General features: G+C 37.9%; 3 protein-coding genes and 1 pseudogene across 3 annotated transcripts; 1 reads left to right on the plus strand and 3 right to left on the minus strand.

Moving 5' to 3' along the window:
- Nucleotides 1-9841: 9841 nt before the first annotated feature.
- Nucleotides 9842-10339, minus strand: LOC113896418 (olfactory receptor-like protein OLF4; the record flags this gene model as incomplete). Its single annotated transcript, XM_027548612.1, has 1 exon — nt 9842-10339. A coding segment is annotated over exon 1 (498 nt), but the record flags the coding sequence as incomplete, so codon positions are not given.
- Nucleotides 10340-22729: 12390 nt separating this feature from the next.
- LOC113896419 (olfactory receptor-like protein OLF4) lies at nt 22730-23701 on the minus strand. Its single transcript, XM_027548613.1, has one exon. It carries the CDS (start codon nt 23699-23701, stop codon nt 22730-22732), a length of 972 nt encoding a protein of 323 aa, XP_027404414.1.
- A 3138-nt stretch (nt 23702-26839) lies between these two features.
- Nucleotides 26840-35260, plus strand: LOC113896056 (annotated as a pseudogene).
- An 11936-nt stretch (nt 35261-47196) lies between these two features.
- Nucleotides 47197-48144, minus strand: LOC113896651 (olfactory receptor-like protein OLF4). The gene has a single exon (XM_027548868.1). It carries the CDS (start codon nt 48142-48144, stop codon nt 47197-47199), a length of 948 nt encoding a protein of 315 aa, XP_027404669.1.
- Nucleotides 48145-72089: the final 23945 nt, after the last annotated feature.

Raw genomic sequence — 72089 nt, forward strand, 5'->3', positions numbered from 1 at the left:
CAAAAGAGTTTGAATCAATTTGAGAGAGTAGAAAAATGACAAAAGAAAAAACTTAGATAACAGAGAAAAGTTTATAAAGGATGTTTTTAAAATTGTATAAAGTGAAGTGAAGTCGCTCAATTGTGTCTGACTCTTTGTGACCCCATGGACTGTAGCCTACCAGGCTCCTCTGTCCATGGGATTTCCCAGGCAATAGTCCTGGAATGGATTGCCATTTCTTTCTCCAGGGGATCTTCCCAACCCAGGGATTGAGCCTGGGTGTCCCACATTGTAGACAGATGCTTTACCATCTGAGCCACTAGGGAAGTCCTTAAAATTGTATAGAGAAGTTGAAATAAAAGAAATGGAAATACCAGGCTATAAATTGAAGAAGCAATTACTATCATCACAATCTGAACAAAGAATCACAATATCTGCCTATGAGGCTTTGAGTCCTGCTATCATGGGCATTTTTTCAGTCCAAGATCAAATGGCCCTATTAAAAAGTTTCCATCTCAAAGAATCTTTTCAGAGCCTTCTTTATGTCTTTATTTCTCAGACTGTAGATGAAGGGATTCAGCATGGGTGTGACCACAGTGTACGTCACTGAGGCTATTACACTTGCTTCTGAGCTGTGGGTACCAACAGAACTAAGGTATACTCCTAAACATGTACAATAAAATAAGGAGACAACAGAGAGATGAGATGCACAGGTGGAAAATGCTTTATACTCTAAGATAGAACACTATCTTAGAGTAAGAGTAGTAAGAGTAAAGGATACCAGCCAGGGAAACAACTCCAAGAATTCCAGATCCAAAATACAGCACTATGTTATTGACGAAGGTTCAGAACAGGCAGGCTGGATTAGCTGTTTGATTTCACCAAAAAAAAAAAAAAAAAAAAAAGGTGGTGGATTTCCAAGTCTGAGCAGAAGGACAATCACAATATCATTAAGGAGTTCAGGACACTAATGATCTAGGACTCCAGAACCAGCCATCCACAGAGCTGGGAGTTCAGGGTGACTGTGTAATGCAGGGGGTGGCAAATGGCCATGAAGGGATCATAGGCCACCACAGTCAGGATAAAGTCATCTAATCCTGCAAAGAGAATGTAAAAATGCATCTTGACAATGCAGCCTTCATAAGTTATGACTTTGCTCTGTATCTGAACATTTTGCAGCATCTTTGGGATAGTGATGGAGGTGAAGCAGATGTCTACAAAGGACAGGTTGGAGAGGAAGAAGTACATGGTGGTGTGGAGGTGGGAGTCTGAGCTGACAGCCAAGATCATGAGCAGGTTTCCAAATACAGTGATTAGGTACATGGAGAGGAAAAGCCCAAATATGAGGGGCTGCAGTTCTGGTACCTCTGAAAGTCCCATGAGAAGAAATTTTGAAATGTTTGTATTGTTCCCTAGTTCCATATGGTGAAGGTGACTCTAGGGAAAAAAAAGAACAACATGACTAATTTTCCCTGAAATTGGCATAACTCACATAGCTGAAATACTATAATTTTTATTTTGCTTGCAAGAAACTGATGCTAATATATTGTATATAGACAGATCCTCCCTAAATATGTATCCCATTTCGTCTCTCACCAGATATTTTTATCACATTGTTAGCATACTTCCAAAGAGTTCATGTATTTTCAGTTTTTTTTTTTTTTTTTACTATACAATATTGTATTGGTTTTGCCATACATCAACATGATACAGGGTGCTTGGGGCTGGTGCACTGGGATGACCCAGAGGGATGGTAAGGGGAGGGAGGTGGGATGGGGGTTCAGGATGGGAAACACATGTATTTTCAATTTTAATGAGAAATTCTTTCAGATATTTGAGGTATATTTTATATTGAGGGCCAACATGCTTCAAGAACATATAAGGAATAAGTAGAGGTACTGAAAAACAAATTTCCCACAATCCAAGGATGGTGAAAGATGATATTCAAATAAATATATTTTATGTCGGAAGGTGAACGATGTTTTGAAGAAAACAAAAACAGATATAAAGAAGCGAGTAGGAGGGAAATTTATTATGTACTGAGTGTTCAGGCAAGGCCAACAAACAAGAGGTTATTTGAAGAGATGTTAAGAAAGAAACAGAAGGATATAGTACGACACCAGGAGAAGTGTGTGGCTGGAAGAGGCAACAGCCACTGCAAAGGTCCTGAGCAAGACACTTGTTCCACATGTTTGAATGCAAACAAGGAAGCCAGAGGAATGAGCAGGACGGGGAGTGACTAGAGATGGTGTCAGGGATACTGAGGATCAAAGTGGCCTCTCTGCTAAAACTGACACCTCAGTCCACAGAGAATTCCTCCTTCCATGTGGTTCTTTGCACTTTATTAATTTTCTTGCAAAAATGTCCTATGAATTATATTAGATCCCTTTCATAGTTTCATCTGTTGATTGAGTTCTGGCCTCTGTGAACTTCTCATGCCAACTTAATATATGAGTCCAGTTGCCTCTGCTTTAAGAACTGCCCTCACTTCACAAGGCACAGGCACACACACCCCACAGCCTCCTGGACTACATTACTGGCATGAATTTCTCATCCAGAACCAACCTCCTTGGGCCATGGGTGGTTACAACTCAAGTTGGTCAGATCAGATTACCTTTCTCCTAAACAATGTTTTAACGGTACCCAGAAATTCTAGTTCATAAGCTTCTGAGAGAGTAATATAGTTAGGGTTCCCTTTAACTACAACCACTTTCTGTCCTGTGTTTAAAGAAATATAAAAAGTATGGGGGAGAGAGAGATAAAATGAAGGGAAAAGATCTAACAAGCTCAAATCATCCCAGAGACAATGGGACAAAGAAAACCCTCCTTGGTTTGGCAATGTTTCAACTTTAGCTACATCTCCTTGATGCCCAGGAAAAATCAGAAAGAAACATATCTCTTTTCCAATGAAAGAAAGTTATATCTAAATGATGTGAAAAACCAAAACCGTACAGATTTAATATCCCAAGAGAAGAAAAAGTAAAGATAGCAAACTCACAATTCAAAAATAAAAACACAAAAAATATGACAAGTTTCATATGTGTTACATGAAGCAGTAGAAGATGTCTTTCCTGTGCTTTTCCATATAATCTGACCTTTTTCTGTGTGGTCTGATACTGAATGAGGCAAGCCTTGTCTCTTTTTTTCTTATGAGTCATAATTTGTTTGCTACTGTTGGTCTTAATGTTTTCACTTTTTAAATTAATCTAATGGGCATACTTCAAGTCTAGTTCTGGTCTTTGACCAACAGGCAAAGGCCTTTCCAGATCTTACTTTATAGAGTAGGCCATGAAAATTCCTTCTCTTATTCTGGATAAATTTCTTTACATGATTTAAGCCTGAGGACTATATTTTATTTCAGTGTACTGTGACATTGTCTCTATATTGCAAGATGCTAATCACCAGAGATTTAAATTGCCTTGTTCAATTCTTATTTTCCCAGGTCTGTGAATATATTTGCAGTTATTTAAAAACACACTGAAGAAAAATATAAATTATGAAATGACAAAATATGGCTAAATTATGAAACCAGTTAAAAGGGTGACTTCACACAATTTTATTAAAGAAAAATGAATGGAACAGCAAAAACTGACTGAAACATGATATATATAATAGGAATAATTAAGCACTTATGACATGAGTTAAGAATTAATTTAGAAAAGACCTTGGCTCAAGAGAATATAACATAGAATTATCCAGAAATTTCTCACAAGTAGCAAATGTTTTGCTATTATTTGTTGAATGATGGTGGATTCATTTTGATATTTGGCAAAACTAATACAATTATGTAAAGTTTAAAAATAAAATAAAATTAAAAAAAAACTCAAATAAATAAAGAATTAGGTCTCTTTAGATATGAACACTATCCTATGGGATGATTGCATCCAATTTGGTTGGAAAATGTTGGATTGTTGAATAAAAGCTGGAGTAAATGGCCACCTATCTAGAAAGAAATTAAGTAGTTCCTTATCTGACACATCTTTTTTAAATGAACTAAAGACCCCAGTGCAAAAGTAAGCAGTACTCTTTAGATGAATATGAAAAACTACATTGGAACCACTTTTCCATTGATATTAGAAACACGGATAACTTTTAACTCAGGATTCCTCAGTCTCTGCACTATTGGGCATTCTCTGCCAGATTCTTCTCTGGGGTGGGGTCTGTCCTATAAATTGCAAGATGTTTAGAAGCATCCTTGCCCACCACTTACCCATCATCAGTGTGACAGTGAATAATGTCTAGAAATATTGCTTAAAGGTTCCTGGAGGACACAATTATCCTTGTTTGAGAAAAATAATATTAAACTAAGAATTCAAAAGTACTTTTGTAGCAGTGATATAATAGTCACTTATTTATAAATAATATAATACACCACCAAATGTCTGAGTCACACAACCACACCATGCAGTATTATACAGATATGGAAATAATGAACCAGCATTATACTGGTTGATTGGAAGCAGGTCCCTGAGGTATTATTGAGAAAGAAACAAAAGAGGGACAAATTGTAGAAAATATTAAACATAACGAATATTTGTCCCTAAAATATAAAGACCATTTATCATAAATTCAGGATTGTATTGATTCATTTGTGTAAAAGTATATAAAAGAACACATTTTATTTTTTAATTAAATTTACTTATTTTAATTAGAGGCTAATTACTTTACAATATTGTATTGGTTTTGCCATATATCAACACGAATCCTACACGGGTGTACACGTGTTCCCAACCCTGAACCCCCCTCCCACTTCACTCCCCATACCATCCCTCTGGGTCATCCCAGCGCACCAGCCCCAAGCATCCTGTATCCTGCATCGAACCTGGACTGACGATTCGTTTCTTATATGGTATTATACAAGTTTCAATGCCATTCTCCCAAATCATCCCCTCCCCCACAGAGTCCAAAAGACTGTTTATACATCTGTGTCTCTTTTGCTGTCTCCCATACAGGGTTATCATTACCATCTTTCTAAACCAATACAGAATACTAACACATATATATGGAATTTAGAAAGATGGTCACGATATACAGAATTTAGAAAGAACACAGTTTAGAAAGAGATTTTTCAAAAACTAAAAACTTATGGAACAAAATATATCGGTGAGAGTGCAATTATGTTAAGTATATTGTTTCCTGAGCAATATGCCATGTGCTAAGTAACTTCAGTCATGTCAGACTCCATGTGACCCTATGGAGTGTAGTTTGCCAGTAGCCTCCATCTGGCCAAAGGATTCTCCAGGCAAGAACTGTGGAGTGAGTTGCCATACCCTCCTTTAGGGGATCTTCACAATGCAGAGATCGAACCTGCATCTCTTAATTCTCCTGCATTGGCAGATGGGTTCTTTACCATTAGTACACCTGGGAAGCCCCTTCCTGAACAATAGGATCTAATAAAATTGAATGAAAATCTACAAATAACTGATAAAAAGACACAAAAGAGTAAAAATTTAACAATATTAACATGGATCTCTAATTCAAGATCAAATTGCCAAAGATTTGGTAGTGAAACAATACAACAGAAGAACATTTACGAAGTGAGGAAGGAGCAGTATCTAAGTTATAATTTTATCTTATGTGTAGAGAGAGGAATTCAATTATGGCTATAGAATGTAAGTCAAATGGTAGAGAATTATGATCAGAGGAGATGGAATTTTTAGGAAAAGATTTAATCAGAAGGCCGAAAGGAATAATAAGGAATAACTGATGAGAAACTCTAAATAGAAGTAAATATATATATAAGTTGTCTTTCACCACTAAGAATGCTAAATAGCTCTCACTTTCCTTTCTTGCTTACAGCAAGAGTTGAAACATTTAGAATATTAAAGTGACAAATTATTACGGTAAGAAAAATAGCAATCAAGAGCAATGAGTGGTATGTACTGTGCAGCATGGTGACTATAGTTCATAATACTCTTTTTAGCATAATTGAAAGTTGCTAAGAGACAGTATATCCTAAAAGCTGCCCTCACAAGAAATAAATTGTAACTATATGTGGTGACAGATGTTAAGGAGATTTACTGTAGTGATCATTTAGCAGTATAAACAAGTATTAAATCATTATGCCGTGTACCTGTAGCTCATATATTGTTGTAGGTCAAATACCCAAATTCTTTTGGAAAAGCAATGAAGAGAATTTTGGCAGATTAGACCAACAAAATTTATCAGTTCTTATACAATCTCACAAATATATCTATGCATATATAAAAGAACTAAATCACAAATTTAAGGTTTCTGTTAAAAAATAATCCTTCCTATCAAAGAATGCAATTTTAAAAAGAAATAACAACACTCTGATACCACTATATAAAACAAAATAGTTATAGAGACATTTTTTAAATAGAGAAACACTGCATGACTAACAAATTCATAGATTTATTTAGCCTCACAGATAATAAAATAGTTGCAAAGTAAACGTCCCTAGCATACATCCAATGTTTTTTAAATAACTAAGATTTTATTTCTTATGTGCACACAAGAGTGAGAGAAAATACTGTAATGTGTGTGTTTCCTACACAGCTATTGAAAGTGTGTATTTGCCAACAGTCCTCAGTTTAGATCTTTCTTCTCTATGTGGAGGCACAGTCTAATACGCCCCATCTTACAATAAAATGAAATGCCCTCACCTCATCGACTGACCCTCTACAATTAATACCCTATTTGTCTACTCCTGTTAATTAGCAAGAACTTTAGACTCAGGTTCCACTTTTACTGGATGCAATTTCTACCTCCCATTCATTCTTCTGTCGGACTTCCACTGAAAGTGAAAGTTGCTCTGTTGTGTCTGACTCTTCACGACCCCATGGACTGGAGTGGGTAGCCTTTGCCTAGAATGATTTAATTTTCAACATTGACACTCTCATTTTTAAGTGCAGTGTTCCTTTTTCAGCATGATAGATAAAAACATTTTCAGGAAACCCAGCAAACAACCATGGTGACCTCTGCCTCTGGGATATGCCATTAGAGTGCAATTCCATGCAATAAACTGTACATTTTTAAAGTATTCAACTTTCTGAATTTTAAAAATTAGCAGTATATTCAGTTCAGTTCAGTTGCTCAGTCATGTCTGACTCTTTGTGAACCCATGAATCTCAGCACGCCAGGCCTCCCTGTCCATCATCAACTCCTGGAGTTTACTCAAACTCATGTCCATTGAGTCAGAGATGCCATCCAGCCATCTCATCCTCTTTCATCCACTTCTCTTCCTGCCCCCAATCCCTCCCAGCATCAGAGTCTTTTCCAATGAGTCAACTCTTCGCATGAGGCGGCCAAAGTATTAGAGTTTCAGCTTCAACATCACTCCTTCCAATGAACACCCAGGACTGATTTCCTTTAGGATGGACTGGTTGGATTTCCTTGCAGTTCAAGGGACTCTCAAGAGTCTTCTACAACACCACAGTTCAAAAGCATCAATTCTTTGGCGCTCAGCTTTCTTTATAGTCCAACTCTCACATCCACACATGACTACCAGAAAAACCATAGCTTTGACTAGATGGAGCTTTGTTGGCAAAGTAATGTCTCTGCTTTTCAATATGCTATCTAGGTTGGTCATAACGTTTCTTCCAAGGAGTAAGCGTCCTTTTATTTCATGGCTGCAGTCACCATCTGCAGTGATTTAGGAGCCCCAAAAAATAAATCTGCCACTATGTTGCTCATTATTATAGAAATGCAAATCAAAACTGGAATGAGATATCACCTCACACCATTCAGAATGGTCCTCATCAAAAAGTCTACAAACAAAAAATGCTGGAAAGGGTGTGGAAAAAAGGAAACAGTCTTGCACTGTTGGTGGGAATGTAAATTTATACAGCCACTATGGAAGACAGTATGGAGTTTGGAATTTTTCCTTAAAAACTAGGAATAAAACCACCATATGACCCACCAATACACTGCGAGGCATATAGCCTGAAGAAACCAAAATTGAAAGAGGCACATGTATCCCATTGTTAATTGTAGTGTTATTTAGAATAACTGGGACATGTAAGCAACCTAGATGTCCATCAACAGATGAATGGACAAAGAAATTGTGGTATATATACACAGTGGAATACTACTCAACCATAAAAAGGAATTTATTTGAGGCAGTTCTGATGAGGTACCTAGAACCTATTATACAGAGTGAAGTGAGTCAGAAAGAGAAAGATAAATACCATATTCTAACACATATATATTATGTGTTAGAATCTAGATTTCTATGTGTTAGAATCTAGAAAAATGGTACTAAAGAATTTATTTACAGGGCAACAACGGAGAAACAGACATAGAGAACAGACTTATGGACATGGGGAGAGAGGAGGATGATATGTATGGAAAGAGTAACATGGAAACTTACATTACCATATGTAAAATAGATAGCCAACAGGAATTTGCTGTATAGATCAGTAAACTCAAACAGGGGTTCTGTATCAACCTAGAGGGGTGAGATGGGGAGGGAGATGGGAGGGAGGTTCAAAAGGGAGGGGATATATGCATACCTATGGCTGATTCATGTTGAGGTTTGACAGAAAACAACAAAATTCTGTAAAGCAATTATCCTTCAATGAAAAACACATTAATTTAAAAAAGAGAAAAAAGGATATGCCTATTTGTAAAAACTTACACCTTTATCAAAGGACTGGATAGGAATTTAAGCTCTCTAGTGAGCCATGATTTGGAGATGTATATATATATATATATATATATATATATATATATATATGCATATATATGATGTTATATATATTATATCTATATACAATATAGATATGAGATATGTGATATATATATATATGATATACATTATATATAATAAAAGAACAGTATTGGTTATGACAGAAATGGAATGGGGGAAATATTTCATTTAGAGCATTGGAAGGAACCATATATTTTTAGGCACAATGGAAGTTTTCAAGCAGAAAGATATATTTACACCAAATAATCCTTCACCCCAACAATAAACCCTTTTACATACAGACACTAAACCAAGATCTCAATAACTAAATGGACACTATGAAAAAATACTTTGCATAGGAATAATCTGACATAAATTTCTGTTGCATCATACTTAAGGTCCTGTCTGATTCTAGGTCTTATTATATCAAACTCTGTATTGAAATTGCTGTTTCATATAGATACCAATTAGAGACATGCATCTGATGCTCTGCTTTCTCAGTAACTCCTGTAGAGAATGCAACACTGAGCTAAATAGAGAATAGTACCTTGAGGGGTGTAAAATCAGATGACCAGTTATGAAACATACATCTGTTCATGTCTACATTTCCAGAAACAGAAATTATGGTAGTAATATTCCAAGGTATGATGAATTAAAACAGTAACAAATTATAGTTTCATATTTTATTCTCCTATGAAATTATATAATTGGTTTGGTTACCAAGTTAGATTTTTCATAGAAGTAGCACAAACTATGTTTATTCTTTTAATAAAATGAAAAAAAAGTTTACTCAGTACAAAGCATTTCATTTCAGAAGAATTTATTCTTAAGAAATGTGTGAAAGCTCATGAGATAAATGGGAATTTACATATGTTTCACACAAGGTTTGAATCAATTTGAGAGAGCAGAAAAATAGCAAAAGAAAAAACTTAGATGACAGAGAAGAGAAAAGTTAATAAAGGATGTTTTTAAAATTGTAGAGAGAAGTGAAATTGAAGAAATGGAAATACCAGGTAATAAAATGAGGAAGCAGTTGCTATTACCATAATCTAAACAAATAATCTCACTATCTGACTCTGAGACTTTAAGCCCTGCTATCATTCTTCAGCTCGAGGTAAATGGACCTTTTCTAAAAGTTTCCATCCCAAAGAATCTTTTTAGAGCTCTCTTTATGTCTTTGTTTCTCAGACTGTAGATGAAGGAGTTCAGCATGGGTGTGACCACAGTGTACATCACCGATACTATAGCACTTGTGTGTGAGCTGTGGGCAGCTGTGAAGCTAAGATACACTCCTAAGGCTGAACAATAAAATAAGGAGACAACAGAGAGGTGAGATGCACAGGTGGAGAATGCTTTATACTGCCCCTGAGCTGATGAGATTCCACAGATAGAGGACACTATCTTAGAGTAAGAGTAAAGGATGCCAGCCAGGGGACCACCCCCGAGAATTACAGATTCAAATGACATCACCATGTTATTGAGAAAGGGGTCAGAACAGGCCAGTTGGATGAGCCATGTGGTTTCACAGAAAAAGTGGTGGATTTCCAAGTCTGAACACAAAGACAGTCGCAAAATCATTAAACTCTGTAACAAGGAATGCATAGAATTCAACACCCAAGACAGCAGCACCAGCAGTCCACAGAGCCAGGGGCTCATGATGACCGTGTAGTGCAATGGGTGGCAGATGGCTACATACCAGTCATAGGCCATCACAGTCAGGAGGAGGTCATCTAATCCTGCAAAGAATAAGTAAAAATACAGCGATGGACGATGCAGCCTTCATAGGTGATGACTTTGCTCTGTGTCTGAGTGCTTTGCAGCATCTTTGGGATGATGGTGGAAGTTAAGCAGATGTCTACAAAGGACAGGTTGGAGAGGAAGAAGTACATGGGGGTGTGGACGAGGGGATCTGAGCTGACAGCTAGGATGATGAGTAGGTTTCCAAACACAGTGATCAGGTACATGGAGAGGAAAAGCCCAAAGATGAGGGGCTGCAATTCTGGTCCCTCTGAAAGTCCCAGAAGAAGAAATTCTGGGATTTGTGTATTGTTCCCTGGCTCCATGTGATGAAGATGACTATCAGGAAAAAAGAAAATAGCATGAAGAATTTTCACCCAAACAGACACAACTCACATCACTGAGACACTATAATTTCAATTTTGTTGGCATGAAATTGATGTTAATATGTTGTATGTAGATAAATTCTCCATGAGGTTATACCCCATTTCACCTCTGAATAGAAATTTTTTTCCCATTCTCAGTATATTTCCAAATGGTTCATGTATTTACAGTTTTAATGAGAAATTCTTTCATGAATTTGAGAAAAATATTGAGAGCAAACTTGTCCCAAACCATACAGAGAATAAGTAGAGGTGCTTAAAAACAAATCCCCCACAACCCAAGGATGGTGAAAGATGGTATTCAAATAAATATATAATATATTAGAAGGTGACAGGTGTTATGAAGAAAACAAAAACATGTATAAAGGAGAGAATAGTAGGTGGCATTATTTTATACCAAGTTGCAAGGGCTGCAAACAAGGGGTTATTTGAAGTGATGTCAAGGAAGAGAGAGAAGTACCTAGTGAGATACCAGGAGAAGTGTGTGTCTGGCCAAGGGAACTGCCACTGCAAAGGACCTGAGGAAGATGCTGGTTCCACATGTTCAAAGGCAAACAAGAAAGCCATCAGGGCAAAGGGATAATCAAGAGGGGCAGTGATTAGAGGTGGTGTCAGGGATTCTGAGGAAAAAGGAAGCCTCCCAGCTAGAGCTGACACTTCAGTCCACAGAGAATCCCTCCTTTCACATTGTTCCTGCACTTTATGGTTTTAGTTGCAAAGGCTTCCTGTGAATTAAAGCAGATCCTAGTCTCAGTACCATCTTTGATTGAGTTCTGGCCTCTGTCACCTTAGTGTATCACCTTAATGTATGAGTCCCAGTGCCTGTGCTTTAAGACCTGCTCCCACTCCACAATACACAGATACACCATGGCTTCTGAGCTGTGTTTCTGTCATGAATTTCTCAACGAGACCCACCCTCCTTAGGCCAGGGGTGGTAAACACTCGAACTAGTCAGATCAGATTAATTTTCTCCTAAACAACGTTTAAATGGCACCCATAAATTCCAGATCATAAACTTCTGGGGGAATAGTAAAGTTGGGGTTCCTTTTAGCTACAGCCACTTTCTGCCCTGTATTTTAAGAAACATGAAATGTGAGGGAGAAATAAAATGAAGGAAAAAGATCTAAGAAACTCAAATCATCCCTGAAACAATTTGATGAAGGAAAGCTTCCTTGGATTAGCAACCTTCCAACTTCAGCTATATCTCTTTGATGCCCAGGAAAAATCAGAAAGAAACATATCTTATTTCCAAGGACAGAAGCAGTCATACGTGTACGATGTGAAAAACCATACAGATTTAATACCCCAAGAGTAAAATAAGTAAAGGTCATAAACTCAACAATTCAAAAATAAAAACCTATAAAATATGACAAAAGTTATGTATGTGATATATGAGACAGTAGAAGATGTCTTTCCTGTGCTTCTCTATATAATTTGATCTTTTTTGTGCATTCTGATACTGAATGAGGCAAGCGCTGTCTCTCTTTTCTTATAGGTGATAATTTGTTTATTACTCTTGGGCTTAATGATTTCCGTTTTTTAATTAATCCAATGGGCACACTTCAATTCTAGTTCTGGTCTTTGTCCAACAGGCAAAGGCCTTTCCAGACCAAACACTATAAAGCTTGAGCAGGTCATGAAAATTCTTTCTCTTATTCTGGATAAATTTCTTTACATGAATTAAACCTGAGGACACTATATTTTATTTCAGTGTTCTATGACATTGTCACTATATTGCAAGATACTAATCATCAAAGACTTAAATTGCCTTGTTCAATTCTTGTTTTCCCAAGTCTGTGGATATATTTGCATTTATTTTAAAAACACACTTAAGAAAATGAGAAATTATAAAATGACAAAATATGGATAAAATATGAAACCAGTTGAAAGTTTGATTTCCTATAATTGTATTAAAGAAAACTGAATGGAACAGCAAAAGCTGACTGAAACTTGACATACACTAGGGGTGAAAGTGAAGTTACTCAGTCATGTCTGATTCTTTGCAACCCCATGATCTGTAGGCTGCCAGGCTCCTCCATCCATGGGATTTTCCAGGCAAGAATACTGGAGTGGGTTGCCATTTCCTTCTCCAGGGCATCTTCCCAACCCAGGAGGGGATCGAACCTGAGTCTCCCATATTGTAGGCAGACGCTTTACCGTCTGAGCCATCAGGGAATTAATAGGAGTAATAAAACATTTATGACATGAATTAATAATTAATTTAGAAAAAGACCTCAACTCAAGAGAACATAACATACAATGACCCAGAAATTTCTGGCAAATAGCATATGCTTTGTTATAATGTTTTGAATGATTAGGAATTAGGTCCCTTTAGATATGAACACTATCTTATGGGACAGTTGTATTCAATTTGGTTGGAAAAGGCAGGTTCGTTGAATAAAATCTGGAATAAATGACCATCTATCTAGGAGGAAATTAAGTAGTTCCTTATCTGACACATCTTTTTAAAAGGGACTAAAGACCCCAGTGTAAAATTAAGCAGTCCACTTTAGACAAATATATAAAAAACTACATTGGAACTTCATTTCTACTGATATCAGAAACAGATAGTTTTAAAATCTGGATTCTTCAGTCTCTGCACTATTGGACATTCTTTGCTGGATCCTTCTCTGGGGTAGAGTCTGTCCTGTAAATTGCAGGATATTTAGAAACATCGTTTCCCACCACTTACCACTCATCAGTGACAGAAAATAATGTCTATGAATATTTCTTAAAGGACCGTGGGGGACACCCTTAGTGGCGAAACGCTGTATTAAACTAAGAATCTCAAAATATTTTTGCAGCAGTGATATAATAGTCACTTATTGATAAATAATGTTATAGACCCACCAAATGTGTGAGCCACACCATGTGATATTATACAGATATTAAAATAATGAGCCACCATTATACTGGTTGATTGGAAGCAAGTCCCTGAGATATTATTGAGAAAGAGACAAAAGAGGGACAAACTATAGAAAACATTAAACATAATGATGATCTGCCACTAAAATATAAAAACCATTTATGATGTATTCAGGATTATATTGATGCATTTGTGTAAAAGTATATAAGTATGTATAAGAACACATTTTAGAAAGAGATTTTTCAAAAACTAAGTATATACAGAGTGAAGTAAGCCAGAAAGAAAAACACCAATACAGTATACTAACGCATATATATGGAATTTCGAAAGATGGTAACAATAACCCTGTGTACGAGACAGCAAAAGAGACACTGATGTATAGAACAGTCTTATGGACTCTGTGGGAGAGGGAGAGGGTAGGAAGATTTGGGAGAATGGCATTGAAACATGTAAAATATCATGTATGAAACGAGATGCCAGTCCAGGTTCGATGCACGATACTGGATGCTTGGGGCTGGTGCACTGGGATGACCCAGAGGGATGGTATGGGGAGGGAGGAGGGAGGAGGGTTCAGGATGGGGAACACATGTATACTTGTGGTGGATTCATTTTGATATTTGACAAAACTAATACAATTATGTAAAGTTTAAAAATAAAATTAAAAAAAAAGAATTTATGGAACAAAATATATCGGTGAGAGTGCAATTATGTTAAGGGTACTGTTTCCTGGGAAATATGCTATGTGCTAAACCACTTCAGTTGTGTCTGACTCCATACAACCCTATAGACTGTAGCCTGCCAGTAGCCTCCATCTCTCCATGGGATTCTCCAGGCAAGAAGACTGGAGTGTGTTGTCATGCCCTCCTCCAGTGTATCTTCCCAACACCAAGATCAAAACTGCATCTCTTAATTCTCCTGCTTTGGCAGACAGGTTCTTTACCACTAGCACCACAATAATAAATTGAATAATAAAATTGAATGAAAACCTACAACTAACTGAAAAAAGACACAAAAGAGTAAAAATTTAGCAATATTAACATGGATCACTAATTCAAGATCAAATTGCCAAAGATTTGGAAGTGAAGCAATATAACAAAAGAACATTTACAATGTGAGGAAGGAGCAGTATCTAAGTTATAATTTTGTCTTATATGTAGAGAAAGGAATTCAAATATGGCTATAGAATGTAAGTCAAATAGTAAGTAATTACGGTAAGAGGTGATGCAACTTTTAGGAAAAGATTTAATCAGAAGACCAAAAGGAATAAAAATAAAAACAGATGAGAAAGTCTTAATAGAAGTAAATATGTATAAGAAGTTATTTATCAGCACTAAGGATGCTAAAGAACTCCCACTTTCCTTTCTGGCTTACATCAAGAGTTGACACATGAAGAATATTAAAATATACAACTAAAGTATTATGACAAGAAAAGTAACAATAAAGAGCAATGAGCAGCCTGTACTATGCAGCATGGTGACTGTAGTTCATAACACATTTTTTAGAATAATTGTAAGTTGCTAAGAGACAGTATATCCTAAAAGCTCTCCTCACAAGTAATAAATTGTAACTATATGTGGTGACATGTTAAGGAGATTTACTGTGGTGATCATTTAGCAATATAAATATTGAACCATTATGCTGTGCACCTGTAACTCACACATTGTCAAAGGTCAGTTATACCTAAATTCTTTTGGAAAAGCAATGAGGAGAGGGTTCGTAGATTTGACCAACAAAATTTATCAATTCTTATACAAAACCACAAATACATCTATGCATATATAAAAGAGCTAAATCACAAATTTAAGTTTTTTGGTTAAAAAATAATCCTTCCTATCAAAGAATGCAATTTAGAAAAGGAATAACAACACCTGATACCACTGTATAAAACAAAATAGTTATAGAGATATTTTTTTAATAGAGAAACACTGCATGGCTAACAAATCCATAGATCTATTTAACCTCACAGATAATAAAATGGTTGCAAAGTAAACCTCACTAGCATACATCCTTACACTTATATAACTAAGTTTTTTTTTTTCTCTTAAGTGAACACAAAAACAAGAGAAAATACTGTAATGTGTGTGTTTCCTACACAGCTATTGAAAGTGTGTAGTTGCAAACAGTCCTCCGTTTAGATCTTTCTCCTCTATGTGGAGGCACAGTCTAATATGCTCCATCTTACAATAAAATGAAATGCCCTCAGCTCACTGACTGCCTCTCCACAATGAATACCCTATTTGTCTACTCCTGTTAATTAACAAGAACCTTAGACTCATGTTCCAATTTTACTGGATGCAGTTTATCCCTCATATTCGTTCTTCTGTTGGGCTTCCACTAGCATGATTTAATTGTCAGCATTGACGATCTCATTTTCAAGTTCACTGTTCCTTTTCAGCATCATAAATAAATGCATCTTCAGGAAACCCAGCAAGCAATCATGGTGCCCTCTGCCTCAGGGCTATGCTACATTGGTCCTCAGGTGATCTCAGGTACATTCCTGGTTTCCATCCTTCTGATCCTCTTCTGCAGAGTCTGTGGAGCTCTCAGACTCACCTGTTTGGGAGGTTTGTCTCACTTTGCCTGGGAAATTTCCCTGTGAAAGTCAAAGTTCCCCCATAAGTAGCTGGTGATGCAGACTCATGTCCTGTCTCTGCACAGGACAGCTAAGAGATCAAGCATTGGTCTCCCATCCAGATGTAGGACCACAAAAGCAATGAACACCTCCTGTCCAACCGAAAAGGAACAGGCTGAGGGACTGCAGCAGAGGAGATATTTGCATCTTCCGTGTCAGCTCATTAAATATGTTTTCCCTTTGTTACCCCAGGGGAAGTTCATTATTTCCCCTGGTGACACTGGTCTGGACAGAATGCATTTTTTTCTTCTGATTCTCTGTTCCTAAGAGACTCCATTATAAGTTAGGTAAATTCAGTTTCCTCACTCCTTTGCCTTTACCTCTCCTGCTTCCAAATTTCTAAGGCTCCCGGCACTACATCACATCCCTGAGTTCAAGTTTTCTCAAAAGCATAATATTGACAATTGGTCTTGACTAGGTCCTTTGGGTCTTCAATGCTCTGATCTGTTGTGGGAACACAACCCAAGGAATCTCTGAATATGACCATTGCCCTTTTCAAAACAGGGGATAACTTTGCTCCTTTAATATAAAACTTGGCTACTATAATCCTTGGTTGCATGCAAGTTTTCCAAAGCCTAAACTGATTTCCTACTTACAGCAGAAATTAAACAACCCACTTGCCAATGCAGGAAATTAAAAGAAACAGATAGGATCCCTGGATCAGGAGGATCCCCTGGAGAAGGCCATGGTAACCCACTCCAGTATTCTTTCCTGGAGAATCCCATGGACAGAGAAGCCTGGCAGGCTACAGTCCATGGGGTCACAGAGTTGGACAAGACTGAAGTGACTTAGCACAGAACAACACACATACTGCTCCTAGTTGAGTTTAACCCTTTGGAGTCAATCAGTGAGCTTCCCTTATATAATATCATTTTATGTTTCACTCTGATTTTTCATAGGAGAAAATTTTAGTCATTCTGGAGAAATTTCGCCCCCTTAGCTGGTACAGAGAATTTCACTTTGTCTAAATGTAAATGTGCATCTGACTCTGAGACCTTTGGAATTAAAGATAGGAAAAGAAAGTCATTATTAAAATTCAGATCACATTTATTAACAAAATGTATTAACGTTTCTATATTTTTTCTAATTTATGTTCATTCAAGCATTCTTTTTTTTAATTTAATTTTATTTTTAAAATTTACAATATTGTATTGGTTCTGCCATACATCAAAATGAATCCGCCACAGCCATACATGTGTTCCTAATCCTAAACCCTCCTTCCTCCTCCCTCCCTATACCATCCCTCTGGGTCGTCCCAGTGCACCAGCCCCAAGCATCCAGTATCGTGCATTGAACCTGGACTGGAGACTCATTTCATATATGATATAATACATATTTCAATGCCATTCTCCCAAATCATCCCACCCTCTCCCTCTCCCACAGAGTCCAAAAGACTATTCTATACATTAGTGTCTGTTTTGCTGTCTATTATACTGGGTTATTGTTACCATCTTTCAAATTCCATATATATGCGTTAGTATACTGTATTGGTGTTTTTCTTTCTGGCTTACTTCACTCTGTATAATAGGCTCCAGTTTCATCCACCTCATTAGAACCGATTCAAGTTTATTCTTTTTAATGGCTGAGTAATACTCCATTGTGTATATGTACCACTGCTTTCTTATCCATTCATCTAATGATGGACATCTAGGTTGCTTCCATGTCCTGGCTATTATAAACAGTGCTGCAATGAACATTGGGGTACACGTGTATCTTTACCTTCTGGTTTCCTCAGTGTGTATGCCCAGCAGTGGCATTGCTGGATCTTAAGGCAGTTCTATTTCCAGTTTCTTAAGGAATCTCCACACTGTTCTCCATAGTGGCTGTACTAGTTTGTATTCCCACCAACAGTGTAAGAGGGTTCCCTTTTCTCCACACCCTTTATAGCATTTATTACTTGTAGACTTTTGGATCACAGCCATTCTGACTGGCATGAAATGGTACCACAAAGTGGTTTTGATTTGCCTTTCTCTGATAATGAGTGATGTTGAGCATCTTTTCATGTGTTTGTTAGTCATCTGTATGTCTTCTTTGGAGAAATATCTATTTAGTTCTTTGGCCATTTTTTGATTGGGTCATTTATTTTTCTGGAGTTGAGCTGTAGGAGTTGCTTGTATATTTTTGAGATTAATTGTCTGTCAGTTGCTTCATTTGCTATTATTTTCTCCTATTCTGAAGGCTGTCTTTTCACCTTGCTTATAGTTTCCTTTGATGTGCAGAAGCTTTTAAGGTTAATTAGGTCCCATTTGTTTATTTTTGCTTTTATTTCCAATATTCTTGGAGGTGGGTCATAGAAGATCCTGCTGTGATGTATGTCGGAGAGTGTTTTGCCTATGTTCTCCTCTAGGAGTTTTATAGTTTCTGGTCTTACGTTTAGATCTTTAATCCATTTTGAGTTTATTTTTGTGTATGGTGTTAGAAAGTGGTCTAGTTTCATTGTTTTACAAGTGGCTGACCAGTTTTCCCAGCACCACTTGTTAAAGAGATTGTCTTTAATCCATTGTATATTCTTGCCTCCTTTGTCAAAGATAAGGTGTCCATATGTGCATGGATTTATCTCTGGGCTTTCTATTTTGTTCCATTGATCTATACTTCTGTCTTTGTGCCAGTACCATGCTGTCTTGACGACTGTGGCTTTGTAGTAGAGCCTGAAGTCAGGCAGGTTGATTCCTCCAGATGGTGAAAAATTGAAAGCATTTCCTCTAAAGTCAGGAACACGACAAGGGTGCCCACTCTCACCATTACTATTCAACATAGTTTTGGAAGTTTTGGCCACAGCAATCAGAGCAGAAAAAGAAATCAAAGGAATCCAAATTGGAAAAGAAGTAAAACTGTCACTATTTGCAGATGACATGATCCTCTGCATAGAAAACCCTAAAGACTCTACTAGAAAATTACTAGAACTAATCAATGATTATAATAAAGTTGCAGGATATAAAATCAACACACAGAAATCCCTTGCATTCCTATACACTAATAATGAGAAAACAGAAAGAGAAATTAAGGAAACAATTCCATTCACCATTGCAATAAAAAGAATAAAATACTTAGGAATATATCTACCTAAAGAAACTCAAGACCTATATATAGAAAACTGTAAAACACTGGTGAAAGAAATCAAAGAGGAGACTAATAGATGGAGAAATATACCATATTCATGGATTGGAAGAATCAATATAGTGAAAATGAGTATACTACCCAAAGCAATTTATAGATTCAACGCAATCCCTATGAAGCTACCAACGGTATTCTTCACAAAGCTAGAACAAATAATTTCACAATTTGTATGGAAATACAAAAAACCTCGAATAGCCAAGAATTCTTTTTTTTACTTCTATCCTTCCAACTTTCTCTCACGTTTTCTTTCAGCACAATGGATGGAATTACAAATGAAGCAGTACATTTAAATATATGTGTGCACGTGTGTTTATTTCAGAGAAAGTGTATACAGATACAGACACATATACATATTCCTAAACTTTAACAATATTTGGAGACTCAGAGAAGTATTTACATACATTTTATACATTCATCACAACCTCCAAGTAAAGTTAGGATTTATCATCTCACATTTTCTTCTGAAAGATAAAACTGAGGCTCAGGGCATTTGCATTATTAACAATAACATTATAAAGAAATTAAAATGCATTGTGGACCTTTTAAAATTATACACAAATGGAACCATGTAGTATACTGCTGGTTTTGACATTTATAAAATTGTATATTTTTTAAAATGTGTTGTTTATTATATTTACACTCTAATGAATTAGTTAAGAATTAAAATTTTCTGGTTGTGCATTTTTAAGGGTAGTATGTTCTGTTCAGTTCAGTTCAGTTCAGTTGCTCAGTCATGTCCAACTCTTTGCAACCCCATGGACTGCAGCACTCCAGGCCTCCCTGTCCATCACAACTCCTGGAACTTACTCAAACTCATGTCCATTGAGTCAATGATGCCATCCAACCATCTCATCCTTTGTCATACCCTTCTCCTCCTGCTTTCAATCTTTCCCAGCATCAGGGTCTTTTCCAAGGGTAGTATATTAATCACATTAATACTGGTGAGAGGTAGCTCCTATAACTGGGAAGAAAGCAAAGTGGCATATATGGATTTAGGAACAGTGAAATTTAAATATAGTGATTAACGTTTGAGAAATAAAGTTTTTTTTTTCTTATAAAGTAAAAGACTGTTGTTCAGTCTCTAAGTCATATCTGACTCTTTGCAACCCAATGGACTGCAGCATGCCAGGCTTTCCTGGCCTTCACCATTTCCCAGAGCTAACTCAAATTCATGTCCATTGAGTCAATGATGCAATCCAACCATCTCATCCTCTGCCACCTCCTTCTCCTTTTACCTTCAACCTTTCCCAGCTTCAGGATCTTTTCCAATGAGTCAGTTGTTCATATCGGGTGGCCAACATATTGGCACTTTAGCTTCAGCATCAGTTCTTCCAATGAATATTCAGGGTTGATTTCCTGTAGGATTGATGGGTTTGATTTCCTTGCAGACCAAGGGACTCTCAAGAGTTTTCTCCAACACCACAGTTGGAAAGCATGAACTCTTTGATGCTCAGCCTTCTTTATGGTCCAACTCTCATGCAGTCACCATCCTCAATAAACTAAAGACTAACCTACTTACATAAAAGGAAGAAATTGACATAAGGTAGTTTAAGACAGAAGACCACTGTAGCTGAACATACCATCATGGAGCAGCCTTTAAAACACAAAATAGAGTCTGACAGCTGACTGTCAGTAGATCCATGAGGAAACAATCATAACTCAGATCAACTCCCCATCATAGAAACTCATTACATAAAAAAAAAAAAATCATTATACTAAATAATTTGCTTTTAGGATGACTTGTTATGTAGCAACAGCTAATTGATATATACTAATCCAAGTGAACAGAACTGAGACAATTATAATAATATGTTGCTTTATTTCTAGGCAATTGTTACGATATCTGAATAGCATTCATGACTTCTCTATTATTCAAGTTTATGTCATACAATTTTTTTAAAAGGGATTCCATTTAGTTTTCCTTGTAGGTAAGCAAAAAAGGTTAAAAGGATATGCCTATTTGTGAGAAACATATACCTTTATCACAGGAAAGTGAAAACATGAAAGTCACTCAGTCTGACTCTTTGTAACGCCATGGACTGTACAGTCCATGGAATTCTCCAGACCAGAATGCTGGAGTGGTAGCCTTTCCCTTCTCCAGGGGATCTTCCCAACCCAGGTCTCCTGCATTGCAGGTGGATTCTTTACCAGCTGAGCCATAAAGGAAGCCCAAGAACACTGGAGTGGGTAGCCTATCCACTTCTACAGTGAATCTTCCTGACCCAGGAATCATACTAGGGTCTCCTGTTTTGTAGGAGGATTCTTTACCAAATGAGCTATCATAGAAGCCCATTTATCACAAGACTAGAAGGGAATTTAAGGTCTAATTAGCCATAATTTGGATATATATATATAATATTATATATATTGTGCATGTCATATAAATATGATATTTATATTATTCATTCCTTCTTGCATTGATTATACAGAAATGGAATGGGGAAAATATTTCAACTAGAGCAATGGAAGGAGCCATTTATTTGTAGGCAACAATGGAAATTTGCAAGCAGAAAGATATAATCATGCCAAAAACTCTTTTGCCCCAACAATAAACCCCTTTACACACAGATACTAAATTACATACCTCAATAAGTAAATGGACATCATGAAAAAATAATTTGCAAAGATACAATCTGACATAAATTTTTGCTGCATCATACTTAAGGTCTCTCTTACTCTAGGTCTTATTATGTCAAAGTCTTTATTGAAATTTCTGTTTCACATAGATGTCAATTAGAGACATGCATTTGATGATCAGCTTTACCAGTAACTCCTATAGAGAATGTAGATGCTAGGTTAAATAAAGAATTGTACCCTGTGAATGAGTAAAACCAGATGACCATTTATGAAATACACTACCTGTTAACATCTACATTTTCAAAAAAAGCAATTATGGTAGTGATGCTCCAAGGTATGAAAAACTAAGGCATGATAAACTGTAGTTCCACATTTACTCTCCTTGAAACTATGTAATTGGTTTGGTTTCCAAGTTAGTTTTTTTCCTACAGAAGTAGCACAGTTCATGATTATTCTTTCAGCAAAAAGAAAGAAAAATTATTCAGTATAAAGTATATCATTTCAGAAGAATTTATTCTTAAGAAATGTATGAAGCATCATGAGATAAATGGGAATTTACATATGTTTCACACATGGTTTTGAATCAAATTGAAAGAGTAGAAAAATAACAAGAGAAAAATCTTAGATGATAGGGAACAGAAAAGTTAAGAAAGGATGCTTTTAAAATCATATAGAGAAGTTGAAATCAAAAAAATGGAAATACCAGTCTATAAACTGAAGAAGCAATTGCTATTATCATAGTCTAATCAAGGAATCACATATCCCCCTATGAGGCTTTGACCCTGCTATCATGGGCAGTTTTTCAGCCCAAGGGCAAATGGCCCTTTTACAAACATTTCCATCCCAAAGAATCTTTTCAGAGCCCTTTTTATGTCTTTATTTCTCAGACTATAGATGAAGGGATTCAGCATGGGTGTGACCACAGTGTACATCACCAATACTATAGCACTCATGTGTGAGCTGTGGGTAGCAGTGAAGCTAAGATACACTCCTAAGGCTGAACAATAAAATAAGGAGACAACTGAGAGGTGAGATGCACAGGTGGAGAATGCTTTATACTGCTTCTGAGCTGATGAGATTCCACAGATAGAGAACACTATTTTAGTGTAAGAGTAAAGGATACTAGCCAGGGGAACACCCCGGAGAATTACAGATCCAAAATACACCACCATGTTATTGAGAAAGGGGTCAGAACAGGCCAGTCTGATCAGCCATGTGATTTCACAGAAAAAGTGGTGGATTTCCAAGTCTGAGCAGAAGGACAGTTGCAACACCGTTAAGCTGTGTAACAGGGGAAAGAGGGCACTCACGATCCAGGACACCAGCACCAGCAGTCCACAGAGCCGGGGGTTCATGATGACTGTGTAGTGCAGGGGGTGACAGATAGCCACATACTGGTCATAGGCCATCATGGTCAGGGGAAAGTCATCTAATGCTGCAAAGAGTAAGTAAAAATACACCTGGACAATGCAGCCTTCATAGGTGATGCCTTTGCTCTGTGTCTGGATGTTCCACAGCATCTTTGGGATGGTGGTGGATGTAAAACAGATGTCTACAAAAGACAGGTTAGAGAGGAAGAAGTACATGGGGGTGTGAAGGTGGGGGTCTGAGCTGATGGCCAGGATGATGAGCAGGTTTCCAATCACAGTTATCAGGTACATGAAGAGGAAAAGCCCAAATATAAGGGGCTGCAATGCTGGCTCCTCTGAAAGTCCCAGAAGGAGAAATTCTGAAGTTTGTGTCTTGTTCCTTGATTCCATGTGATGGAAATGACTACTGGGAAAAAAGAAAATAGCGTGAATACTTTTCAAACAGGTGTAAGACACATAGCTGAACTTCTGTAATTTCTATTTTGCTGACAAGAAATTGATGTTAATGAGTTGTATATAGATAAATTCTCCTTGAAGGTATATTCCGTTTCACCTCTAATTAGATACTTTTGTCTTATTCTCAGAACATTTCCAAGGAGTTCATGCATTTACAGTTTTAATGAGAAAGTCTTTTATGCATTTGAGAAACATTATGCTAGTCAACATGTTTCAAGTACATATCGGGGATAAATAGAGACACTTAGAAACAAATCTCTCACACTCCAAGGGTGGTAAAAGATGATATTCAAATAAATATAGAATATGTTAGAAGGTGACAGGTGTTATGAAGAAAACAAAAACACGTAAAAAGGAGAGTGTAGTATGAACATTATTTTGTACCAAGTATTCAGGCAAGGCTTACAAACAAAGGGTTCTACGAAGATACATCAAGGCAAAGAGAGAAGGTAATATCGTGATACCAGGAGAAGTGTGTGTCTGGCAGAAGGAACGGCCACTGCAAAGTAACTAAGGAAGAAGCTGGTCACATGTTCAAATGCAAGGAAGCCGGTGGAGTGAAGGAATAAGCAGGAAGGGGAGTGGTTAGAGATGGTGTCAAGGATGCTGAGGAGCAAGGTGGCTTCCCTGCTATAGCTGAACCTTCAGTCCATAGAGAATCTGTCCTTCCATGTTGATTCCAGAACTTTATGCATTTAGCTGCAAAGAAATCCTGTAAATTATATCAGATCATCTTCTTAGTACCATCTTTGATGGAGTTTTGGCCTCTGTCACCTTATTACGTCACCTTAATATGTGAGTGCAGTTGCCTTTGCTTTAACAACTGCTCTCACTCCACAAGGCACAAGTATACACACACACCATAGCCTCCTGGGCTGTGTTACTGTATGAATTTCTCGCCCAGAACCACCTTCCTTAAGCCATGGGTGATGGCACCTCAAGCTTGTGAGATCAGATTATCTTTCTCCTAAAGGATGTTTAAATAGTACCCAGAAATTCCAGTTCACAAGCTACTGAGTGACTAATACAGTTGAGATTCCTTTTAGCTACAATGACTTTCTGCCCTATATTTAAATAAATATAAAAAGCATGGGAGAGAGAGAGATAAAATAAAGGGGAACAATCTAACAAGCTCAAACAGCCCCTGAGACAATGTGGTGTTCTTGATTTGGCAACATTTCAACTTCAGCTATATCCCTTGATACCCAGGAAAGATCAGAAAGAAAAATACACAGAAGCAATGATATCTGTAGGGTGTGAAAAACCATACCAATTTGCCCTGTCTCTCTCTCTCTCTCTCTCTCTCTTTTTTTTTTTTTTTTTTTTGGATGTGGACCATTTTTAGCCTTTTTGAAAGTGTTCCAATATTACGTCTGTTTTATGTTCTAGGTCTTTAGCTGTGAGACATGTGGGATCTTACCTTCCCAACCAGGGATCGAACCCACAGCCCATGCACTGGAAGGCAAAGTCCTAACCACTGGAGAGCCAGGAAAGTGCCCTTATCTCTGTTTTTTTTTTTTTTTTTTTTTAATGAGATATATTTTATTTGTTATTCTTGGGCTAAATGTTTTTAATTTTTTTCACAAATCCACTGGGAACATCCTAATTCTAGTTCTGATCTTTGGACAGCATGCAAGGACTTTTCCAGACCATACGCTGTGAGTACATGAGGTCATGAAAATTCATTCTCTTATTCTGGATAAATTTCTTCACATGATGTAAGCATGCTGCTGCTGCTGCTAAGTTGCTTCAATCGTGTCCAACTCTGTGCGACCCCATAGAAGGCAGCCCACCAGGCTCCCCTGTCCCTGGGATTCTCCAGGCAAGAACACTGGAGTGGGTTGCCATTTCCTTCTCCAATGCATGAAAGTGAAAAGTGAAAGTCAAGTCGCTCAGTCGTGTCCGACTCTTCACGACCCCATGGACTACAGCCTACCAGGCTCCTCTGTCCATGGGATTTTCTAGGCGAGAGTACTGGAGTGGGGTGCCATTACCTTCTCCAGATTTAAGCCTAAGGACACCTTTATTTCAGTATACTGTGATGTTGTCACTATAATGCAAGATTCCAAGCATCAGTGATTTCAGCTCCCTTGTTTACTTCTTATTTTCCCATATGTACATGAATACATGTGCATTTATTTTAAAAACACAATTAAGAAAATTATAAATTATGAAATAGAACGGCAAAAATGTTAAACCAGTTAAAAGAGTAATTTCAGATAAATGCATTAAACAAAACTAAATGGAACATCAAAACCATTATGTTTTAATCAATTTTTGATGTTCCATTCAGTTTTTAGCAGTAACAGAACAATCAAAACAATAATTAATAATGAATTAATAACTAATTTAGAAAAGACCTTGACTCAGGAGAATCTAATATATAATCTACCTGGGAATTTCTAGCAAATAGCATGTGTATTGTTAATATTTGTTGAATGATTAGGAATTAGATCCCCTTAGATATGAACACTAGTGTATGGGAAGATTGTACTCCAACTTTTTTTTATTTTTTTGTACTTCAATTTGATTGGAAAAGGCTGGATTGTTGAATAAAATTTGGAATAAATGGTCATCTATGTGGAAGGAAATGAAGTGGTTTCCTATTTAATGCATCTTTTTAAAAAAGACAAAAGTCCCCAGTGTAAAATCAAACAGTCCATTTCAGATGATCATATAAAACCATACATAAAATCTACAGGTGAGAAAACTATTCTTATCAAGGGAGAAAATCAGAAGTAAAAAGAAAAACAAATTTAACTATATAAAAATTTAAAACATTTTATGGTCAAAAATACCCACCCCAAAATCAACTGCAGAACAATATTTCATAAAAAATCTTTGGACATGCGGTTAACTGTTGAGAAGAAGGCATAAAGTTATGTAGATGTATGGTAATAATAAGAAATAACTTCCTGACTGAATATACAAATCTTTGCTCAAAGTGAGTACTAGTTTAATAAACAGGAAGATATCTAATTCACAACCTTGTGGCTCATCTCGGGGCGGAGGCTGAGATACCGGTGCTGCCTAAGGGAGGTGGTGGTCGATCTGGACGTGGGGTGGCCCGCAATGAAGTCGCCTAGTTCAAAGCAAACAAGTGAGTTTGACTCATCAGATGAAGAGCCTATTGAAGATGAACAGACTCCAATTCAGATATCATGGCTACCCCTGTCACGAGTGAATTGTTCTCAGTTTCTTGGTTTATGTGCTCTTCCAGATTGCAAATTTAAAGATGTTAGAAGAAATATCCAAAAAGATACAGAAGAACTAAGGAGCTATGGTATACAAGACATATTTGTTTTCTGCACCATAGAGTTCCAAACCTTTTGGATCTCTACCATCAGTATGGAATTATCATTCATCACCATCCAATTCCAGATGGAGGGACTCCTGATATCACCAGCTGCTGTGAAATTATGGAGGAGCTTGAAATTTGCCTTAAAAATAACCGGAAAACCTTAATACATAGCTGTTTGTCTCCTCCTATACCTGTCTGACACAGTATCACCGCAGCAAGCCATAGACAGCCTGAGGGACCTGAGAGGATCTGGAGCAATACAGGCCATAAAAGTAAGAAGGGTGACTGTTCTCATGAGGCTGTGGTTAGGGATGAACTGTCACAGTGCAACACGTCCTCAAAGGGGCCATGAAAATCCAAAGCATCCTGTTATCCATGTATCACCTGTTTATATTTTGACTTTTTAAATTTACATTTAAGTAAGTTCAGCTTTTCCAAACAAAATAATGAAAAATTGTGAACTTTCCAGTTTATTCATCCAGGATCCATTCCTTTTCAGTTTTTGCCCATTCAGTTCTGGGAATGAATTCTGTCACCTGGAAAAATGAGGCAATTTTTACTATAAAATTGGTAGTTTCCTGGGTAGACTTTTGACCTAAAAGTAGCTAATGAAGATCCTCTCATGGTATCATTAAACATTTAACAAACAGATGAATGACTAATAGAAAAAAAAAAAAAAATGTAAGGTCATTCTAGTTATCCTTTGCTGTGACTAACCAAAGTGACATCTTTCCATTTACTTTCTCTTTAAAACAAAAAACACTGAGTAGTAGTGCCCCAAGGATATTATTGATTTGTAGATCTGTCATGCCAACAGAAAAATACACCCAACTGAATGCAGAGTTCCAGAAAATAGCAAGGAGAGATAAGAAAGCCTTCTTAAGTAACTATGAAAGGAAACAGCAGAAAACAATAGAATGGGAAGACTAGAGATCTCTTTTAAGAAAAATTGGAGTTACCAAGGGAACATTTCATTCAAAGATGGGCACAATAAAGGACAGAAACGGTATGGACCTAACAGAAGCAGAAGATATTAAGAAGAGGTGGCAAGAATACACAGAAGAACTATGCAAAAAAGATATTAATGACCCAGTTAACCACAATGGTGTGCTCACCTAGAGCCAGACATCCTGGAGTGTAAAGTCAAGTGGATCTTAGGAAGCATTACTACAAACAAAACTAGTGGAGGTAATGGAATCCCAGCTGAGCTTTAAAAGATGCTGCTGTTATTCTCCTGTAATTGAGATCTAATCTTACTGCATTGTGGTCAGAAAAAATGCTTGGAATGATTTCTATTTTTTTGAATTTACCAAGGCTAGCTTTATGGCCCAGGATGTGATCTATCCTGGAGAAGGTTCCATGTGCGCTTGAGAAAAAGGTGAAATTCATTGTTTTGGGATGAAATGTCCTATAGATATCAATTAGGTCTAACTGGTCTATTGTATCATTTAAAGTTTGTGTTTCCTTGTTAATTTTCTCTTTCGTTGATCTATCCATAGGTGTAAGTGCGGTATTAAAGTCTCCCACTATTACTGTGTTATTGTTAATTTCTCCTTTCATACTTGTTAGCATTTGTCTTACGTACTGTGGTGCTCCCGTGTTGGGTGCATATATATTTATAATTGTTATATCTTCTTCTTGGATTGATCCTTTGATCATTATGTAGTGACCTTCTTTGTCTCTTTTCACAGCCTTTGTTTTAAAGTCTATTTTATCTGATATGAGTATTGCTACTCCTGCTTTCTTTTGGTCCCTTTTTGCATGGAAAATCTTTTTCCAGCCCTTCACTTTCAGTCTGTATGTGTCCCCTGTTTTGAGGTGGGTCTCTTGTAGACAACATATGTAGGGGTCTTGTTTTTGTATCCATTCAGCCAGTCTTTGTCTTTTGGTTGGGGCATTCAACCCATTTACATTTAAGGTAATTACTGATAAGTATGATCCCATTGCCATTTACTTTATTGTTTTGGGTTCGAGTTTATACACTGTTTTTGTGTTTCCTGTCTAGAGAATATCCTTTACTATTAAAAATTCCAACATATGGAGGCTGAACAACACACTGCTGAATAACCAACAAATCACAGAAGAAATCAAAAAAGAAATCAAAATTTGCATAGAAACGAATGAAAATGAAAACACAACAACCCAAAACCTGTGGGACACGGTAAAAGCAGTCCTAAGGGGAAAGTTCATAGCAATACAGGCACACCTCAAGAAACAAGAAAAAAGTCAAATAAATAACCTAACTCTACACCTAAAGCAACTAGAAAAGGAAGAAATGAAGAACCCCAGGGTTAGTAGAAGGAAAGAAATCTTAAAAATTAGAGCAGAAATAAATGCAAAAGAAACAAAAGAGACCATAGCAAAAATCAACAAAGCCAAAAGCTGGTTCTTTGAAAGGATAAATAAAATTGACAAACCATTAGCCAGACTCATCAAGAAACAAAGGGAGAAAAATCAAATCAACAAAATTAGAAACGAAAATGGAGAGATCACAACAGACAACACAGAAATACAAAGGATCATAAGAGACTACTATCAACAATTATATGCCAATAAAATGGACAACGTGGAAGAAATGGACAAATTCTTAGAAAAGTACAACTTTCCAAAACTCGACCAGGAAGAAATAGAAAATCTTAACAGACCCATCACAAACATGGAAATTGAAACTGTAATCAAAAATCTTCCAGCAAACAAAAGCCCCGGTCCAGACGGCTTCACAGCTGAATTCTACCAAAAATTTAGAGAAGAGGTAACACCTATCCTGCTCAAACTCTTCCAGAAAATTGTAGAGGAAGATAAACTTCCAAACTCATTCTATGAGGCCACCATCACCCTAATACCAAAACCTAACAAAGATGCCACAAAAAAAGAAAACTACAGGCCAATATCACTGATGAACATAGATGCAAAAATCCTTAACAAAATTCTAGCAATCAGAATCCAACAACACATAAAAAAGATCATATACCATGATCAAGTGGGCTTTATCCCAGGGATGCAAGGATTCTTCAATATCCGCAAATCAATCAATGTAATACACCACATTAACAAATTGAAAAATAAAAAACATATGATTATCCCAATAGATGCAGAGAAAGCCTTTGACAAAATTCAACATCCATTTATAATAAAAACTCTCCAGAAAGCAGGAATAGAAGGAACATACCTCAACATAATAAAAGCTATATATGACAAACCCACAGCAAACGTTATCCTCAATGGTGAAAAATTGAAAGCATTTCCTCTAAAGTCAGGAACAAGACAAGGGTGCCCACTTTCACCATTACTATTCAACATAGTTTTGGAAGTTTTGGTCACAGCAATCAGAGCACAAAAAGAAATAAAAGGAATCCAAATTGGAAAAGAAGAAGTAAAACTCTCACTATTTGCAGATGACATGATTCTCTACATAGAAAATCCTAAAGATTCCACCAGAAAATTACTAGAACTAATCAATGACTATAGTAAAGTTTCAGGATATAAAATCAACACACAGAAATCCCTTGCATTCCTATACACTAATAATGAGAAAACAGAAAGAGAAATTAAGGAAACAATTCCATTCACCATTGCAATGGAAAGAATAAAATACTTAGGAATATATCTACCTAAAGAAACTAAAGACCTATATATAGAAAACTATAAAACACTGGTGAAAGAAATCAAAGAGGACATTAATAGATGGAGAAATATACCATGTTCATGGATTGGAAGAATCAATATAGTGAAAATGAGTATACTACCCAAAGCAATTTATAGATTCAACGCAATCCCTATCAAGCTACCAACAGTATTCTTCACAGAGCTAGAACAAATAATTTCACAATTTGTATGGAAATACAAAAAACCTCGAATAGCCAAAGCGATCTTGAGAAAGAAGAATGGAACTGGAGGAATCAATCTGCCTGACTTCAGGCTCTACTACAAAGCGACAGTCATCAAGACAGTATGGTACTGGCACAAAGACAGAAATATTGATCAATGGAATAAAATAGAAAGCCCAGAGATAAATCCACGCACATATGGACACCTTATCTTTGACAAAGGAGGCAAGAATATACAATGGATTAAAGACAATCACTTTAACAAGTGGTGCTGAGAAATCTGGTCAACCACTTGTAAAAGAATGAAACTGGACTACTTTCTAACACCATACACAAAAATAAACTCAAAATGGATTAAAGATCTAAACGTAAGACCAGAAACTATAAAACTCCTAGAGGAGAACATAGGCAAAACACTCTCCGACATACATCACAGCAGGATCCTCTATGACCCACCTCCAAGAATATTGGAAATAAAAGCAAAAATAAACAAATGGGACCTAATTAACCTTAAAAGCTTCTGCACATCAAAGGAAACTATTAGCAAGGTGAAAAGACAGCCTTCAGAATGGGAGAAAATAATAGCAAATGAAGCAACCGACAAACAACTAATCTCAAAAATATACAAGTAACTCCTACAGCTCAACTCCAGAAAAATAAACGACCCAATCAAAAATGGGCCAAAGAACTAAATAGACATTTCTCCAAAGAAGACATACAGATGGCTAACAAACACATGAAAAGATGCTCAACATCACTCATTATCAGAGAAATGCAAATCAAAACCACTATGAGATACCATTTCACACCAGTCAGAATGGCTGCAATCCAAAAGTCTACAAATAATAAATGCTGGAGAGGGTGTGGAGAAAAGGGAACCCTCTTACACTGTTGGTGGGAATGCAAACTAGTACAGCCACTATGGAGAACAGTGTGGAGATTCCTTAAAAAACTGGAAATAGAACTGCCTTATGATCCAGCAACCCCACTGCTGGGCATACACACTGAGGAAACTAGAATGGAAAGAGATACGTGTACCCCAATGTTCATCGCAGCACTCTTTATAATAGCCAAGACATGGAAGCAACCTAGATGTCCATCATTAGATGAATGGATAAGAAAGCTGTGGTACATATACACAATGGAGTATTACTCAGCCATTAAAAAGAATACATTTGAATCAGTTCTAATGAGGTGGATGAAACGAGCCTATTATACAGAGTGAAGTAAGCCAGAAGGAAAAACATAAATACAGTATACTAACGCATATATATGGAATTTAGAAAGACGGTAACAATAACCCAGTGTACAAGACAGCAAAAGAGACACTGATGTGTAGAACAGTCTTATGGACTCTGTGGGAGAGGGAGAGGGTGGGAAGATTTGGGAGAATGGCAATGAAACATGTAAAATATCATGTAGGAAACGAGTTGTCAGTCCAGGTTCGATGCATGATGCTGGATATTTGGGGCTGTTGCACTGGGACGGCCCAGAGGGATGGTATAGGGAGGGAGGAGGGAGGAGGGTTCGGGATGGGGAACACATGTATACCTGTGGCGGATTCATTTTGATATTTGGCAAAACTAATACAATTATGTAAAGTTTAAAAATAAAATAAAATTAGAAAAAAAAAAAAGATGCTGCTGTTAAACTGCTATACTCGTTATGCCAGCAAATTTGGAAAACTCAGCAGTGGCCACAGGACTGGAAAAGGTCAGTTTTCATTTCAATCCCAAAGAAAAGCAAGGCCAAAGAATGTTCAAATTACCATACAGTTGCACTCATCTCACATGCCAGCAAGATTTTGCTCAAAACCCTTCAAGCTAGGCTTCAGCAGTATGTGAACCCAGAACTTCCAGATGTACAAGCTGGATTTAGAAAAGGCAGAGGAACCAGAGATCGAATCTCCAACATACATTGCATCATAGAAAAAGCAAGGGAATTAAAAAAAAAAAAATCTACTTCTGCTTCACTGACTATGCTAAAGCCTTTGACTGTGGATCACAAGCAGCTGTGGAAAATTCTTAAAGAGATGGGAATACCAGGCCACCTTACCTTCCTCCCGAGAAACCTGTATGCTGAAAAGAAGCAAGTTAGAACTGGACATGGAAAAACAGACTGGTTCCAAATTGGGAAAGGAGTACATCAAGGCTGTATATTATCACCCTGCTTATTTAACTTACATGCAGAGTACATCATGCAAAATGCTGGTGAATAACAAACTGGAATCAAGATTGCCAGGAGAAATATTAGCAACCTCATATACGCAGTTTATACCACTTTAATGGCAGAAAGTGAAGAGAAACTATAAAGAGTCTCTTGATGAAGGTGTAAGACAGCCTATCACTTCTTGGCAAATAGATGGGGGAAATGTGGAAACAGTGTCAGATTTCATTTTCTTGGGCTCCAGAATCAATGCAGATGGTGACTGCAGTCACAAAATTAAAAGATGCTTGCTCTTTGGAAGAATAGCTATGTCAAACCTAGACACGGCTTTTTAAAACTTTGGAAAACTCAGCAGTGACAGAGTTTTAAAAAGCAGAGACATCACTTTGCCAACAAAGGTCTGTATAGTCAAAGCGATGGTTTTTCCAATAGTCAGGAATGGATGTGAGAGTTGGACCATAAAGAACGCTGAGTGCCAAAGAATTAACACTTTCCAACTGTGGTGCTGGAGAAGACTCTTGAGAGTCCCTTGGATCAGTCAATCCTAAAGGAAATCAACCCTGAATATTCATTGGAAGGGGTGATGCTGAAGCCGAAGCTCCAATACTTCAGCCACCTGATGAGAAGAGCTGGCTCACTGGAAAAGACTAATGCTGGGGAAAATTGAGGGCAAGAGAAGGGGGTCACAGAGGATGAGATGGTTGGATGGCATCACTGATTCAATGGACATGAGTTTGAGGAAACTCAGGGAGATAGTTATGGACAGAGAAGCATGGCATGCAGCAGTTCATTGGGTTGCAAAGACTTGGACACGACTTAGTGACAGAACAACAATGCTAGCTTGCCTTCCTTTCCCAGTTACCTGGTCTCAGCTTTAGGACTAAGTCAGAGGAGCAGGTTCTGAAAACAGAAGCTCCCTCTTGTTACCTGTTAAAATCAAATGATGTTCAAATTTAAGATATTCCCAAGTGTCTCTTTGACAAGAACAAATTACATGGACAAACATATGTATATGTGTGCGTATATGAGTGTTTTGCATCTTTAATCTTAACCCGACATTAATATGGGCTATTTATCACCTCAGCATTCTGGGGCAAACATGGTTTTCCAGCTCTATGCTGATATAAGTTAAGTTAGCAGTATGCAAGCCCAACTTCTCAATAGTAATACAAAATGAGATTTTGGGCAGGGAAATAATATCCTCTGGGCAGCTGTTAAACTCCAAATGAATTAATTAAAGAATCTATTTTGCTTATCTGTTAAGATTAGTAATTTTATTTCAGTATTTTCTATTATGAAAATTGTTCCAAAATGATTTTATCATCACAAAAAGCAGACAACTAAGGCTTCTGTAAACCAATAAATAGATTTTTCTTGAATATACTGTTAATTGCTGCAGACAGTGCCCTTCCCTGTGGACTTACTCCCCAGGAGAAAATGCATTAGAAATAGAATACCAGACCTGGTTTCGATCCCTGGGTTGGTAAGATCCCCTGAAGGGAACGGCTTCCCACTCCTGTATTCTGGCCTAAAGAATTCCATGGGGTTGCAAAGAGTCGGACATAACTGATCGACTTTCACTTTCACTTCATGTGTTTAATCTTATTTGCTCCTGCCAGTAAAGGGAAAAACGATTTTACAGACGTAAAATGCTCATCTGTATTTCATGATAGCTGCTATTTTTTCGAGATTTTTAAAGCAAGTTTTTCACACTATATATAGCTTTTGTTGTTGTTTAGTCACTAGGTCGTGCCCAACTCTTTACAACCCCATGGACTGTCGCCCTCCAGGCTGCTTTGGCCATGGGATTTCCTGGGCAGGAAAACTGGAGTGGGTTACCATGCCCTCCTCCAGGGGATCTTCCTGACCTAGGGATTGACCTCGGGTCTTCTGCATTGTAGGTGGATTCTTTACCACTGAGCCATGAAAGAAGCCCTGTACGTAGCTTCACTGGAAGATAAAACTTCCCCAAGATGTAAATACCTCCTTACCCAAAAGGATGTAGAATCATTTTTACCAAGTATTATTTTGATTCCTGATTCCAACTAGTATCATGACTACTCTGGCAATTAGCTTTCTACAATGTATTTCAGTGTATCTTTACTTTTTTCAGCAATATAATTAACTTCATGAGTTCCAGGAAAAGCTAGCTGCACACTTTCATCAAGAAATTCACTATCAAGATCTGTATCTAGATAAAAGAATTTCAAATTGCATATATATATGACCATGTCTGAAATTTGAGTTCTCTAATAGCATTTGTATTGAAACTACTAGTGTTATCAAACTGAATGTAATGAATGTAAATGTACCTGTGCAGATATTCCTAAAGATTTTACTGAAAAATTTCAAAAAAAAATAATTTACAACCTTCAGCCTCAGAAAAAACTTAATGTTGATTGAGGTTGAAACTTTTTTTTAATTAAATGTATTTATTTTAATTAGAGGCTAATTACTTTATAATATTGTATTGGTTGAAACTTTTAAACAAGTATTACAGACATAAGGGGAACTCTCTAATTTCTCTGGCAGAGATATGAAATGGAGAACATTGTGGAAACCACCTAAAACAGCTATTGATAATAGAAACACAAATATTCTTTAACTCAGGGTCCTCCGTCTCTGTACTACTGGATATTCTCTGCCAGGTCCTTCTCTGTGGTGGGGTCTGTCCTGTACATTGTAGGATGTTTAGAAGCATCCTTGCCCACCACCTGCCCTTCATCAGTGTGACAGCAAAAAATATCTACTGATATTGCTCAATGTCCCCTGAGGGACAGTTATCCTTGGTTTAGAAGTGCAATGTGGCAGATTCATTTTGATATATGGCAAAACCAATACAATATTTCAAAGTTAAATAAAATAAAATTAAAAAAAGAAAACCAAACTGAAATATCAAAAAAAAAAAAAGAAGTGCAATGTTAAATTAACAATCTCAAAATAATTTTGTAGCAGTGATATGATAGTCCTTATTGCTAAACAATGATACAGACCATCAAATGTATGAGTCACACAGCCATGGAATATTATACGGACATTGAAATAATGCTATTATTACTAGCATTAATGCTATTAATGATACTACTATTAATACAGCATTATTACTAGTTGTTTAGAAGCAAGTCCCTGAGTTGTTGCTAAGAAATAGACAAAAGTGGATAAACTGTAGAAAAACATTAAACATACTGGCCACTCATCAGTAAAACATAAAGAAAATTTAATGATGTATTTAGGATTATATTTATACCTTTGTATAAAAGTATGTGAATATGTATAAGTGCGTATTTTAGAAGGGTATTTTTAAAGGAAACTAAAAACTTAAGGAATAAAAAATACTTATTCCATAAATAAAAACTTATGGAATAATAAATATACTTAACCTTATGAAGCAAAATAAGGTAAAATACATTGCTTCCTGAACAACTGTAGGTAAAAAATTGAATGAAAATCTGCCACTAACTAATAAAAACATAGAGTAAGAATTTAACGATACCAGCATTGGTCTCTAATTTATGTTGAAATTGCCAAAATGAGGAAATGAAAGAATATAACAGGACATCTACAATGAGGATACAGAGCAGTACCAAATTTGTAATTTCATCTCATATTGAAATGCTGCTGCTGCTGCTAAGTCGCTTCAGTAGTGTCCAGCTCTGTGTGACCCCATAGACGGCAGCCCACCAGGCTCCACCGTCCCTGGGATTCTCTAGGCAAGAACACTGGAGTGGGTTGCCATTGCCTTCTCCAGTGCATGAAAGTGAAAAGTGAAAGCGAAGTCGTTCAGTCATGTCCAACTCTTAGCGACCCCATGGACTGCAGCCCATCAGGCTCCTCCATCCATGGGATTCTCCAGGCAAGAGTACTGGATTGGGTTGCCAAAACGTGAAGGCAATGTTTAATATGGTAGAGAAGAATGTCTTTCAAATTATGTCCAGAGCTGATGCAACTTTTGCAAATAGATTTAATTAGAAGGCTAAAAGGAACAATAAGAAATAACAGTCGTGAAACTACAAGTAAATATGTATAAAGTGCTGCTGCTGCTGCTGCTATGTCACTTTAGTCGTGTCCGACTCTGTGTGACCCCATAGACTGCAGCTCACCAGGCTTCCCATCCTTGGGATTCTCCAGGCAAGAACACTGGAGTGGGTTGCCATTTCCTTCTCCAATGCATTAAAGTCAAAAGTGAAAGTGAAGTCGCTCCACTGTGTCCGACTCTAGCAACCCCATGGACTGCAGCCTACCAGGCTCCTCCGTCCATAGGATTTTCTAGGCAAGAGTACTGGAGTGGGGTGCTATTGCCTTCGCCTTATTATTAATATCACTAAGGATGCTGCAGAACTCTCACTTTCCTTTTTGGTTTACAACAAGGATTGAAACATCAAGAATATTAAAATGATAACTGAATTCATTCAGTAAGAAAAGTGACAGTGAAAAAGCAACAAATGGGGTGTACTGTACAGCGTGGTGACTATATATAGTTCATAATACTTTATAGCATAAACTGACAGATTTAACACAAAAATTGGTCCCAAATTTGACCCCAAAAATGAATTATTATACAATTCCCAGGTTTCCCTGGTGGCTCAGTGGTAAAATATGAACCTGCCAATGCAGAAGACCTGGGTTAGATACCTGGGTCAGGAAGATCCCTGGAAGAGGGCATGGCAACCCATTCCAGTATTCTTACCTGGGAAATCCCATGGACAGAGGAGCTTGGTAGGCTATATTTCATGGGGTTGCAAACAGTTGGACTTAACTTGGTGACCAAACAACAACAACAACATACAATCCCCACAAATGTGTGTGTGTGTGTGTGTGTGTGTGTGTGTGTGTATAAAGAATGACTTGCCATACAACTTTTGTTAAAAAAGAAAGAAAGAATATACAATGAAGAAAAGACAATCTCTTTAACAAGTGGTACTGGGAAAACTGGTCAGCCACGTGTAAAAGAATGAAACTAGAACACTTTCTAACACCATATACAAAAATAAACTCAAAATGGATTAAAGATCTCAATGTAAGACCAGAAACTATAAAACTCCTAGAGGAGAACATAGGCAAAACACTCTCTGACATATATCACAGCAGGATCCTCTATGACCCACCATGCAGAATATTGGAAATAAAAGCAAAAATAAACAAATGGGACCTAATTAAACTTAAAAGCTTCTGCACAACAAAGGAAACTATAAGCAAGGTGAAAAGACAGCCTTCAGAATGGGAGAAAATAATAGCAAATGAAGCAACTGACAAACAACTAATCTCAAAAATATAAAAGCAACTCCTACAGCTCAACTCCAGAAAAATAAATGACCCAATCAAAAAATGGGCCAAAGATCTAAATAGACATTTCTCCAAAGAAGACATGCAGATGGCTAACAAACACATGAAAAGATGCTCAACATCACTCATTATCAGAGAAATGCAAATCAAAACCACTATGAGATACCATTTCACACCAGTCAGAATGGCTGCGATCCAAAAGTCTACAAATAATAAATGCTGGAGAGGGTGTGGAGAAAAAGGAACCCTCTTACACTGTTGGTGGGAATGCAAACTAGTACAGCCACTATGGAGAACAGTGTGGAGATTCCTTAAAAAACTGGAAATAGAACTGCCTTATGATCCAGCAACCCCACTGCTGGGCATACACACTGAGGAAACCAGAATGGAAAGAGACACGTGTACCCCAATGTTCATCGCAGCACTCTTTATAATAGCCAGGACATGGAAGCAACCTAGATGTCCATCATCAGATGAATGGATAAGAAAGCTGTGGTACATATACACAATGGAGTATTACTCAGCCATTAAAAAGAATACATTTGAATCAGTTCTAATGAGGTGGATGAAACTGGAGTCTATTATACAGAGTGAAGTAAGCCAGAAGGAAAAACACCAATACAGTATACTAACGCATATATATGGAATTTAGAAAGATGGTAACGATAACCCTGTATACAAGACAGCAAAAGAGACACTGATGTATAGAACAGTCTTATGGACTCTGTGGGAGAGGGAGAGGGTGGGAAGATTTGGGAGAATGGCATTGAAACATGTGAAATGTCATGTATGAAACGAGATGCCAGTCCAGGTTCAATGCACGATGCTGGATGCTTGGGGCTGGTGCACTGGGACGACCCAGAGGGATGGTATGGGGAGGGAGGAGGGAGGAGGGTTCAGGATGGGGAACACATGAGAAATAAAGGAATAAAAAATTAAAAAAAAAAAAAAACCAAAAAAAAAAAAAAAAAAAGAATAGGAGAAAATAATAGCAAATGAAGCAACAAACAACTAATCTCAAAAATATACAAGCAACTCCTACAGCTCAACTCCAGAAAAATAAATGACCCAATCAAAAAATGGGCCAAAGAACTAAACAGACATTTCTCCAAAGAAGACATACAGATGGCTAACAAACACATGAAGAGATGCTCAACATCACTCATTATCAGAGAAAGGCAAATCAAAACCACAATGAGTTACCATTTCACGCCAGTCAGAATGGCTGTGATCTAAAAGTCTACAAGCAATAAATGCTGAAAAGGGTGTGGAGAAAAGGGAACCCTCTTACACTATTGGTGGGAATGCAAACTAGTACAGCCACTATGCAGAACAGTGTGGAGATTCCTTAAGAAACTGGAAATAGAACTGCCTTATGACCCAGCAATCCCACTGCTGGGCATGCACACTGAGGAAACCAGAACTGAAAGAGACACATGTACCCCAATGTTCATCGCAGCACTGTTTATAATAGCCAGGACATGGAAGCAACCTAGATGTCCATCAGCAGATGAATGGATAAGAAAGCTGTGGTACATTTACACAATGGAGTATTACGCAGCGATTAAAAAGAATACATTTGAATCAGTTCTAATGAGGTGGATGAAACTGGAGCTGATTATACAGAGTGAAATAAGCCAGAAAGAAAAACATTAATACAGTATACTGAAGGATATAGATGGAATTTAGAAAGATGGTAACGATAACCCTGTAAGCAAGACAGCAAAAAAAGACACTGATATATAGAACAGTCTTTTGGACTCTGGGAGAGGGAGAGGGTGGGATGATTTGGGAGGATGGCATTGAAACATGTATAATATCATATAAGAAATGAATCACCAGTCCAGGTTCGATGCAGGATACATGATGCTTGGGGCTGGTGCACTGGGATGACCCAGAGGGATGGTATGGGGAGGGAGATGGGAGGGGATTTTAGGATGGGGAACATGTGTACAACTGTGGCAGATTCTTGTTGACGTATGGCAAAACCAGTACAATATTGTAAAGTAATTAGCCTCCAATTAAAATAAGTACTGGATGCTTGGGGCTGGTGCACTGGGATGACCCAGAGGGAGTGTAGGGGAGGGAGGAGGGAGGAGGGTTCAGGATGGGGAACACGGTTATACCTGTGGCATATTCATTTCGATATTTGGCAAAGCTAATACAATATTGTAAAGTTTAAAAATAAAATAAAATTAAAAAAAATGTACAGGAAACAGAAAGTGGCAGAAATCTAAATGGAAAAATAAATGAGTTGGTTAATTCAAAAAAAAAAAGAGAAAGAAAAGGGAAAACAATTTCTTCTTTCAAAGGATCCAATTAAAAATAAAAAATAAGTGACAGCACTTTATAAAACAGAAGAATTGTAGAGACATGTTTAAATAGAAAAACACTGAATGGCTAACAAATCATCAACTGTATTCAACCTCATAGGTAATATAATAATTAAAAAGTTAACCTCATTATCATACATCTTTTCACCTATGTAACTAAGTTTGTTTTTTTATTTTTTCCCCTTACATGAATACCTAGCATTAGAGAAAGTACTGTAATGTGTGTGTTTATTGCACAAGTATTGCAAGCACGTCTTTGCAAACAGTCCTGGGTACAGATCTTTCTCCTGCATGTAGAAACCGAGTCTAATATGCCCCATCTTACAATAAAAAGAAATGCTGTCACTTCACTGTGTGTCCCACCACAGGTAATATCCTGTGTCTCCCATTTCCTCTTCTATTGGGCTTCCAGCAGATTTAATTGTCAAAACTGACATCCTTGTTTCCAAGTGCAATGGTCACTTTTTTTACATCATAAATAAATGCATTATTATGAAAAGCAGCAAACAACCACAGAGACCTCTACATCTGGGCTATGCTCGATTGGTCATCAGGTGACCTTAGTTAGGTACACGTTCCTGGCTTCCATCCTCTCTAATTCTCCCCTCCAAAGTCTGTGGGGCTCTCAGACTCACCTGCTTGGGAACGCTGGGTGGATGACTTCTCTGTGAAGGTCAAAATTTCTCCCTAATTAATTGACAAGGCAGATCAAAGTTTTTATCCTCAAACAAGAAAACAGGAAAGGATAAAAATCAAGCATTAGTCTCCCAGCCAGATGTAGGACTGCAAAAGTAAATAACCACATCCTATGCAATCAAAGAGGCACAGGCTGAGGGACTGTGGCAGAGGAAATGTTTACAGCTTCCTGTGTCAGTCCATTAGGCATGTTTTCCTCTTGTTAATTCAGCTTCTAAGTACATTATTTCCCTTAAAGACACTGATCTGGATAGAATTTTTTTTTTTTCCCTGCTGATTCTGTTCCTAGGAGACTGCATTATAAGTTAGGTGAATTCAGTTTTTATAGCTCCTTTGACTTTACCTCTCCTCCTTCCAAAGCGCTAAGCCTCCCAGCACCTCATCACATCCCTGAGTTCAAATTATCTCATTAATATACTATGGGTAATTTGCCTCAACTAGATCCCCAGGGCCTTCAAAGCTTTGGTTTTTGTTGGGAACACAACCCCTGAAACCTCTGAATATGACTATTCCCTTCTTCAAAAGGGGATAACTTTTCTCCTTTAATATAAAACTTGGATATTATAATCCTTGGTTTCATGCAAGTTTTTGCAAAGCCAATAAGGATTTCCTACTCATATCAGGAGTTAATGGCTGTCCTTTAAGAGTCCTCAGTATACAATATTTGTAACTATGAAAGACATATACATATATATTGTTATGCATCACTAGCTTAGCTGACTGTCAAATTTAATTTCTACAACAATGTATTCTATGAAGCAATACTTTTATGAACTCCATTCTCCAGTGTAGAAATAGGATTCAGAGGGACTCAGTGTTCTGATTACAAGTGTAAACAAAGTAAGGGATGGAATCTTGACTGGAGTGTGTCACCATGCCTCCAGTTCTCACTCTGAGCAGTGATTCTCAGCCAAGGTGATTTTGCTGCTGGGGATATTTGGTAATGTCTAAAAAGATACTTTGATTGGAGAAGGAAATGGCAACCCACTCCAGTATTCTTGCCTGGAGAATCCCAGGGACGGGGGAGCCTAGTGGGCTGCCATCTATGGGGTTGCACAGAGTTGGACACGACTGAAGCGACTTAGCAGCAGCAGCAAAAAGATACTTTGTGTGGATCACAATAAACTGTGGAAAATTTTGAAAGAGATACCAGACTACCTGACCTGCCTCTTGAGAAACCTACATGCATGTCAGGAAGCTACAGTTAGAACTGGACATGGAACAACAGACTGGTTCCAAATAGGAAAAGGAGTACATCAAGGCTGTATATTGTCACCCTGTTTATTTAACTTATATGCAGAGTACATCATGAGAAACATTAGGCTAAAAGAAGCACAAGCTGGAATCAAGATTGCCAGAAGAAATATCAGTAAACTCAGGTATGCAGAGGACACCCTTATGGCAGAAAGTGAAGAGGAACTCAAAAGCCTCTTGATGAAAGTGAAAGAGGAGAGTGAAAAAATTGGCTTAAAGCTCAACATTCAGAAAACTGAGATCATGGCATCTGGCTCCATCACTTCATGGGAACTAGATGGTGAAACAGTGGAAACAGTGTCAGACTTTATTTTGGGGGGCTCCAAAATCACTGCAGATCGTGACTGCAGCCATGAAATTAAAAGATGCTTGCTCCTTGGAAAGAAAGTTATGACCAACCTAGATAGCATATTCAAAAGCAGAGACATTACTTTGCCAACAAAGGTCCGTCTAGTCAAGGCTATGGTTTTTCCTGTGGTCATGTATGGATGTGAGAGTTGGACTGTGAAGAAAGCTGAGTGCTGAAGAATTGATGCTTTTGAACTGTGGTATTGGAGAAGACTCTTGAGAGTCCCTTGGACTGCAAGGAGATCCAACCAGTCCATCCTAAAGGAGATCAGTCCTCAGTGTTCATTGGAAGGAATGATGCTAAAGCTGAAACTCCAATACTTTGGCCACCTCATGTGAAGAACTGACTCATTGGAAAAGAGTCTGATGCTGGGAGGGATTGGGGGCAGGAGGAAAAGGGGACAACAGAGGATGAGATGGTTGGATGGCATCACTGACTCGATGCACATGAGTTTGGGTGAACTCTGGGAATTGGTGATGGACAAGGAGGCCTGGTGTGCTGTGATACATGGGGTCGCAAATCAGACACGACTGAGCGACTGAACTGAACTGAAAAAGATACTACTTATCTCCTATATCCCACAGGACAGAATCCCAAAGAAGTAATGTTCCTGCCCCAAATGCAAACAGTAAGAAAACCTATTCTAGACCAGAGCTCCAATAAGCTCATTATACATACAAATCATCAAGGTTTGTAGTTCAAATGCAAATTATGGTTCACTGGGTCTCTAGCAGACACAGGAACTGCCTTTCAAACAAGTTCTTAGGTATCGATGAACTTGTAGGGCTTGGTCTGTGGATCACAGTTTGAGTATCAAGACAGTAGTCCTGCGTTAGTCAAGTATACACAGTTTCAGTCTCCTCCACCAAGGATGTTTATGTAACTGTGAAAGATATGTGTGTTTTTTTGTGTGTGTTTTTTTTATTTTTTAGTTTTTTTACTTTACTATATTGTATTGGTTCTGTCATACATCAGCATGCCTCTGCCATGGGTGTACATGTGTTCCCCATCCTGAACCCTCCTCCCACAAGAATACTGGAGTGGGCTGCCATTTCCTTCTCCAAGGGATCTTCTTGACCCAGCAATGGAACCCACAGCTTACATCTCCTGCATTGCCAGGCAGGTTCTTTACCACTAGATTGACTATATATATATATATATATATATATATATATATATATATATATATATACTGTTTGTGTGTGTGTGTGTGTGCCACAGCGTGCATGGATGCTTGGGAACATAGCTATGAGTCATAGCAGAGGCTCAGACATGAAGCAATGTCTAAGCAGGGCCATGGTATCTATTACTGATGCTTACATGGGCTTAACATCAGAAGCAACACCAATCACTGACAACAGCTAGATGCCACAGCCCACACTCCTATCCATGCCAGAAGTCCATGCATGTCTCAAGTTCCTTGTTTGGTAGCCCCATCCCATGGCAAGCACAGCAGACCTACTGAAGGGACAAAAGAGCTCCAGATACAAAGATGCTTCTGAGCAAATGATGGTCAAACATTGATGGTGCTTATACAGACAGAGGCAGTCTGCATCTCAATCTCTGCCCAGGCCAACAGGGTCCTTGCCCCACCCTATCTAGAGTGCCACACACTAGCACTTCTTGATCCAGCACTGCTCCCCTCTGGGTCAACAGTGCTGGTACAGGAGTGGGGAAGCACACACTTAGGGGAAACAAGGTCAGCTCATATATGACCTTCAGGGCTTCTGCTCTAGCAACTTGGGACCCGCCTCTCTCCCATTAGGCCAGTAATGGCCACTAAGCTAGAGGAAGCCATATCTCATACCTGGCTCAAGCCCTAAACCCTCCATACCTCACATCCAGATGATTGCAACCAGTACACCCTAAAGAAAGGCATGAATTGTGATAACATCAGATCCAGCTCTTCCAACAAAGCCAATGGGCACACATCAATGGTATATGACTGTTCCCACAGAAAGACACCACTTCAAGACTGCAAGGGTTAACTGTGGCAAATAATTTCAGATAGGCAGACAAAGGTAGAGAAAAGGAAAAGACAGAGAAATTTATCCCAACTGAAAGAGCAACAGATCATGCCTTAAAAAAAATAGCTAATGAAAGAGAAACAATGTAACAGATTTGGAATTCAATGCATGAGTAAAGATGATATAAAACTCCATTTTCTCAAGCTAAAGTGATTCAAGGAATCTTCCAAAGAAGTTTTACTTTCAGTATTTGCCCTGTGCATTTTGTTAATAAGTGAAAGACCATAAAATATTTAATTCTGTGGAAAAAAGGATAGGGAACCATAACATAAAAACTAGTTAGTACTGAACACTGCAAGAAACAAAATGAACAGGAACTAGAAATAATTAATAGTATACCAGGTGATATAGAAGAATGCATAAGTTAACTGAAATATAGAATCATGGAAATGAATCAGAAAAGATAAAAACAAAAGAAAAATGAGATAGTGTGAAGGGTGTTTTGACTACATTAAGAACACCAACACTGGCATAATCGAAGTGTCTAGGAAGGAAAAGAGAAAAAGAGAAGGTAGTCAAATGTGTTTGAAAAACTTATGGCTCAAAACTTCCCAAACCTGAATAAAAAAGCAAATTCAGGTTCAAGAAGCAAAAAGCACCCCCCCCCCAAAAAAAATTATAGCAACAAGACTCACACCAATATGCATCAATTAAAACTGCAATATTGAAGATATGGCTTTCTAAAGACAGCATAAGTAAAGCAGTGTCATATAAAAAGGAACCCTGTAAAGTCTGTCAGCTAATGTCTTTTCTTTTTTTTTTACATTTTTTTTTTTTTTTTACTTGTCAGATGGGAGAAGTTGGATATACTTAAACTGCTGAGAGGGAAAAACCTGCAAACTAGGGCATTCTACCCAGCAAGATTATCATTTAGAATTGAAGGAGAGATAAGGAACTTTTCAGACAAGCAAAGACTAAAATAATTTATCAATTCTAATCCTACTCTACAAGGAATGATGTATAATCTTCTCTAGGAAGGAAAAAAAGGCATAACAAGTGGCAAGAAACTATATGAAAAACAAAATCCCACTAGTAAAGGCACATGTACAGAAAGGCTGAGGATCAAATTACTTAAGCTAAAATGAAAACTTAATATGCAAAAAGATTTTCTAAAGTCAATTATATCCACAAATAAAAATTAAATGGATAAATATGGAGGTCTTAAATAGAACAACAAACACACAAATGTAGGTCAGGGAGTGAAAATGCAGTGCTATTTGGAAGTGCAGGAATTTAAAAGACAGCCTGTTTTAAAAAATAAAGTTGTAGGTCATCATATTAAAACCCACTGTTTACCATACATCATAGAAACTACACTAGATAAACAAAAACTAGAGAGAAAGAAACACAAGTACTTTACTTTGTTTTTCAGTCACTTAGTTGTATCTGACTTGTTGCGAATGGACTGCAGCACACCAGGCTTCCCTGTCCTTCAACACCTCCCAGAGCTTTCTCAAAGCATACCACTAAATGGGAGAGGGATAGGGTGGGATGATTTGGGAAAATGGCATTGAAACATGTATAATATTATATATGAAATGAATCACCAGTCCAGGTTTGATGCATGATACTGGATGCTTGGGGCTGGTGCACTGGGATGACCCAGAGGGATGGTACGGGGAGGGAGGAGTTACGGGGTTTCAGGATGGGGAGCACGTATACACCTATGACGGATTCATGTTGATGCATGGCAAAATCAGTACAATATTGTAAAGTAATTAAGCTCCAATTAAATAAATTTATATTAAAAAATAAAACAAATCATCAAATCTTAAGAAACAGAAGAAAAAAACAAGAACTAAAAAACCAAAAAACAAGTAACACACTGGCAATAAGTAGCACCTATGGATAATCTCTTTGTGTGTTAGTAGACTAAATTCTCTAATAAAAAGACATTATTCTTAATAAAATCTTCATAAATCTATGATACCCCATCAAAGAAATGAAATTTCCAAACACTTTGTTATCCAAAGGTATGTAAATTGTGGAGTAGGAAAAAATAAAAACTCTGTATATAAGACTGAGAATAAAGCTTAGTAAAGAAAGTGCCTAAATCGTATAAAGATGCTGAATCCAAAGACAGAAAGACAATTGGAAATCCCAAGTAATACCTACAAGGAGTGAATTTTATTTCACAATAATCAAAGATCACAATTTCAAGTTCAGAGGCTTTGAGTTATGCAATCCAGGGCACTAGTATAATAGGTCTTTTATACTTGGCATCAAATATAAATTCTTCAGAGCCCCCTTTATATCTTTGTTCCTCAGACTGTAGATGAAGGGATTCAGCATGGGTGTGACCACAGTGTACATCACCGAGGCAATTGTACTTGAATGTGAGGTGTGGGTAGCAGCAGAGCTAAGGTAAATTCCTAAGGCTGTAAAATAAAATAGGAAGACAACCGAGAGGTGGGACACACAGGTAGAAAATGCTTTATATTTCCCTTGAGCTGATGAAATCTTACATATGCAGGAAACTATTTTAGAGTAAGAGTAAAGGATACCAGCAAAAGGACCAACACCCATCAGTACAGCTGCAAAATACATCACTATGTTATTAAGAAAATTATCAGAACTGGCAAGTTGTACCACCTGATTGAGTTCACAGAAAAATTGGGGGATTTTCACAGTGGGGCGGAAGGACAATCGCAACACCATTAAACTGTGTAGCAAGGAATACAGGACACTCATTAACCAAGATATTAGAACCAGCGATCCACAGAGCTGGGAACTCATGATGACCGTGTAGTGTAGTGGGTGGCAGATGGCCATGTACCGATCATAGGCCATCACAGTCAGGAGAATGTCATCTAATCCTGCAAAAAGAATATAAAAATACATCTGGGTGATACAGCCTTCATATGTGATTACTTTACTCTGGGTCTGGATATTCCACAGCATCTTTGGAATGGTGGTGGAAGTGAAGCAGATGTCCACAAAGGACAGGTTGGAGAGGAAGAAGTACATGGGTGTGTGGAGGTGGTGGTCTGAGCTAACAGCCAGGATGATGAGCAGGTTTCCAAACACAGTTACCAGGTACATGGAGAGGAAAAGCTCAAAGATGAAGGGCTGTAGTTTGGGCTCCTTTGAAAGTCCCAGAAGAAGAAATCCTGAAATTTGTGTATTGTTACTTGCTTCCATGGGGTGGAGGTGACTACCAGGAAAAAGGAAAATAATGACAATTTTAACTCATACTGCTATAATTCACATAGATGAAAGACCACAATTTCAATTTCTGTCTCAAGAATTTGATATTAATATTTTATTTATAGGTAAGTTCTCTTTGAGCGTATGTGTATATGTTTAACGTCTTCAGTCATGTCCAACTCTCTCCAATCCCAAGGACCATAGCATGCCAGCCTCCACTGTCCATGGAATTTCCCAGGAAAGAGTTCTGGAGTGGGTTGTCATCCCCTCCTCCAGGGGTTCCTCCCAAACCAGGGACTGAATTCGAGTCTCTTGAAGGGCTATTCCATTGCAGGTGAATTCACTGGGACGACCCAGAGGGATGGTATGGGGAAGAAAAAGGGTTCAAGATGGGGAACACTTGTATACCTGTGGTGGATTCATGTTGATATATGGCAAAACCAATACAATATTGTAAAGTTAAAACAAACAAACAAACCTCTGAGTCCTACAGAAGCCCCTTTGAGGGTATGCTTCATTTCATTTCTGACTAGGAATTTTTGCCCCATTCTCATCACATTTGCTAAGAGGTCATATATTCTAGAATTTAAATGTGATATTCCTTCACTCATTTGCAAAATACATAATTAGTGCTGACCCAGTAGAAAGTGCTGAAAAAATAAACCTCTTGCAATCCAAGAACACTGAATGAGTATATTCAAATAAAATACTATAGAATATGTTAGATGTGACAGATGCTATGAAGAAAACAAAACCAGGTATAAAAGAGAGTGGTAGGAGGTGTTATTTTGTTCTGAATGTTCAGGAAAGTCCAGCAAACTAGGTGATGTTTGAACAGATTCCTAAAGAAAGAGAGACAGGGAGCTGGTATGATGTCAGAAGTGTGTGCCTGGAAGAGGGAGCTGGCACTGCTAAGGACCTGAGGAAGCTGCTTGTTCTACATGTTTAAGTGCAAACAAGGAAGCCAGTAGGGCAGAGGGATGAGCAGGAGGGGGAATGATTAGAGATGGTGTCAGGGATGCTGAGGAACAAGATGGCCTTCTTCTACAGCTGAACCTTCAGTCCACAGAAAATCCCTCCTTCCATGTGTTTCCTTGCACATTATCAGTTTAGCTATAAAACCATCCTGTGAATTAAAAAAGATTCCCTTCTAGGTTCCATCTGTTGACTTAATTTTGACATGTGTATGTAAGTCATTTAGCATATGAATCCAGGTGCCTCTGCTTTAAGACCTGTTCTCCATTTCAAGGCACAAGTGTGCATGCACACACACACACACACACACACACACACAAATACACCATGTTCTTCTCGGTTGTGTCACTACTATGCATTGGTCATCCAGATTCACTCTCTTTATGTTGTGAATGCTTACAGCTCAGCTAGTCAGAATTATATATTCTCCAAAATAATATATAATTTTTCCCTGAAATTCCAGTTTGTAAACTTCTCATGGAACCATAAATTGGGGTTCACTTTTAGTATAGCCAATTTCTGCTTGGTATTTAGAAAAGAATGAAAAGTATGAAAGTGAAAGAAAGAGAAATGAAATGGGCATATGGACATTAAGGGAAAATAATATCCAATATACTCAAATGACACCTGAAACAATGCAATAAAGAAAAGTTTCCTTGCTTCATCAACATTCCACCTCCAGTGACATCTCTTTGATGCACAGAAAAAAAAAAAAAAGAAATGAACAAAAATACCTTTTGTTCAAGGATGTAAATAATGAAACAGTTATGACATGGAACATCTTACAGTCTGAATATCCCAAGATGAAAAGAAACAATTGGAATATAAACTACCAATTCAATATCAGAAATACAAAAAATACAACAGAAGTTAGATATGTTTTATATGAGGCATATGAAACAGTAGAAGACTTCCTTTCTAATGGACTTTCCCTATTTGTTTCCTCCTGTTCATAAATAAGATCCTTATATTTACTTTCTACTTTTACTGAAAGTATTTTATACCTCCTATTCCTTCTAACTGGATTTCCCTGGTGGCTCAGAAAGTAAAGAATCTGCTGGTCAATACAGGAGACATAGGTTATATCCCTGGCTCAGAAAGATCCCCTGGAGAAAACAACGACAACCCACTCCAGCATTCTTGCCTTGGAAATCCCACTGACAGAGGATCCAGGTGGGCTACAGTCTATGGGGTCACAAAAGTTGGAGTACCTTAGCAACTAAACCACCATCATCATTCCTTCTGAGCTTCCACTATTACCATTTAATTGTCAACCTTGATGCTTATATTTTCAAGTGTAAGGTTCACTTTCATTTTGGACCATACATAAGTACATTAATATTAGGAAAACCAGAAAACAACTACAATGACCTCTGGCCTCTGGGCTATGAAAGATTGGACCTCAGGTGACCTCAAGTACACACTCCTGGTTTCCATCCTCTCTAATGCTGCCCTGCAGTCTCTGTGGAGCTCTCAGACTCACCTGCCTGCAGATTTTATCACTTCTTCCCTGTAGAAGTCAAAATTCCTCCATAAATGATTACTGATGCAGACAGAATTTTGTCCCCAAATATGAAAACAGAAAGTGATAAAATCAAGCATTGGTTGCCAGACAGATGTAGAACTTCAAAAGCAAGAACCAGGTCCTCCCCAACCAAAGTAGCACAGGCTAAGGGACTGCAGCAGAGGAGATATTTACAGCTTCCTGTGTTAGCTCATTAGGCATGTTTCCTTTGGTTACTCCAACCTCTAACTACATGATTTCCCTTGGGGACACTTCTGGACAGAATGGATTTTTTTTTTTTTTCTGTCTGATTCACTGTTCCTAAGACACTATAAGTTAGGTGAATTCATTTTTTATCACTCTTTCCCCTTTAATTCTCTTGCTTCCAAAGCCCTAAGATTCCCAGCATGTCATCACGTCTCGGAGTGAAAAATTTTCTTAAACTGTAACACTGAGGATTTGTCTTGATGAGGTCCCTCTCATCTTTAACGCTTTGATTTGTGGCAGGGACAGAACCACTGAAATTTCTAAAATTTACTATTTTCATCTTCAAAAATGGGGATAACTTTGCTACTGCTACTGCTAAGTCACTTCAGTCATGTCCGACTCTGTGCGACCCCAGAGACGGCAGCCCACCAGGCTCCCCCATCCCTGGGATTCTCCAGGCAAGAACATTGGAATGGGTTGACATTGCCTTCTCCAATGCATGAAAGTGAAAAGTGAAAGTGAATTCTCTCAGTCGTGTCCGACCCTCAGTGACACAATGGACTGCAGCCTACCAGGCTCCTCCATCCATGGGATTTTCCAGGCAAGAGTACTGGAGTGGGGTGCCATTGCCTTTGCTAGTTTATAATAAAACCATGGTTAATATACTTCATGGAGTCACAATAGTTTCTCCAAGCCAATTAGAAATTTCCAAGTTATATCAGAAGTCAAGAGCTATCCTTTAATCCCTCATTACCAAATCTGTGTACTTGCAAGAGAGATATTTATATGTTTATATGCACCATAAACTATCTTAGTGTATTATATGTGTGTCTGTGCTGTGCTCAGTCACATCTGAGTCTTTGTGACCCCATGGCTGTAGCCCACCAGGCTCCTCTGTCCATGGGATTTCCTAATCAAGAATACTGGAGTGAGTTGCCATTCCATTCCCCCAGGATCTTCCCAACCCAGGGATCAAGCCCAAATGCCCTGCATTGCAGGCAGATGCAACAGGTGGATCAGGCAGTAAAAAATCTGCCTGCAATGCAAGATATATATATAGATATAGATATAGATATAGATATAGATATAGATATAGATATAGATATAGTTATATAGTGTGCTTCTGTATGTGTGTGTGTGCCCCAGCCTAAGATTAGTGGATACTTGGTCACCTGGCTGTGAGTCACAGCAGAGGCTCAGATATGAAGCAGTGTTTAAGCAGGGCCACAGCACATATCACTGGTGCTTACATGGGGTTCACATCAGAAGCAACACCAATCACTGATGACAGCTTGATAACACAGCCCCCACCCTTATCCATGCCAGAAGTCCATGCATGTCTCAAATTCCTTGTTTTGCAGCCCCATACCATGGCAAGTACAGCAGCCCTCCTGTAGGGACAAAAGAGTTCCAGACCCAAAGATGTTTCTGAGCAGGGGATGGTCAACCATTGATGGTGCTTACACAGGCAGCACATCAGAGGCAGTGTGCATCTCAAGCCCTGCCCAGGCCAACAGGGTCCTTGTCCCACCCTATCTAGAGTGCCACACACTAGCACTTCTTGATCCAGCACTGCTCCCCTCTGGGTCAACAGTGCTGGTACAGGAGTGGGGAAGCACACACTTAGGGGGAACAACATCAGCTCATATGTGACCCTCAGGGCTTCTGCTCTAGCAACTTGAGACCTGCCTCCCTCCCATTAGGCCAGTAATGGCCACTAAGCTAGAGGAAGCCATATCTCATACATGGCTCAAGCCCTAAACCCTCCATACCTTAAAAGCAGATGATTGCAACCAGTACACCCTAAAGAAATGTTTGAATTGTGATAACATCAGATCCAGGTCTTCCAACAAAGCCAATGGGGACACATATATGACTGTTCCCACAGAAAGACACCACTTCAAGACTGCAAGAGTTAACTGTGGCACACAATTTCAGATAGACAGACAAAGGTAAGTAAAGTGAAAAGACAGAGAAATTTGTCCCAACTGAAATAACAAGAGATCATGCCTAAAAAACAACAAATGAAAGAGAAGCAAACAGTTTACCACATTTGAAATTCAATGCATGAGTAAAGATGATATAAAACTCCATTTTCTCAAGCTAAAATTATTCATGGACTCTTCCAAAAGAAGTTTTACTTTCAGTATTCACCCTGTGCATTTTATTAATAAGTGGAAGACCATAAAATATTTAATTCATGTTGATGTATGGCAAAACCAATACAATATTGTAAGTAAACCTCAAATTAAAATAAATAAATTTATATTAAAAATATTTAAATCTGTTAAAAGACATGAGCACAGTGCTAATTTTAAAAAGGAATTATAAAATAAAAACTAGTTAGAACTGAATACTACAATAAATTAAATGGACGACAATTAGAAGTAATTAATAGTATAGCAGGTGATACAGAAGAATGCATGTTAACTGAAATACAGAATCATAGAGATGACTCAGTCAGAAAAGAAAAAAAAAAAAAAGAAAAGTGAGAATAGCTTGAGGGATGTTTGATTATATTAAGAACATCAACACTGGCATAATTGGAGTGTCCAGGAAGGAAATGATAAAAAGAGAAGGTACTCAAAATGTATTTGATAAACTTGTGGCTGAAAACTTTCCAAACCTGAATAAAAAAGCAAATTCAGTAACCAGAAGCAAAAAGCATCTCCCCAAAATGACAGCAACAAGACCTACACCAAGATGCAGCAATTTAAACCACAAAGTTAAAGATATGGGTTTCTAAAGTCAGCAGAAGTAAAACCGTGTCATACAAGATGAAAACATAGAAGTTTATCAGTTGATTTCTTTTTTTTTCCCCCAGAAACTTTGCATGATAGAACAGAGAGACATGCTATGTTTAAAGTGTTGTGAGGGAAAAACCTGCAAACTAGGGCATTTTACCCAGCAAGATTATCATTTAGAATTGAAGGAGAGATAAAGAACTTTTCAGACAAGCAAAGACTAATAGAATTTATCAATTCTAAACCTACTCTACATGAGAATGATATAGTACCTTCTCTAAGAAGGAAAGGAAAGGAAAAGGCATAACAAGTAGTAAGAAACTATAAGAAAGAGAAAATCCTGCTAGTGAAGGCAAACATGTAGAAAGGCTGAGGATCAAATCACTTAAGCTATTATGAAAAGTTAATAGACAAAAAAATTCTAAAATCAAATACAGCTATTTTAAGAATGAAAGGATAAATAGGGAGGGGTCAAGTATGGCTTCAAAGACACAAAATTAGGGCAGGAAGTTAAAATGTAGTGCTATTGGTATGTAAACAAACTTAAAAAGGCAACTTGTTTTTAAACATAGATCATCCTATGAAGACACTTTGTTTACCATACATCAAAAATCTACACTAGATAAGCAAAAACTAAAGAGAAAGTAACACAAGCATATCACTAAATAAAATCATTAAACCATAAGAGAAGAAACACAAAGAAAAAAGAAAAACAAAGAACTATACACTCAGAAAACAAGTTAACAAATGGGCAATAAGTCATACCTACCAAAATCCTCTTTAAAGCAGCCAGTAGATTAAATGCTCTCCTAAAGAGCCAGCTTAAAACTACATATTAGAAAAAACTAACATCATGACACCCAGCCCCATGACAAGTAGAAGGGGAAAAGGTGGAAGCAGTGACAGATTCCTCTTCTTAATCTCCAAAATCACTGTGGACAGTGACTGCAGCCATGGATTCAGAAGATGATTGCTTCTTGGCAGGAAATCGATGACAAACCTAGACAGTGTGTTGAAAAGCAGAGACATTACTCTGCCAACAAAGGTGCTTATAGTCAAGGCTATGGTGTTCACAGTGGTCACGTATGGCTGTGAGAGCCGGGCCGTAGAGAAGGCAGAGTGTGGAATAATTGATGCCTTCAAACTGTGCTGCTGGAGAAGACTCCTGATAGTCCCTTGGTCTATCTAACTCTGGTCACTAACTCTGATCTCCCAGCAAGGAGATCAAACCAGTCAGTCTTAAGGGACATCAACCCTGAATATTCACAGGAAAGACTGATGCTGAAGCTGAAGTTCCAGTATTTTGGTCACCTGACGCAAACAGATGACTCATTGGAAAAGTCTCTGCCGCTGGAAAAGATTGAGGGCAGAAGGAGAAGAGGGCATCAGAGGATGAGATGGCTGAACGGCATCACCAGGGCAATGAACATGAACTTCGGCAAGCTCTGGGAGATGGTGAGGGACAGGCAGGCCTGGCATGCTGCAATCCATGGGGTCACAAAGGGTTCGACATGACTGGGCAACTGAACAACAACAGACGAAATGCTTTAATAAAAAACTTTACTCCTAATAAATTCTTCATAAATCTATGATACTCCTTCAAAAAAATGGAATTTCCAAACATTTTTGATCCAAAGGTAGGAAAACGGTAGAGTAGGAAAAAAATTTTAAATATCTATTATATAAGACTAAGGATAAAGCTTAATAAGAGAGTTCCTAAAATTGTATAAAGATGCTGACTTCAAAGAAGAAAAGAAAAATGGAAATCCGAGGAAATAAGTGCAAGGAGCAAATTTTATTTCACTATGATCAAAGAACAACTTCTGATTCTAATTCTTTGAGTTATACAATCCAGAGCACTAATATAATTGGCCTTTTAACCTAGGCATCAAATATAATCTCTTTAGAGCGTCTTTTATATCTTGGTTTCTCAGACTGTAGATGAAAGGGTTCAACATGGGTGTGACCACAGTGTACATCACCGAGGCGATTGTACTTGAATGTGAGGTGTGGGTAGCAGCAGAGCTAAGGAACATTCCTAAGGCTGTAAAATAAAATAGGGAGACAACCAAGAGGTGGGACACACAGAAAATACTTTATTTGTCCCCTGAGCTGATGAGATTTTACATGTGCAGCAAACTATTTTAGAATAAGAGTAAAGGATACCAGCAAAAGGACCACCACCCATCAGGACAGCTACAAAACTCATCACTATGTTATTAAGAATGTTGTCAAAACTGGCAAGTGGTACCACCTGACTGAGTTCACAGAAAAAGTAAGGGATTTGCACGACTGTGCAGAAGGACAATTGAATACCATTAACCTGTGTAGCAAGGAAAACAAGGCAATCAGCACCCAGGATATCAGAACCAGCAGTCCACAAGGCCGGGGGCTCATGATGACCGTGAAATGCAAGGGTGGCAGATGACCACGTAACAACCATAGGCCATCACTGTCAGGATAATGTCATCTAATTCCACAAAAAGAATGTAAAAATACATCTGCATGATATAGCCTTCATGGGTTATGACTTTGCTCTGGGTCTGAATATTCTTCAGCATCTTTCGGATGGTGGTGGAAGTGAAGCAGATGTCTACAAAGGACAGGTTTGAGAGGAAGAAGTACATGGATTTGTGGATATGGGAGTCAGAGTTAGTGACCAGAATAATGAGCAGGTTTCCAAACACAGCAATCAAGTACATGGAGAGGAAAAGCCCAAACATGAGGGGCTGAAATTATGGATCGTCTGAGAATCCCAGAAGAAAAAATTCAGAAAATTGTGTATTATTACTTGGTTCCATGTGGTGGAGGTGACTACCAAGAAAAATGAAAATAACATGATTAATTTTCACACAAACTGGCATAACTCTCATAGATGAAATAGTAAATTTTCTATTTTGCTGTCAATAAAATATTTTGTTTAGAAAAGTTCTGTTTCATCTCTACTTAGGCATTTTTGCCCCACTCTCAGCATATTACCAAAGAAATATGCATTCTACAGTTATAATGAGAAATACTTTCATACATTTGAAGAATATATATTGAGTGTCAACCATGTTCAAAACACATATTTCTGTTTAATCACTAAGCCATGTCTGACACTTTTGAGACTGCCCCCCCCAACCCCTGGACTGTAGCTGGCCAGGCTCCTCTGTCCAAGGGATTTCCCAGGCAAGAATACTGGAGTGGGTTGCCATTTCCTTCTCCAGGTGATCTTCTCAACCCAGGGATCTAACCTGCCTCTTCTGCATTGCCAGGCAGATTCTTTAGCACTGAGCCACCTGGGAAGTCCCTCTAAACAAATATAGGTAACAAATATATGGTGTTAAAAAAAGGAAGTTTTCACAATCCAGTGATGGTGAAAGATGATGTGCAAATAAAATATTATATAATATGTCAAGTGATTATAGTTGGTATGAAGAAAACAAAGCTAGATATAAAATAGAGTATAGGAGGTATTTTCATGTACTGAGTGTTCAGGTAAAGCCAGCAAACAAGGTGATAATTGAACAGAAAGCTCAAGAAAGGGAGAGAAGGATCTAGTATGATACCAAGAGAAATATGTGTCTGGCGAGAGAATGGCCACTTCAAAGGGCCTAAGGAAAATGCTTGTTCCTTGCAATTTATGAATTTAGTTGCAAAAGCATCCTGTGAATTAAAGCATCTCCCAGAGGAGGAGCTAAGATGGTGGAGGAGTAGGACAGGGAGAACACTTTCTTCCCCACAAATTCATCAAAAGAACATTTAAACGCTGAGTAAATTCCACAAAACAACTTCTGAATGCCGGCAGAGGACATCAGGCACCCAGAAAAGCAATCCATGTCTTCAAAAGGAGGTAGAAAAAAATATATAAGACAAAAAAAGAGACAAAAGAGGGAGGGACGGAGCTCAGTCCCAGGAAGGGAGTCTTAAAAAGAGAAAAGTTTCCAAACACCAGGAAACCTTCTCACTGCCGAATCTGTGCTGAGCCTTGGAAGCACAGAGGGCAACATAACAGGGAGGAAAAATAAATAAACAATTAAATCCTGCAGATTATGAGCCCTACGGTAACTCCCCCAGCAGAGAAGCAGCGCAGATGCCTGCACACGCCACTAGCAAGCTGGGGCTGGGCAGTGAGGTGCGGCGCGGGCTGCATCGCTTAGAGTAAGGATCTGGCCTGAATACCCCAAGCGCTATCTGAGCAAAATAATTTGGGATAGCAAACCAGACTACGGGATATCTACCACGCAAAAAGCCAGCCCTAACCTAAGACACCGCCAGGCCCGCACACAGAACAAAGGACTGAACAGAGATAGCCGGCTGCAGACCATCCCCCTCCGGCGACAGGAAGCCAGAGCCAGAAGGGGGCAATCGCAGTCCCAGAGAGACATTATCTATAAAACTGTAAGCAGGCTTTTTTGCTAACTAAAACTTCTTGGGGGTCTGGACGGTGAACATCCGCCTGAGAAGGTGCGCCGGTTGTACACCTAGATAACTAAGCGGCGGGGAGGCAATAAGACACAGCAATCTTGCTCGCCAAACACCTCATCACCTGAGCTGCTTGGACCTGGGAAGGGCACAAAACGCAGGCCCAACCAAGTCTGCGCCTCTGAGGACTACCGGAGTGCCTGAACCTGAGCGGCTTGGACCTGGGAGGTGCAAGCAGCCCAGGGCCGGCCACAGATGGTTCCCGGCAGAGCAACCTAGAGCCTGAGCAGTGTGGGCAGGGAGGCTACAAGTGCCGTGAGCGGGGGCAGACCCAGTGTGGCTGAGGCACTGCGAGCAAATGCCAGTGTTATTTGTTTGCAGCGTCCCTCCCTCCCTCCCCACAGCGTGACTGAACAAGTGAGCCTAAAAAAAAAAAAAAAAAAAAAAAGTGTCTACCACCGTCCCCTTTGTGTCAGGGTGGAAACCAGACACTGAAGAGACCAGCAAACAGAAGAAGCTATAACAGAGGGAACCACCTTGGAAGCTACAGGCAATAGATTAAAACCCTATGGTTAGTACTGAATATATAGGAAGGGGCCTATAGATCTTGAGAAATATAAGTTAGACCAAGGAACTAACTGAAAATGAACTGACCCCACAATACCCACAACAAAAACAGAGAAAGTCCTAGATATATTTTTACTATTTTTACGATCATTTTTTTCTTTTTTTTAATTAAAAAAAATTTTTTAAGTCCTCTAGTATTCCTTTAATTTTCACTTTTATAACCTACTATTACTTTGCAAAAAAAAGACCCTTTTTTTTAAAAGCAAACTTCATATATATATATATATATATTTTGTAATTTTTGTGACCTTTTTTTTTCTTCTTCTTTTTTTTAACATTGTATTTTTGAAATTTCAGACTCTACTCTAGATTTTTAACTTTTGCTTTTTGGTATTTGTTATCAATTTTCTACCTATATTTTCTTTATAATTTTTGCCACTTTGTTTATTTGTTTTTTTCTCTCTTTCTGTTCCTTCTTCTTTTCTTTAACATTGTATTTTTGAAATGCCAAACTCTAATCTATATTTTTAATTTTTGCTTTTATATATTTGTTACCAATTTTGTACCTTTAAGAACCGAATCTTCAGTACCCATTTTTCACTAGGGAGCGAGATTATTGGCTTGACTGCTCTCTCCCGCTTTGGACTCTCCTTTTTCTCCACCAGGTCACCTGTGTCTCCCCCCTAACCCCTCTCTACTCTACCCAACTCTGTGAATTTCTGTGTGTTCCATATGGTGGAGAACACTTAGGGAACTGATTATTGGCTGGATCTGTCTATTTTCTTTTCATTCCCCCTTTTATTCTCCTGGCCACCTCGGTCTCCTTCCTCCTTCTTCTCTTCTCTGTATAACTCCATGAACATCTCTGAGTGGTCCAGTTATGGAGTGTACATAAGGAAGTGATTACTCTTCTCTCTATTGATTCCACCTCATCTCATTTGGGTCACCTCTAAGTCCCTCCTCCCTCTTCTCCTCTCAATGTAACACTGTGAACCTCTCTGGGTGACCCTCATGGTGGAGAAACTTTTCATCTTTAACGTAGATGTTTTATCAATGGTGCTGTATAGAAGGAGAAGTTTTAAAACTACTGTAAAAATAAGACCAATAACTGGAAGCAGGAGGCTTAAGTCCAAACCCTGACTCCAGGGAACTCCTGACTCCAGGGAAATTTAATTGACAGAAGCTCATCCAACATCTCCATACCTACACTGAAACCAAGTACCACAAAAGGGCCAAGAAGTTCCAGGGCAAGACATACCAAGCAAATTCTCCAGAAACACAGGAACACAGCCCTGAGCTCCAAGATACAGGCTGCCCAAAGTCACCCCAAAACCATAGACATCTCATAACTCATTACTGGACACTTCATTGCACTCCAGAGAGAAGAAATATAGCTCCATCCACCAGAACACCGACACAAGCTTACCTAACCAAGAAACCTTGACAAGCCACCTGTACAACTGCAACCACAGCGAGGAAACTCCAAAATAAAGAGAACTCCACAAACTGCCAGAATACAGAAAGGACACCCCAAACTCAGCAATTTAAACAAGATGAAGAGACAGCGGAATACCCAGCAGGTAAAGGAACAGGATAAATGCCCACCAAACCAAACAAAAGAGGAAGAGATAGGGAATCTACCTGATAAAGAATTCTGAATAATGATAGTGAAATTGATCCAGAATCTTGAAATCAAAATGGAATCACAGATTAATAGCCTGGAGACAAGGATTGAGAAGATGCAAGAAAGGTTTAACAAGGACCTAGAAGAAATAAAACAGAGTCAATATATAATGAATAATGCAATAAATGAAATTAAAAACTCTCTGGAGGCAACAAATAGTAGAATAACAGAGGCAGAAGATAGGATTAGTGAACTAGAAGATAGAATGGTAGAACTGAATGAATCAGAGAGGAAAAAAGAAAAACGAATTAAAAGAAATGAGGACAATCTCAGAGACATCCAGGGCAATATTAAACACCACAACATTCAAATCATAGGGGTTCCAGAAGATAAAGACAAAAAGAAAGACCATGAGAAAATACTTGAGGAGATAATAGTTGAGAACTTCCCTAAAATGGGGAAAGAAATAATCACTCAAGTGCAAGAAACTCAGAGAGTCCCAAACAGGATAAACGCGAGGAGAAACACCCCAAGACACATATTAATCAAATTAACAAAGATCAAACACAAAGAACAAATATTAAAAGCAGCAAGGGAAAAACAACACATAACACACAAGGGGATTCCCATAAGGATAACAGCTGATCTTTCAATAGAAACTCTTCAAGCCAGGAGGGAATGGCAAGACATACTTAAAGTGATGAAAGAAAATAACCTACAGCCCAGATTATTCTACCCAGCAAGGATCTCATTCAAATATGAAGGAGAAATCAAAAGCTTTACAGACAAGCAAAAGCTGAGAGAATTCAGCACCACCAAACCAGCTCTCCAACAAATACTAAAGGATATTCTCTAGACAGCAAACACAAAAACGGTGTATAAATTCAAACCCAAAACAATAAAGTAAACAGCAACGGGATCGTACTTATCAATAATTACCTTAAACGTAAATGGGTTGAATGCCCCAACCAAAAGACAAAGACTGGCTGAATGGATACAAAAACAAGACCCCTACATATGCTGTCTACAAGAGACCCACCTCAAAACAGGGGACACATACAGACTAAAAGTGAAGGGCTGGAAAAAGATTTTCCATGCAAATAGGGACCAAAAGAAAGCAGGAGTAGCAATACTCATATCTGATAAAATAGACTTTAAAACAAAGGCTGTGAAAAGGGACAAAGAAAGACACTACATAATGATCAAAGGATCAATCCAAGAAGAAGATACAACAATTATAAATATATATGCACCCAACAGGAGCACCGCAATATGTAAGACAAATGTTAACAAGTATGAAAGGGGAAATTAACAATAACAAAATAATAGTGGGAGAATTTAATACCCCACTCACACCTATGGATAGATCAACGAAAGAGAAAATTAACAAGGAAACACAAACTTTAAATGTTACAATAGACCAGTTAGACCTAATTGATATCTATAGGGCATTTCATCCCAAAACAATGAATTTCACCTTTTTCTCAAGCGCACATGGAACCTTCTCTAGGATACATCACATCCTGGGCTATAAGTCTAGCCTTGGTAAATTCAAAAAAATTGAAATCATTCCACGCATGTATTCTGACCACAATGCAGTAAGTTTAGATCTCAATTACAGAAGAAAAACTATTAAAAATTCTAACATATGGAGGCTGGACAACACGCTGCTGAATAACCAACAAATCACAGATGAAATCAAAAAAGAAATCAAAATTTTCATAGAAAGGAATGAAAATGAAGACACAAGAACCCAAAACCTGTGGGACACTGTAAAAGCAGTTCTCAGTGGAAAGTTCATAGCAATACAGGCATACCTCAAGAAACAAGAAAAAAGTCAAATAAATAACCTAACTCTGCACTTAAAGCAACTAGAAATGGAAGAAATTAAGAACCCCAGGGTTAGTAGAAGGAAAGAAATCTTAAAAATTATGGCAGAAATAATTGCAAAAGAAAGAAAAGAGACCATAGCAAAAATCAACAAAACCAAAAGCTGGTTCTTTGAGAGGATAAATAAAATTGACAAACCATTAGCCAGACTCATCAAGAAAAAAGGGAGAAAATCAAATCAATAAAATTAGGAATGAAAATGGAGAGATCACAACAGACAACACAGAAAAACAAAGGATCATAAGAGAGTACTATCAGCAATTATTTGCCAATAAAAATGGACAATGTGGAAGAAATGGACAAATTCTTAGAAAAGTACAACTTTCCAAAACTGAACGAGGAAGAAATAGAAAATCTTAACAGAACCATCACAAGCATGGAAATTGAAACTAATCAAAAATCTTCCAGCAAACAGAGCCCAGGTCCAGACGGCTTCACAGCTGAATTCTACCAAAGATTTAGAGAAGAGCTAACACCTATCCTGCTCAAACTCTTCCAGAAAATTGCAGAGGAAGGTAAACTTCCAAACTCATTCTATGAGGCCACCATCACCCTAATACCAAAACCTAACAAAGATGCCATAAAAAAAGAAAACTACAGGCCAATATCACTGATGAACATAGACGCAAAAATCCTTTACAAAAATCTAGCAATCAGAATCCAACAACACATTAAAACGATCATACACCATGACCAAGTGGGCATTATCCCAGGGATGCAAGGTTTCTTCAATATCCACAAATCAATCAATGTAATACACCACATTAACAAAATGAAAAATAAAAACCATATTATATCAATAGATGCAGAGAAAGCCTTTGACAAAATTGAACATCCATTTATGATAAAAACTCTCCAGAAAGCAGGAATAGAAGGAACATACCTCAACCTAATAAAAGCTATATATGACAAACCCACAGCAAACATTATCCTCAATGGTAAAAATTGAAAGCATTTCCTCTAAAGTCAGGAACAAGACAAGGGTGCCCACTTTCACCAGTAATATTCAACATAGTTTTGGAAGTTTTGGCCACAGCAATCAGAGCAGAAAAAGAAATAAAAGGAATCCAAATTGGAAAAGAAGTAAAACTCTCACTATTTGCAGATGACATCATCCTCTACATAGAAAATCCTAAAGACTCCACCAGAAAACTACTAGAATTAATCAATGATTATAGTGAAGTTGCAGGATATAAAATCAACACACAGAAATCCCTTGTATTCCTATACACTAATAATGAGAAACAGAAAGAGAAATTAAGGAAACAATTCCATTCACCATTGCAACAAAAAGAATAAAATAGTTAGGACTATATCTACCTAAAGAAACTATAAAGACCTATATATAGAAAACTATAAAACACTGGTGAAAGAAATCAAAGAGGACACTATTAGATGGAGAAATATACCATGTTCATGGATTGGAAGAATCAATATAGTGAAAATGAGTATACTACCCAAAGCAATTTATAGATTCAGTGCAATCCCTATCAAGCTACCAACAGTATTCTTCACAGAGCTAGAACAAATAATTTCACAATTTGTATGGAAATACAAAAAACCTCGAATAGCCAAAGCGATCTTGAGAAAGAAGAATGGAACTGGAGGAATCAACCTGCCTGACTTCAGGCTCTACTACAAAGCGACAGTCATCAAGACAGTATGGTACTGGCACAAAGACAGAAATATAGATCAATGGAACAAAATAGAAAGCCTAGAGATTAATCCACACACATATGGACACCTTATCTTTGACAAAGGAGGCAAGAATATACAATGGATTAAAGACAATCTCTTTAATAAGTGGCGCTGGGAAAGCTGGTCAAACACTTGTAAAAGAATGAAACTAGAACACTTTCTAACACCATACACAAAAATAAACTCAAAATGGATTAAAGATCTAAACGTAAAACCAGAAACTATAAAACTCCTAGAGGAGAACATAGGCAAAACACTCTCCGACATACATCACAGCAGGATCCTCTATGACCCACCTCCCACAATATTGGAAATAAAAGCAAAAATAAACAAATGGGACCTAATTAAACTTAAAAGCTTCTGCACAACAAAGGAAACTATAAGCAAGGTGAAAAGACAGACTTCAGAATGGGAGAATATAATAGGAAATGAAACAACAGGCAAACTACTAATCTCAAAAATATACAAGCAACTCCTACAACTCAAGTCCAGAAAAATAAATGACCCAATCAGTAAATGGGCCAAAGAACTAAATAGACATTTCTCCAAAGAAGACATGCAGATGGCTAACAAACACATGAAAAGATGCTCAACATCACTCATTATCAGAAAAATGCAAATCAAAACCACTATGAGGTACCATTTCACACCAGTCAGAATGGCTGCGATCCAAAAGTCTACAAGCAATAAATGCTAGAGAGGGTGTGGAGAAAAGGGAACCCTCTTACACTGTTGGTGGGAAGGCAAACTACTACAGCTACTATGGAGAAATTGTGGAGATTCCTTAAAAAAACTGGAAATAGAACAGCCTTATGATCCAGCAGTGCCACTACTGGGCATACACATTGAGGAAACCAGAATTGAAAGAGACACGTGCACCCCAATGTTCATCACAGCACTGTTTATAATAGCCAGGACATGGAAGCAACCTAGATGTCCATCCGCAGATGAATGCATAAGAAAGCTGTGGTACATATACACAATGGAGTATTACTCAGCCATTAAAAAGAATACATTTGAATCAGTTTTAATGAGGTAGATGAAACTGAAGCCTATTATACGAGTGAAGTAAGCCAGAAAGAAAAACACCAGTACAGTATACCAATACAGTATACTAATGCATATATATGGAATTTAGAAAGATGGTAACGATAACCCTGTATACGAGACAGCAAAAGAGACACTGATGTATAGAATAGTCTTTTGGGCTTTGTAGGAGAACAGGAGGGTGGGATGATTTGGGAGAATGGCATTGAAATATGTATAATATCATATATGAAATGAGTCGCCAGTCCAGATTCGATGCACGATACTGGATGCTTGGGGCTGGTACACCTGGATGACCCAGAAGGATGGTATGAGGAGGGAGGTTGGAGGAGGGTTCAGGATGGGGAACACATGTATGCCTGTGGTGGATTCATTTCGATATATGGCAGTACCAATACAATATTGTAAAGTTTAAAAATAAAATAAAATAAAATGCGAAAAAAATAAATAAAGCATCTCCTATCCTTAGTACCTTCTGCTGACTGAGTTCTGGGGTCTGTGATACAGGACCCTTTAATATATGAGTCCAAATGCCTCTTCTTTAAGAACTGCTCTCATTCCACAAGGCACAAGCACACACACACGCCCACACACACACATCATCATCACACCATGTCCTCCTAGACTATGTTCCTACCACACATTTCTCACCCAGAACCACACCATATACCATTATAACTCAAGCTGATCAGATCAGATCATCTTTCTCCTACAGAATGTATAAATGGTACCCAGAAATTCCAGTTCATAGACTGCCCATAGACCAATAAACTGGGGTTCAATTTTATGATCACTTTCCGCTCTGTATTTAAAGAAATATAAAAAGTGTGTGTGTGTGTGTGTGTGTGTGTGTGAAAGAGAGGCTGGAGGAGAGTGAGGAGAGGAAAATGAAACAGACATTAGCATAGCTAATAACAAGCTCTAATGGACCCTGAGACTATGTGATGAATTAGAGCTTCCTTTGTTTGGCAGCATTTCAATTCCGGTTATCTCTGCTTGACGCTCAGGAAAAATAATTTTCAAAAAGAAAAATACATGTTTACCTTGACAGAGCAGTTATACTTTTATAATGAAAGAAACCTGACATATTTGACTACCACAAAAGAACAATGGGCAAAGTAAATAAACCAACAAAAATGAATATACAAATGAAAACAGTAACAGTTGAATATGTTTTATATAAAACAGTAGAAGACATTTTTCCTGAATCTTTTTCATTTATTTGACCAGTTTGTTACTGTTCTATAGAGAATGAGGCAAGCTCTTTCCAAGTTTTCTTATGGGGCATCTTGTGTTTGTTATTCTTGGAGTTTATGTATTATCATATTTTTAAAATAAATCTGATGAGCATACCCCAGTGCTATTTCTGGCCTTTGTTCAACACACAAAGGGCTTTTCAAACTATACTCTGTAAATTCTACAGACACCATGTCAATCCATCCTTTTGCCCTGAAAAATTTTCTTCATAATATTCATCCCTAAAGACATTATATTATATAAACAATTATTTCATTGTACTATTACTTCACCAAGATAATGCAAAATCCTAAGCATCAGAGACTTCAACTGCTCTGGTCATTTTCAGAAAGATATGTGAATATGTGTTCACTTATATAGAAACATAGGCTTCTGAGGTGGCGCTAGTGGTAAAATACCTGCCTGCCAATGCAGGAGACATGAGACACAGGTTCAATTCCTGGGTCAGGAAGATCCCCTGGAGGAGGGCATGCAACCCACTTCAGGATTCTTGCCTGGAGAATCCCATGGACAGAGGAGCCTGGTGGGCTACAGTCCATAGAGTCACAAAGAGTCAGACACTATTGAAGTGACTTAGCATGCGCTCAGGCATACAGAAACATATTTTAATATATGTGAAGTTATAAAATAAAGGGAATTAAAGGAAAAATAATTAAATTAGTTGCAAAAAACTGTATTTTTAAAAAATTGAATGGAGCATCACACACTAACTCAAACAATATTAAAATAGTAATGATTTAATGATATCCAATGAACTAGTAATTAAATTGGGAAATGTGTAAACATGAATATAATATATAATGTTCCTGAAAATTATGGCACATATTAGATTCTCAGTTATTGTACATGGAATGAATCAGGAATTATGTCTCTATTATAGATTTCATTAAATACATATAAGATTGTACTTCAATTTGGGAAGATTAGATTATAGAATAAATCAGAGGAGTAATCTATGCAGTATAAAAACCAATCCTTTTTGGTGAATACCTAGACAATTACACAGTAAAATCCACAAGTGTGCCAAACTATTTTAAAGCAAGAAACCCAGCAGAAGACAGATGTATTTAACCAAGCAAAATGAAAAAACATTTTAAATGGCAAAACAATCCCCAAAAGTTTAACTGAGAAACAGCTATTCTTAAAAATTATTTCAAAAGTTGATAATGGTAGATTAAGATGCATATGTTATGTGGGCATATAATAATAAAAATGGACACATCAAAATGACAATTCAAGGTATTAATTTTTTATCAAAGTCAGTAACAGTTAAGAAAAGAACACTGTTTCACAACCATTGGTCTGGGAAATTACTTAGAGTTGTCACACAGTTTATAGTGGTACTTTGAAACAGGGATCAAAGGTGTACTATCTGTTTGCAGACAGAAATTTAAAAATGTTACACTGTTAGGAAAACCATCTGAACAATGGTATAGATATTAAAAATCCAGTTCTTTAACTGAAGGCTTCTCAGTCTCAGCACTACTGACATTCTCAGGCAGGTTGTTTTCTGTGGTGGGGTCTGTCCTGTACCTTGTAGGATGTCTAGAGCATCCCTGATCTCCACCCACATTTCCCAGAGTAACAGACATACAAGCATTTTTCAGTATTCCTGAGGAAACAAAATCGCTTCTGCTTAGAACAATTTAAATTTAACAATCTCAAATATTTTTGCAGGAATGATATAATAGCAACTCAAAGAGAAAGATTAGGAAAGACCATCTGCTGTGTGAGTAGCACAGCCCCTTATGAAATACTAAACAGCTATTGAAATAATGAACCCATCTTACATTGAATACTAGTTGACTGGAAGAAAGTCCTGGGACATTATTGACCAATAAGGAAAAGGCAACACAAGCAGGAAAAAAAAGAAAAAACAACACAGCACTGAATCATAAAGCATATCTGTGATGTGCATAGGATTCTATTCATGCATTTGTACAAAAGTGTATGAATTATGTATGTGTACCTCATGTAGAAATAAAAGTTTAAAAGAAACCAAGCATATATGGGACAATGTTACTGAGAATAAAACTAGGTTATGTGGTAGTGGTTTTAAAGTAACTGAATGTAACAAGATTGAATGAGTATCTGTAAGTTTCATAAGGATGTGAACAGTAATAATTTAATGATACCAACATTAGCCACTAATTCAATGTTAAATTGCCAAAGACTTGGAAATAAAAGAATATAAGAGAAGATATTTTAAAATGCAAGGAGGAAGCAATATTCAAGTTAAATTTTTTTCCTTAAATATACATGGATTCAAATATGTTCATGAAAGACAAAGGTGACATTTAATCAAATGGTAAAAAATAATAATAATAATTTTTACATGGTGTCCAAAGGTAATACAACTTTTAGAAATACATTTAACCAAAAAGGATTAAACAAACAATAAGGAAGGAGAGAGTAAAAGTTAGAAATATGTTTAGTAGGTGGTTGTGTGTGTGTGTGTGTATGTGTGTGGTAAGTTGCTACAGTCATGTCTGACTCTTTGCAACCCTATGGACCACAGATCACTAGGCTCCTCTGTCCATGGGATTCTCCAGGAATGAATACTGGAGTGGGTTGCCATGCCCTCCTCCAAGGGATCTTCCAGTCCCAGGGATCCAACCTGTGTCTCTCACCTCTCCTGTACTGGCAGGGGTTTCTTTACCACTATCTTCGCCTAGGAAGCTCATAATAGGTGACTAATTAGCACAAAAATTTATGCAGGAAAATATTCACTGTCATTTTTTTAAAACAAATATTGTCAAGTGAAGAGTATTGCAGTGACAGCTCAATTATCAGTGGCTAAGACTTTGCCTTCCAGTGCAGGGGCTGTGGCTTCAATCACAGGTCAGGGAGCTAAGACCTCACGTGCCTCGTGGCCAAAAAACCAAAACGCAAAACAGAAGCACTGTTGTAACAGATTCAATAAAAACTTTAAAAATAGAAAAAAAAAATGTAAAAACAATGGAGAGAACACCATACGACTGACTGACCACACACATTTTACAAACTACCAAACATTCTCACAAATATATCTATACATACATAAAATAACTAAATGGCAAGCATTTTGCAGAAAGAAAATAAAACCTCCAATTCATTTTGGAAAATGTGAGCAAAGACAATAATAAAAGCACTCCAACTGCAGCATACAGAGGGTTCTCACAGACAATTTTTGATTAACAGAGTAATTGTGTAACACAGAGATAAATATATATTATATATATGTGCGTGTGTGTGCGTGTGTGTGTGTGTGTGCTCAGTCACTCAGTCCAACCTTTATATATATGTAAGCATACATAACTATCCAGCAAAGGGCTTTCTCACTGCCCATTGGATAAAGAATCTGCATGCAATGCAGGAGACAGGAAATGTAGCTTTGATCCCTGGGTGGGAATGTTCCCATGGAAGAGGAAACGGGAACCCACTCCAGTATTCTTGCCTGGAGAATCCCATGGACAAGAGGAAATGGCAGGATATAGTCCATGGGGTTACAAAGAGTCAGACAGGACTGAGTGACTAAGCATTCCAACAAAGAGAAGTCACTATCTTTCAAGAATTTTTTAAAATTCATTTATTTTTAATTGGAGAATAATTGCTTTACACTATTATATTGGCTCAGAGGAGGCAATGGCACCCCACTCCCGTGGACAGAGGAGCCTGGTGGGCTGCAGTCCATGGGGTTGCTAAGAGTCGGACATGACTGAAGTGACTTAGCAGCAGCAGCAGCATTATATTGGCTTCTACCCTACATCAACATGAGTCAGCCATTGTATACATATGTTTGCAGGGATATATTTTCATGAAGCCCTTGGTCCAGATCGTACTTATTAATATGGAAACAGTCAAATATGATTCGTGTTAAAAAAAAAATCCTTACTTCACAGTACATTTGTCAACATCTAATAACCTATTTCTCTACTCTTGTTACTTAGCATGTCATAAGGCTTATGTTTAAATTTTACTGGAAACACTTTATGCCTCCCATTCTCTCTTCTACTTGGATTTCCATTTTTATCATTTAATTGGCAACACTGAACCATACCTTACTGAGGTAAATGTTTGCTTTTCTTTTTCATGCCTGCTCAGTCGCTCAGTCATGTCTGACTCTTTCGACCCTAAGAACAGTAGCCCATCAGGCTTCTCTGTACATGGGATTCTCCAGGCGAGAATCCTGAAGTGGGTTTCATGCCCTCCTCCAGGGGATCTTCCTGACCCAGGGATCAAACCCACGTGTCTTATGTCTCCTGCATTGAGAAGCAGGAGACATGTGCCAATAGTGCCACCTGTGAAGCCCTTGCTCCTCTTTTAGTCCTAGGTAGATACATTTATTTATGAATTAGGGTTTCCCAAGTGGTACTAGTGATAAAGAATCCACCCGCTAATGAAGGAGATGCAAGAGACTTGGCTTCAATCCCTGGGTTGGGAAGATCCCCTGAAGTAGGAAATGACAACCCACTCCAGTATTCTTGCCTGAAAAATTCCATGGACAGAGGAGCCTAGCAGGCTACAGTCCTTGGAATTGCAAAGAGTCACACACGACTGAATGGCTGAACATGCACACACAATAATCGGGATAGCAAACTACCACACTAATCTCTGGTATCTGAGCTAGGCTGGACTGAATCACAGGTGACTTCAGATACATGTTCAAGCTTTGCATTTTATTTCTCTCCCACAGTGTCCACTGGGCTCTCAGACTCACCTAGATGGGAACTGAAAGAAAGGTTTTTGTGTGGAAGTTCAAATGCCTCCTGGAGGGTTGATAATAGAGACTGAAGCTCTGTCCCCACAAGACAGCTGCAGGGAGTGAAGGACTGATTTCCCAGTCAGATTCACATCTTCAAAAGTAAGGGAGTCAATTCCTAGGCAGGTTGATAAGTCCGGGGATCCCCAAGGAGAGAGGGGTCTGGAATTCTCAAGGAGGAGGAAAGGACAAACTTTTTTTCTTCTACATTCCTTAGGACTATATAACAATAATGTATCCTACTTGAAGACTGCTGCTGCTAAGTCATTTCAGTCGTATCCGACTCTGTGCGACCCCATAGACAGCGGCCCACCAGGCTCCCCCATCCCTGGGATTCTCCAGGCAAGAACACTGGAGTGGGCTGCCATTTCCTTCTCCAATGCATGAAAGTGAAAAGTGAAAGTGAAGTCGCTCAGTCGTGTCCTACTCCTAGTGACTGCATGGACTGCAGCCTACCAGGCTCTTCTGTCCATGGGATTTTCCAGGCAAGAGTACTGGAATAGGTTGCCATTGCCTTCTCCAATCCTGCTTGAGGACAGTTTCTGGAAAAAAATCTTCTGGCTAATCCTGTTATCTTAAAATGTAGATTATGGGAGTGGGTCTAGTAAGGTCCTTACAACCTCCAGACATTCTTTTGATTCACTGTAATAACTAATTAAAAAGTATATAACTCCATTGCTAACGCTAGCAAGGGGGCACTCTTTCTGCCCCCTTCTGATGTCTATATCAGAAGCTTTCTCTATCTCTTTTATACTTTTATAAAACTTTATTACACAAAAGCTCTGAGGGATCAAGCCTCATCTCTGGCCCCAGATTGAATTCTTCTCCTCTGGAGGCCAAGAATCCTGGCATCTTTCATGGCTCAGCAAAAATCTTTCAAAAGGAAACATGTTCTGTGGCATCCAAGATTTCTCAGGCTGAGGGGACCACAGCACAGAGAATTTATAGCTCGCTTAGATTCTCATCAGGCACATTTGTGCTGTAACACTCATACTCTGTACCTGATTTCCCTGGGGGACAGGGGTCTGGACAGAAAGGAAAATTTTCCTGTTCATTCTTTGTTCCTAAGAGACCAGTTTACAAGGTCTGTTTTTATTACTCCTTCCTCTTAATTCTCTTGTGTCCAGAGTTCTAAACTATCCCTGCAATTTATCCCAGTCCAAGCTAAAGTTTCCTCAAAGTCTAAGGTTAAGAATTTTCACTTGATTAAGTCCCTCAGATCTTCCAAGTTTTCACTAGTGGTGAGTACATAACTACTGATATTTCTAAAAAAAATAT

This window comes from Bos indicus x Bos taurus, chromosome 7, assembly GCF_003369695.1.
Source record: "Bos indicus x Bos taurus breed Angus x Brahman F1 hybrid chromosome 7, Bos_hybrid_MaternalHap_v2.0, whole genome shotgun sequence".
In the NCBI taxonomy this organism is placed as follows: domain Eukaryota; kingdom Metazoa; phylum Chordata; class Mammalia; order Artiodactyla; family Bovidae; genus Bos; species Bos indicus x Bos taurus.

Excerpts from the sequence above, each read along its gene's own strand:
- LOC113896419 (XM_027548613.1), bottom strand. The coding sequence starts at position 23,701 with ATGGAATCAAGGAACAAGACACAAACTTCAGAATTTCTCCTTCTGGGA.
- LOC113896651 (XM_027548868.1), bottom strand. The coding sequence starts at position 48,144 with ATGGAAGCAAGTAACAATACACAAATTTCAGGATTTCTTCTTCTGGGA.